The sequence below is a fragment of the Arachis stenosperma genome, chromosome 6 (genome assembly GCF_014773155.1).
Source record: "Arachis stenosperma cultivar V10309 chromosome 6, arast.V10309.gnm1.PFL2, whole genome shotgun sequence".
Taxonomy (NCBI): domain Eukaryota; kingdom Viridiplantae; phylum Streptophyta; class Magnoliopsida; order Fabales; family Fabaceae; genus Arachis; species Arachis stenosperma.
In genome coordinates, this window is record NC_080382.1 from 41693828 (window position 1) to 41765916 (window position 72089).

The window sequence follows — 72089 nt, forward strand, 5'->3', positions numbered from 1 at the left end:
AGAAGAACAATAGTAATTGCATTAATACTCGAGGTACAGCAGAGCTCCACACCTTAATCTATGGTGTGTAGAAACTCCACCATTGAAAATACATAAGAACAAGGTCTAGGCATGGCCGTGAGGCCAGCCCCCAAAACGTGATCAAAAGATTCAAAGATCTCAAGATGAAAATACAATAGCAAAAGGTCCTATTTGTAGAGAACTAGTAGCTTAGGGTTTACAAAGATGAGTAAATTACATAAAAATCCACTTCCGGGCCCACTTGGTGTGTGCTTGGGTTGAGCATTGAAGCTTTCATGTGTAGAGACTTTTCTTGGAGTTAAACGCCAGCTTTTGTTCCAGTTTGGGCGTTTAACTCCCATTCTTGTGCCAGTTCCGGCGTTAAACGCCAGAATTCTTGAGCTGACTTGGAACGCCTATTTGGGCCATCAAATCTCGAGCAAAATATGGACTATTAAACATTGCTGGAAAGCCCAGGATGTCTACTTTCCAACGCAATTGAGAGCGCACTAATTGGGCTTCTGTAGCTCCAGAAAATCCACTTTGAGTGCAGGGAGGTTAGAATCCAACAGCATCTGCAGTCCTTTTTAGCCTCTGAATCAAATTTTTGCTCAGGTCCCTCAATTTCAGCCAGAAAATACCTGAAATCACGGAAAAACACACAAACTCATAGTAAAGTCCAGAAAAGTGAATTTTAACTAAAAACTAATAAAAATATAATAAAAACTTACTAAAACATACTAAAAACAATGCCAAAAAGCGTATAAATTATCCGCTCATCAGAATCCTACTCGGAATACCACAGACAAGGTTAGACTTTCCGGATTCCCATGAATGCCGCCATCAATTCTAGCTTATACCACGAAGATTCTGATTAAGGAATCCAAGAGATATGCGCCCGGCCTAAGGTAGAACGGAAGTGGTTGTCAGTCACGCGCGTTCATAGGTGAGAATGATGATGAGTGTCAAGGATCATCACATTCATCAAGTTGAAGTGCAACGAATATCTTAGAATAAGAATAAGTCAAATTGAATAGAAAATAGTAGTAATTACATTGAAACTTGAGGTACAGCAGAGCTCCACACCCTTAATCTATGGTGTGTAGAAACTCCACCGTTGCAAATACATAAGTGAAAGGTCCAGGCATGGCTGAATGGCCAGCCCCCATGAAGGTCTAAGGACTAGGCGTCCAGAGATTGAATAATACAATCCAAGATATATAATAAACTAGTAAAAAGTTCTATTTATACTAAACTAGCTACTAGGGTTTACAGAGGTAAGTAATTGATGCATAAATTCACTTCCGGGGTAATTGATGCATAAATTCACTTCCGGGGCCCACTTGGTGAGTGCTTGGGCTGAGCTTGATCTATCCACGAGCTGAGGCTTCTTTTGGAGTTGAACGCCAAGTTGTAACGTGTTTTGGGCGTTCAACTCCGGTTTGTGACGTGTTTCTGGCGTTTGACTCCAGACAGCAACATGGAACTGGCGTTGAGCGCCAGTTTACATCATCTAATCATGAATAAAGTATGGACTATTATATATTGCTGGAAAGCTCTGGATGTATACTTTCCAACGCTGTTGAGAGCGCGCCATTTAGAGTTCTTTAGCTCCAGAAAATCCATTTCGAGTGTAGGGAGGTCAGATTCCAACAGCATCAGCAGTCCTTTGTCAGCCTCCTATCAGAGTTTTGCTCAGGTCCCTCAATTTCAGCCAGAAAATACCTAAAATCACAGAAAAACACACGAACTCATAGTAAAGTCCAGAAATGTGAATTTAGCATAAAAACTAATGAAAACATCCCTAAAAGTAAGTAGATCATACTAAAAACTACCTAAAAATAATGCCAAAAAGCGTATAAATTATCCTCTCATCACAGTTTTAGCATCTCACTTTTTCCTTTGAAGTTTAGATTGATTGGCTTCTCTAGGAACTTAGAATTTCGGATAGTGTTATTAATTCTCCTAGTTAAGTATGTTGATTCTTGAACACAGCTACTTTTATGAGTCTTGGCCATGGCCCTAAGCATTTTGTTTTCCAGTATTACCACCGGATACATAAATGCCACAGACACATGACTGGGTGAACCTTTTCAGATTGTGACTCAGCTTTGCTAGAGTTCCCAGTTAGAGGTGTTCAGAGCTCTTAAGTACACTCTTTTTGCTTTGGATCATGACTTTAACCACTCAGTCTCAAGCTTTTCACTTGGACCTTCATGACACAAACACATGGTTAGGGACAGCTTGATTTTGCCGCTTAGGCCTGGATTTATTTCCTTGGGCCCTCCTATCCATTGATGCTCAAGGCCTTGGATCCTTTTTACCCTTGCCTTTTGGTTTTAAGGGCTATTGGCTTTTTCTGCTTGCTTTTTCTTTTTCTTTCTATTTTTTCCGCCAATTTTTTTTTCGCAAGCTTTTGCTTTTTCACTGCTTTTTCTTGCTTCAAGAATCAATTTCATGATTTTTCAGATCATCAATAACATTTTTCTTTGTTCATCATTCTTTCAAGAGCCAACAATTTTAACATTCATAAACAACAAGATCAAAAATATGCACTGTTCAAGCATTCATTCAGAAAACAAAGAATATTGTCACCACATCAATATAATTAAACTAAATTCAAGGATAATTTTGAAATTTATGTACTTCTTATTCTTTTGAATTAAAACATATTTCAATTAAGAGAGGTGAAGGATTTTTGGAATTTAGTCATAGCTTTAAGACATAGTTACTACATACTAATGATCATGAAGTAGAGACACAAAACATAGATAAACATGTAACATAAAAATTGAAAAACAGAGAAATAAGAACAAGGAATGAGTCCACCTTAGTGGCGTCTTCTTCTTGAAGGACCAACAATGTCCTTAAGCTCTTCTATGTCCCTTCCTTGCCTTTGTTGCTCCTCCCTCATTGCTCTTTGATCTTCTCTTATTTCATGGAGAATGATGGAGTGCTCTTGATGTTCCACCCTTAATTGTTCCACATTGTAACTCAAATCTTCTAAGGAAGTGTTGAGTTGTTCCCAATAGTTGTTGGGAGGAAAGTGCATCCCTTGAGGCATCTCTGGGATTTCTTGGTGATGAGCTTCCTCATGCGTCCCTTGGGCTCCATGAGTGGGCTCTCTTGTTTGCTCCATCCTTTTCTTAGTGATGGGCTTGTCCTCTTCAATGAGGATGTCTCCATCTATGATAACTCCAGCTAAGTAACATAGATGGCAAATCAGATGAGGAAAGGCTAGCCTTGCCAAAGTAGAGGACTTATCGGCTATTTTGTAGAATTCATGGGAGATGACTTCATGAACTACTACTTCCTCTCCAATCATGATGCTATGAATCATGATGGCCCGATCCACAGTGACTTCAGATCGGTTGCTAGTGGGGATGATAGAGCAAACCATCCTCTAGCCACAGGCTTGAGGTCCAGTCTTCTTAGTTGAACCGGCTTACCTTTGGAGTCTTTTTTTCCATTGAGCTCCTTCCACACATATGTCCATAAGGACTTGGTCCAATGATGAGCGGATAATTTATATGCTTTTTGGCATTGTTTTTAGTATGTTTTTAGTATGATCTAGTTAGTTTTTAGTATATTTTTATTAGTTTTTAGTTAAAATTCACTTTTCTGGACTTTACTATGAGTTTGTGTATTTTTCTGTGATTTTAGGTATTTTCTGGCTGAAATTGAGGGATCTGAGCAAAAATCTGATTCAGAGACTGAAAAGGACTGCAGATGCTGTTGGATTCTGACTTCCTGCACTCGAAGTGGATTTCTGGAGCTACAGAAGCCCAATTGGCGCGCTCTCAACGGCGTTGGAAAGTAGACATCCTGGGCTTTCCAGCAATATGATAGTCCATACTTTGCCCAAGATTTGATGGCCAAACCGGCGTTCAAAGTCACCTCAAGAAATCCCAGCGTTAACGCTGGAACTGGCACCCAAATGGGAGTTAAACGCCCAAACTGGCATAAAAACTGGCGTTTAACTCCAAGAAGAGTCTCTACACGAAAATGCTTCATTGCTCAGCCCAAGCACACACCAGTGGGCCCGGAAGTGGATTTTTATGTCATTTACTCATCTCTGTACACCCTAGGCTACTAGTTTTCTATAAGTAGGACCTTTTACTATTGTATTGAATATCGGGGGTAGCTATCTTCATTTTTATGCTATCTTAGATCATTGGGAGGCTGGCCATTCGGCCATGCCTAGACCTTATGCTTATTATTTTCAACGGTGGAGTTTCTACACACCATAGATTAAGGTGTGGAGCTCTGCTGTACCTCGAGTGTTAATGCAATTACTATTGTTCTTCTATTCAATTCCGCTTGTTCTTTGTCCAAGATATCACTTGTTCTTCAACTTAATGAAGGTGATGATCGTCACGGATCATCACCATTCTCACTCATGAACAAAGTGACTGACAACCACTCTTGTTCTACAAGCATCTGAGGCTTAGTGAATATCTCTTGGATTTCTGATAACACGATGCATGGTTGATCGCCTGACAACCGAGTGCTCGCCTGACAAACGAGCCAGCCATTCCGTGAGATCAGAGTCTTCGTGGTATAGGCAAGAACTGATGGCGGCATTCAGAGAATCCGGAAGGTCTAACATTGTCTGTGGTATTCTGAGTAGGATTCAATGATTGAATGACTGTGACGTGCTTCAAACTCCTAGCAGGCTAGGGCGTTAGTGACAGACGCAAAAGAATCATGGATTCTATTCCGGCCTGAACGAGAACCGACAGATGATTAGCCTATGCTGTGACAGAGCATCAGGGACTATTTTCACTGAGAGGATGGGAGGTAGCTGCTGACAACAGTGAACCCTACACGAGCTTGCCATGGAAAGGAGTAAGAAGGATTGGATGAAGGCAGTAGGAAAGCAGAGACGGAAGGGAAGGCATCTTCATACGCTTGTCTGAAGCTCTTACACCAATGTATACATAAGTATCTCTATCTTTATCTTTATGCTTTATTCGTTCATCACTATACCCATTTGAGTCTGCCTGACTAAGATCTACAAGATGACCATAGCTTGCTTCATACCACCAATCTCCGTGGGATCGACCCTTACTCGCGTAAGGTTTATTACTTGGACGACCCAGTGCACTTACTGGTTAGTTGTGCGAAGTTGTGTTTATGCCATGGTATTGAGCACCAAGTCTTTGGAGCCATTACTAGGGATTGTTTATGTTTTGAAAAGTATTGATCACAATTTCGTGCACCAAGTTTTTGGCGCCGTTGCCGGGATTGTTCTTGTGTATGGACAACTGACGTTCATCTTGTTGCTTAGATTAGGCATTTATTTTTTTTCGAAATTCTTGAAGGTGAATTCTAGAGTTTCATGATGATTTGTTAAAATCTGGCTGGCTGAGAAGCCATGTCTAATTCCATTGGACCGAGGTTTCAACTTATCATCACAAGAGCTTGATGATCTTTATCAATCTTGCTTTTGGAGCAGTGATTTGCTAAGGTTTGGCTGGCCTTTGGCCATGTCTAGTGTTTTGGACCGAAGCTTTCTTTGAAAGCTTGGCTGGCTGTGAAGCCATGTCTAATTCCTGGACCGGAGTCTTAGACTAGCATTGCACTGATTCCTGGAATTCTCATTAAGAATTTTGATATCTTTTTCCACTTAATTTTCGAAAAAAAAACACAAAAAAAAATTTATAAAATCATAAAATCCAAAAATATTTCTTGTTTGAGTCTAGAGTCTCATCTTAAGTTTGGTGTCAAATGCATGTTTTTGTTATATTTTTCGAATCCATGCATGTATTTCTTTGTTTTGATCTTTGAATTCTATTGACTTGAGTATCTTGTTTTCATATAGTGTCAGTAGTATACAAACTGCTAAGTTTGGTGTCTTGCATGCATTGCTATTTGTTCTTGTTGCATTTTGATTATTAAAAATCCAAAATATTTTTAATTTGTGTCTTTTCAAGTCATAATACAAAGAATTGAAGATTCAACATACTGCAGAGGAATTATACAGAAAAAGCTGGGCATTCAAAATGCCCAGTGAAGAAGACAGACTGGCGTTTAAACGCCAGCCAGGGTATCTGGTTGGGCATTTAACGCCCAAAAGGGTGCATTTTGGGCGTTAAACGCCAGAATGTATACCATTCTGGCGTTTAAACGCCAGGATGGTGCTAGGAGGAAGATTTTTTTTCAAAATCAATTTTTTTTTTTTCAAGTTTTCAAAGTTTTTCAAAATCAAATCTTTTTCAAATCATATCCTTTCAATCAAATGTTTTCAAAATCAATTTCTTTCCTTTTTTAAAGATACTTACTAATTAATGATTTGATTGAACATCTCAAATTTGTTGCCTTTTCTGTTGAGAAAGGTTTAATGTTTGAATCATATCTTTTCTTGTTAGGCAAGTCATTAATTTTCAAAATCAAATCTTTTTTTTAAATTTGTTTTCAAATTATATCTTTTCAAATTGTTTTCAAATCATATCTTCTCAATCACATCTTTTTAATCACATCTTTTTCAAAAGTTTTCAATCAAATCCTTTTGACTTCTAATTTCAAATCTTTTTCAAAATCACTTGATTTCTTTTCCACTCTTATTTTCGAAAATCAATTAAGTGTTTTTCAAAATGTTTTCAAAATCTTCTAATTATTTTCGAAAATTACTCCCCTCCTTCTCACATCCTTCTATTTATGGAGTACCACTCCTTCTCAATGCACAATTCGAACCTTATCTAATTAAAGTTCGAATTCTTCTTCTCCTTCTTCTTTCTATTTTCTTTTTCCTCTGACACCTCAAGGAATCTCTATACTGTGACATAGAGGATTCCACGGTTTCTTGTTCTCTTCTCTTTCATAGCAGGAACAAAGACAAAGGCATTCTTGTTGAAGCTGACCCTGAACCCGAAAGGACCTTGAAGAGAAAGCTAAGAGAAGCCAAAGCACAACTCTCTGTAGAGGACCTGACCGAATTCTTCAAAGAAGAAGAAGACATGGCAGCCGAAAACAACAACAATGCAAACAATGCAAGGAAGGTGATGGGTGACTTTACTGCACCTACTCCCGACTTCTATGGGAGAAGCATCTCTATCCCTGCCATTGGAGCAAACAACTTGAGCTTAAGCCTCAATTAGTTTCTCTAATGCAACAGAATTGCAATTCCATGGACTTCCAATGGAAGATCCTCATCAGTTCTTAGCTGAGTTCTTGCAAATCTGTGACACAGTCAAGACTAATGGGGTAGACCCTGAGGTCTATAGACTGATGCTATTCCCTTTTGCTGTAAGAGACAGAGCTAGAATATGGTTGGACTCTCAACCTAAAGAAAGCCTGGACTCTTGGGAAAAGCTAGTCAATGCCTTCTTGGCAAAGTTCTTTCCACCACAAAGATGGAGTAAGCTTAGAGTGGAGGTCCAAACCGTCAAACAGAAGGATGGAGAATCCCTCTATGAAGCTTGGGAAAGATACAAACAATTAATCAGAAAATGTCCCTCTGACATGCTTTCTGAATGGAGCATCATAGGTATTTTCTATGATGGTCTCTCTGAACTATCTAAGATGTCCTTGGATAGCTCTGCTGGAGGATCTCTTCATCTGAAGAAGACGCCTACAGAGGCTCAAGAGCTAATTGAAATGGTTGCAAATAACCAATTCATGTACACTTCTGAAAGGAATCCTGTGAACAATGGGACTAGTCAGAAGAGAGGAGTTCTTGAGATTGACACTCTGAATGCCATACTGGCTCAGAACAAGATATTGACTCAGCAAGTCAATTTGATTTCTCAAAGTCTGTCTGGAATGCAAAATGCACCTGGCAGTACTAAGGAAGCTTCATCTAAGGAAGAAGCTTATGATCCTGAAAATCCTTCAATGGAAGAGGTGAATTACCTAGGAGAACCCTATGGAAACACCTATAATTCTTCATGGAGAAATCACCCAAATTTCTCATGGAAGAATCAAGAGAGACCTCAACAAGGTTTCAATAACAATAATGGTGGAAGAAACAGGCTTGGCAATAACAAGCCTTTTCCATCATCTTCTCAGCAACAGACAGAGAGTTCTAAGAAGAATACCTCTGACTTAGCAACAATGGTCTCTGATCTAATCAAAACCACTCAAAGTTTCATGAATGAAACAAGGTCCTCCATCAGAAATTTGGAAGGACAAGTGGGACAGCTGAGCAAGAAAATTACTGAACTCCCTCCTAGTACTCTCCCAAGTAATACAGAAGAAAATCCCAAAGGAGAGTGCAAAGCCATAACCATGGCCGAATATGGAGAGGAAAGAGAGGAGGTGGACGCCACTGAGGAAGACCTCAATGGGCGTGCACCAACCTCCTCTGTGTTCCCCAATGAGGAACCATGGGAATCTGAGGCTCAAAATGAGACCATAGAGATTCCATTGGACTTACTTTTGCCTTTCATGAGCTCTGATGAGTATTCTTCCTCTGAAGAGGATGAGTATGTCACTGAAGAGCAAGTTGCTAAATACCTTGGAGCAATCATGAAGCTAAATGACAAGTTATTCGGAAATGAGACTTGGGAAGATGAACCTCCCTTTCTCACCAAAGAACTGGATGACTTGTCTAGGCAAAAATTACCTCAAAAGAGACAAGATCCTGGGAAGTTTTCCATACCTTGTACCATAGGCACCATGACCTTCAAGAAGGCCCTGTGTGACTTAGGGTCAAGTGTGAACCTCATGCCTCTCTTTGTAATGGAGAAGCTAGGGATCTTTGAGGTACAAGCTGCAAAAATCTCACTAGAGATGGCAGACAACTCAAGAAAACAAGCTTATGGACTTGTAGAGAATGTTTTGGTTAAGATTGAGGACCATTACATCCCTACTGATTTCATAGTCCTAGAGACTGGGAAGTGCATGGATGAATCCATCATCCTTGGCAGACCCTTCCTAGCCACAGCAAAGGCTGTGATTGATGTTGATAGAGGTGAACTAATCATTCAAGTGAATAAAGAATCCTTTGTGTTTAAGGCTCAAGGATATCCCTCTGTCACCATGGAGAGGAAGCATGAAGAGCTTCTCTCAAATCAGAGACAAACAGAGCCCCCACGGTCAAACTTTAAGTTTGGTGTTGGGAGGCCACAACCAAACTCTAAGTTTGGTGTTGAACCCCCACATTCAAGCTCTAAGTTTGGTGTTGGAAGGTTCCAACATTGCTCTGAGTATCTGTGAGGCTCCATGAGAGCCCTCTGTCAAGCTACTGACATTAAAGAAGCGCTTGTTGGGAGGCAACCCAATGATTATATTTTATATATTTCTCTTTGTTATTTTATGTTTTTTGTAGGTTGATGATCATAAGAAGTCACAAAATCCATTGAAAAAGCAAAAACAGAATGAAAAACAGGAAGAAAAACAGCACACCCTGGAGGAAGAATTCACTGGCGTTTAAACGCCAGTGAAGCTAGCATTTGGGCGTTTAACGCCCAGTCTGGCACCATTCTGGGCGTTTAACGCCAGAAAGGGCACCAGACTGGCGTTAAACGCCAGAAAGGGCTAGAACCTGGCGTTAAACGCAGGAATGGGCACCAGCCCGGCGTTTAACGCCAGAAATAGCTCAAAACGTGATTTTGAGCACATTTGGTGCAGGGATAACTTTTCCTTGACACCACAGGATCTGTGGAACCCACAGGACCCCACCACCACTCTCTCTTCTTCCCCCATTCACCAATCACCTCAACATCTCTTCCCCAAAAACCCTTCACCTATCAAATCCCATCTTTCTCTTCACCACTCACATCCATCCTTCATAAAACCCCACCAACCTCACCCTTCAAATTCAAACCACTTTCCCTCCCAAACCCACCCATAATGGCCGAACCTCATCTCCCCTCTCTCCTATATAAACCCTTCTTCACCCCTTCATTTTCACACAACCTAAACAACACTTCTCCCCCTCTTTGGCCGAATACACCACCATCTCCCTCTTCCTCATTTCTTCTTCTTCTACTCTCTTCTTTCTTCTTTTGCTCGAGGACGAGCAACCATTTTAAGTTTGGTGTGGTAAAAGCGTTGCTTTTTCGTTTTCCATAACCATTATGGCATCCAAGGCCGGAGAAACCTCTAGAAAGAGGAAAGGGAAGGCAAAAGCTTCCACATCCGAGTCATGGGAGATGGATAGATTCATCTCAAGGGTGCATCAAGACCACTTCTATGAAGTTGTGGCCTTGAAGAAGGTGATCCCCGAGGTCCCCTTTTCACTCAAAAAGGGTGAATATCCGGAGATTCGCCATGAGATCCGAAGAAGAGGTTGGGAAGTACTTACCAACCCCATTCAACAAGTCAGAATCTTGATGGTTCAAGAGTTCTATGCCAATGCATGGATCACAAAGAACCATGATCAAAGTATGAACCCGGATCCAAAGAATTATCTTACTATGTGTTCCGAGGGTTACCTGAAACGTGCAGCTCGGTCTTCCGGCAAGGCCCGAGGTGGGGGGTCTGTGACCCGAGCTGGTTGTGCTGAACGGCGGGGGGTTGTACCTGCAATGACACTCCGATGCTTAAGTTAGCATGGGTCCAAGCAGATATCAAGTAGAATTAGAGTATGAGTTATACCTGGGTGCTCCAGTGTATTTATAGTAGTTGGCTGCGATCATCCCTGGATAAGATATTCTTATCTTATCTTATCTTTTGGGAGATTCATCTCTATCTTTGCGGAACCGCCTTTCCCAGGCCCTTTCGGCCTTTAGGTTTTGGGCTTAGTTCCTTCTGATGGGCCTTTCTTTGGCCTGTTTGTCCGAGGTCCGACCTCGAACGTGGGCCTTGGGTCGAGGTCGGGCCTTCTATCAGCTTTACCGAGTTTGGAGAGCTCGGTCAGGGTATGAACAGTGCCCCTGCCCCAGTTCGTCTTTTTTCGGAAGGTCGAGCTCGGGCATAGTAGTTTTTTCAAAATTTGAAAACGGTCGTTTCAGCATTTATTGCTTGTTACCGTTTCTTCCTCGATTTCCGTGCGGTGCTCTGTGGAGGCTTTATTTATTTGCCCCTTTCTTCATTTTTCTTTGTTTATTCATCACTTCTTTTCGAGCATCTTCTCTTCTTTCTCTCTGTTCTTCGTCTTCCATTTTTTGTGCGTTTTTTCAGAGTTCTTTTCTGCGCCGCCGTTTTTCCTTTCGTCGGAGCTCGTCGCTTTCTTCTTTTCCAGGTTTGCTTTTTTCGCTTTTATTCTTCGTACGCTTCTTTTTTCTGATATCTTCTATGCCCGGGTTGCCCCGAAAAGAGGCGCCGCTATTGCTTTGTATGTGTGTGTGGGGGGACTCTTTTCTCCGATCCATTTTGTTATTCGAGTTGCTGCCTTCTTGTTTGTAAAAGAACTTTGCTTTCTTTTGTTTTTGTTGAATTTGGTTTTTCTGCCTTTGTGTGATTTTTGTCTTGCTGTTGTATTCTTTCTTTGTAGGCAAGATTTTTTTATGTCTCGAAAGGTGTTTCAAGCAATGTCGACCAAGATTCCGAGTGGTCTAGGTTGGGTAGATCCTGCTCCTTTAAGGGTCCCGTCTGTTGTAGATTCTGAGTATCTGATTAGGTTCCGTAGGGAGTGTAGTATTTGTGAGAACAGGGAGTCTGAGCGGGATTACGAGTTAGCAGCCCCGGAGTCCGAGGAGAGGGTATGTTTTCCGCCGTTAGAGAGTTCCGAGAAACTTTTCTTCTATGCTTATGATTGTTTCTTCTCCAAGCTAGGTGTCCGTCTTCCTTTCACCGACCTGGAATCCGAGGTCCTTTGGTCTTGTAACCTTGCCCCTACACAACTCCATCCGAACTCTTGGGCGTTTTTAAAGCTTTTCCAACTTTTGTGTCAGATTTTAGGCGTCTCCCCTTCTGTTTCTCTTTTTTCTTATCTGTTTGTACTGACGAAGCCGGGGTCGGGTGCTGGGAAGGTGTCCTGGGTTTCGTTTAGGGCTAACCAGGGTAGGAAATTTTGCACTTTGTATGATGAGTCGTTTCACGATTTCAAAAACTATTACTTCAAAGTCCGGGCTGTTGGAGATGTCCGACCTTTTTTCTTAGATGAGAGTGGGGAGCCTTCGTTTCCTCTTTGTTGGCAAGAGAGTGTGGTGTCGGTTAAGTACACTTTCGAGAGTCTAGATGAGGTGGAACAGGCTTTCGTTGGTGTGTTGAGCAGTCTGTGGGGTCGGGCACCTTACTTGGATACGAAGAAAATGTTGGGAGATCCAAGCCTTCTCCGTTCCGAGTTAGGTAGCTCTCGACCTCTTTTTGAGATTTCATTTTCATATTTTGACTTTGTTTTGAACTTTCTGTTTGATAACCTCTTTGTTTCGTTTCTGCAGAGATGTCTTCTCAGGCTGATTCTATGAAGTTTCTCCGTCGAGCGAAGAAATCTGCGGCATCTCGGAATATCGAGGCTGAAGCTTCTCCCCAACCTTCTCCGCAGAAGACTACAATTGGTGTTCAGACTCGGTCGAAGACCATTCCGGTCCCTCAGTTCCGAGCTATAACTCAGGATCCTCCGACCTCCGGACCCGGTCAGCTTTCCCCGTCCTCGACCTCGGGTCCTCCCCCCAAGAAACAGAAGACTTCTCGAGAGCCTGCTGGTTTCAATGACAAGGATTTCGATGCTCTCGGTTGGGTTGAGCAGCACATTCTTCCTCAGACTTTTATTTCTACTGATGATGCGTCCATGGAGCATCACTTTCAGTATATGGCGCGGAGTTGTGTTCGGATGGCTAGCCTTCATACCGCCATTGCTCGGGAGTTTAAGAAAGCTCCCCTTGGGGCGACCAGCTCCCGACTTGAGAAGGCCCGGTCCGAGCTTGATAAGGTTAGTCAGCTGAAGGATGCTAGGATTGCCGAGCTGGAGGAGTCTTTGGAGGAAGAGAAGACTAGGGCTACCGCGGCTGTGGCGGTGGCGAAGACGTCTGAGGAGATGGCGAGGGTGGCGACGGAGAACTATACCAAGCTGTATGCTGAGCTTGTGGAGACGAAGGAGAAGCTGCAATCTGCGCGGGATGACTTTTATGAGCTGGAAGATAATGTGGCCAAGGGTATGGATGCTATGTTTGTGAATTTGAGGGATCAGGTCCGGGTTCTTGCTCCCGAATTGGATCTCAGTTTGTTCAGTACGGATAACATGGTTGTGGAGGGGAAGATTGTTCCTGCCCCTGTTGAGGATGAGGTTCCGATGTCCGACCCCAAGGCTCCGGTGTCCGACCCCGAGGCTCCGGTCGTGAACCCGACTTCACCTTTGGCCGAGGATAGAGTTGGTATGGAGGTTCCAAGCGATGGTGCTGTTCCTGCAGTCCCGATATCCATGTTTCAGCCAGGTGTTGATGCGGAGTCTGGAAAGGGCCTTGATCCTCTGTAATTTTTTGTACTTTTTGTGCTTTTGCCCGACCTGTGGGCTTTTTGTTTTTTGGATGTTTTCTGCAAACATTTTGGACACCTGTTCTGCTATTTTAGCTACTCTTCTAGCTTTATTATGCCATGCTTTGTGTTTCGATTGTCTCGTTCCGCTTTTATGCTTTTTAGTTGTTCTCGGGTAACAACTTTTTAGCTAGCGTTTTGACTTCTCGCTTTTTGCTTTTTTAGTTGTTTTTGGGTAACAACTTTTTAGCTAGCGCTTTGACTTCTCGCTTTTTGCTTTTTAGTTGTTTTTGGGTAACAACTTTTTAGCTAGTGCCTTGACTTTCTCGCTTTTTGCTTTTTAGTTGTTTTTGGGTAACAACCTTTTAGCTAGCGCCTTGACTTTCTCGCTTTTTGCTTTTTAGTTGTTTTTGGGTAACAACTTTTTAGCTAGTGCCTTGACTTTCTCGCTTTTTGCTTTTTAGTTGTTTTTGGGTAACAACCTTTTAGCTAGCGCCTTGACTTTCTCGCTTTTTGCTTTTTAGTTGTTTTTGGGTAACAACTTTTTAGCTAGCGCCTTGACTTTCTCGCTTTTTGCTTTTTAGTTGTTTTTGGGTAACAACTTTTTAGCTAGCGCCTTGACTTTCTCGCTTTTTGCTTTTTAGTTGTTTTGGGTAACAACTTTTTAGCTAGCGTTTCTCGAAGTCCTGGTTCTTTGCCAGCTTCTTTCTTGGGTCCGAGTTTACTCTCGGACATCGGGATCCTTGAGTACCCCTTTGGTCAGGTCCGACTTCGTTGTTTGGTCGGCCTTTTTTAAGTTATTTTGTAACTTCTTTTCTATTTGGCTTTTTGAGCCATTTCAGAGTTACTTTTATAACTTCTCACATTAATTTGAACCTCGTCGCTTCATCTTTGCCGACCTCGTATGGCCTTTGGCAAATGATTTTTTGCGTTTTGCCGAGCATAAATTAATGCGCCTTGGTGGGGTACTTTTTAGGATATGCTTTATAACGAGAAAGAGAAAATAAAGAAATTTGATTAGTATTAAAAAGAAGAATATGTACAAAGTGTTTACCCTTTTGACTAGGCCGGGTGTCCTACTTAACCGGGTGTCTCATTAAAAAACCCTCGTGGGGAAAAAGAGTACACCTCGGGTTAAGTTTTTCTAGCTGTAGTATCGTCTTAGGTTACAGGCGTGCCAGGTTCTGGGCAGCTCATTGCCTTCTAGGTCGGATATCTTGTAGTAGCCTGTCCCTAAGACTTCTGTTACTTTGTAGGGCCCCTTCCAATTTGCGGCTAGCTTTCCTTCTCCCGATTTTTGTGTTCCGATGTCGTTTCGGATTAAAATCAGGTCGTGAGTGGAGAAGCTTCGTTTTATCACCTTTCGGTTATATCTGAGGGCCGTTCGTCGTTTTAAGACTTCTTCTCTGATTCGGGCTTTTTCTCGGACCTCGGGTAGGAGGTCGAGTTCTTCCCTTTGTGCCTGAGGGTTGCCTCCTTCGTTGTAGAAGATGGTTCTGGGTGATCCTTCGTCTATTTCGACGGGAATCATTGCCTCCATTCCGTAGGCTAGTCGGAATGGGGATTCTCCTGTTGTAGAGTGCGGGGTTGTCCGATATGCCCATAATACCTGGGGGAGTTCATCGGCCCATGCCCCTTTGGCCTCTTGGAGTCTTCGTTTTAACCCGGCCAAGATGACTTTATTTGCGGCCTCTGCTTGTCCATTGGCTTGCGGTGTTCGACCGATGTGAACTGCTGTTTGATTTTTAGCTCGGCCACCAAGTTCTGAAAACTTGTGTCTGTGAACTGTGTTCCATTGTCTGTTGTGATGGAGTAGGGGACTCCGAACCTCGTGACAATGTTTTTGTATAGGAATTTACGGCTTTTCTGAGCCGTAATAGTGGCTAAGGGTTCAGCCTCGATCCACTTTGTGAAGTAGTCGACCCCTACTATGAGGTACTTGACTTGCCCCGGTCCTTGTGGGAATGGGCCGAGTAGGTCGAGTCCCCACTTTGCGAAGGGCCATGGTGCGGTGATGCTTATGAGGTCTTCGGGCGGTGCTTTGTGAAAATTGGCGTTTTTTTGGCAGGGGGGCATATTTCACAAACTCTGCCGCGTCTCTTTGCAAGGTCGGCCAGTAGAACCCGGCTCTGACTATTTTCTTGGACAGGGCCCGGGCTCCGAGATGGTTCCCACACATGCCTTTGTGGACTTCTTCGAGGACGCTCTTTGTTTCTGTGGTCGGGACGCACCTCAGGAGGGGGTTTGAGAATCCTCTTCTGTATAATACGTCGTGGATTAACGTGTAGTTCTGGGCGTCTTTTGTAAGCCTTTTAGCTTCTTTTCTTTCGGCGGGAGAGTTCCCGATTTCAGATAGTTGAGTATGGGGGTTATCCATCCTTGTTGTTGCCCGGATATATTTAGTATTTCTTCCTCCCTTAACACGGAGGGGGATTGTAGAGTTTCTTGGAGGAGACTTCTGTTGTTCCCTCCGGGCTTGGTGCTAGCAAGTTTTGAGAGGGCGTCTGCCCGGGCATTTTGCTCCCGGGGTATGTGCTGGATTTGTATTTCCGGGAAGTGTCGTAATTGCGCCTGTGTTTGGTCTAGGTATTTTTTCATAGTAGGGTCTTTGGCCTGGTAGCTTCCATTTACTTGTGATGTGACGACCTGGGAGTCGCTGAAGATCGTGATCCTCTTTGCTCTGACCTCTTCGGCTAGTTTTAGTCCCGCTAGTAGGGCTTCGTATTCGGCTTGGTTATTTGAGGCCTGGAACTCGAATTTTAGGGATAGCTCAATCCGTGTTCCTTGATCGCTTTCGAGTATAACACCGGCCCCACTTCCTGTTTTGTTTGAGGATCCGTCGACATACAGATTCCATGAGAGTGGGGTTCCCAGGGTCTCAGTGTATTCTGCGACGAAGTCGGCTAGGTATTGAGATTTTATGGCAGTCCGGGCTTCATAGTGGAGGTCGAACTCGGACAATTCCACCGCCCATTGTAGGATTCGTCCTGCCATGTCTGTCTTTTGTAGGATGTGTCTCATGGGTTGGTTTGTCCGGACTTTGATGGTGTGGGCTTGAAAGTAGGGGCGGAGTCTCCGAGCTGTGAACACTAGTGCATAGGCGAATTTCTCTATTTTCTGATAGTTTAATTCGACCCCTTGTAGTGCTTTGCTTACGAAGTATATGGGGTGTTGCCCCTCCTCATTTTCTCGTATTAGTGCCGAGGCGACTGCCCGATGTCCGACCGACAGGTATAGTACGAGCTCTCCCCCTTTTAGAGGTCGGGTTAAGATTGGTGGCTGCCCGAGGAATTCCTTGAATTCTTGGAAGGCCTTTTCGCATTCCGGGGTCCAAGAGAAGGGTTTCCCTTTCTTTAGGAGTGAGTAGAGAGGGAGTGATCTTATCGCTGATCCTGCCAAGAATCTTGATAGGGCGGCTAGTCTCCCATTTAGTTGTTGTACTTCTTTGACACACGTCGGGCTTTTCATATTGAGTATTGCTTGGCATTTGTCCGGGTTTGCTTCGATGCCTCTCTGAGTCAGCATGAAGCCTAAGAACTTCCCGGCTTCTGCGGCGAAGGTGCACTTTGTCGGGTTAAGTCTCATGTTGTGTTTCCGGAGGGTGTCGAAGATACTGCTGAGGTCGGCGACCAAGTTTCTGTCTTCTTGTGTCTTTACTAGCATGTCGTCGACGTACACCTCTAGCTGTAGCCCGATGTGTTCTGAGAACACTTTGTTCATTAGCCTCTGGTAGGTTGCCCCTGCGTTCTTCAGCCCGAAGGGCATTACTACGTAGCAGTAGTTTGCCCTTGGGGTTATGAACGAGGTCTTTTCTTGGTCGGGTCCATACATCGGGATTTGATTGTATCCCGAGTATGCATCCATGAAGGAGAGGTATCTGTAGCCCGAAGCGGCATCGACTAAGGCGTCGATGTTCGGAAGTGGATATGGATCTTTGGGGCAGGCTTTGTTGAGATCCGTGTAGTCGACGCACATCCTCCATTTTCCATTGGGCTTCTTCACTAGGACCACGTTTGCGAGCCATAGGGGGTACTTTACTTCCCTAATGAACCCTGCATCTAGTAGTGCTTGCACTTGTTCTTCTATTGCTTGCATGCGTTCGGGCCCGAGCTTCCTGCGTCTTTGTTGGACAGGTCGGGATCCCGGGTATACTGATAGCTTATGGCACATCAGGTCGGGGCTTATGCCTGGTATATCGGAGGCTTTCCAGGCGAAGAGGTCGGAATTCTCCCTTAAGAGGGTTGTGAGTTCCTCCTTTAGGCCTGCCTCGAGGTTTGCCCCTATGTTTGTTACTTTCTCGGGTGTGTTCCCGATCTGGATCTTTCGGTCTCTCCTTCTGGTTGTGGCCGAAGATCTTCTCGGGCTTGGACTCGCCCGAGTTCTATTGTGTTGACCTCTTTCCCTTTTAGGCTCAGGCTTTCGTTGTAGCATCGTCGTGCTAGTTTTTGGTCGCCTTTTAGGGTAGCGATTCCCTTTGCGGTAGGGAACTTCATACAGAGGTGTGGGGTCGAGACTATAGCCGCTAGTCTGTTTAGGGTTGGTCGTCCGATGAGGGCATTGTATGCTGAAGTGACGTCGACTACAATGTAGTCGATGCTTAGTGTTTTGGTTTGCTCGCCTTTTCCAAAGGTAGTGTGTAATGAGATGTATCCCAAGGGGCGGATCGGGGTATCTCCTAGTCCAAACAGGTCAGTGGGGTAGGCTTTTGGCTCTTTTTCTTCGAGTCCGAGCTTGTCGAAGGCTGCTTTGAACAGGATATCTGCTGAGCTTCCTTGGTCGATCAGGGTTCGATGTAAGTTGGCGTTGGCTAGGATGATGGTGATCACCATAGGGTCGTCGTGTCCGGGTATTATTCCAAGAGCATCTTCTCAGGTAAATGAGATAGTAGGTAACTCGGGTAAGGGGCTGTCTTCTCGGACATGGTAGACTTCTTTGAGGTGTCTCTTCCGTGAGGATTTGGATGTCCCTCCCCCTGCGAAACCTCCGTTTATCATGTGTATGTGCCTTTCAGGAGTTCGCGGGGTTCGTGTTTGCTCGGCCCGATCTTCGTTATCTCCCCGTCTTCTCTTTCTGGTTTCTTCTCCTTTCTCAGCTATGTATCTGTCGAGTTTTCCCTCTCTGGCTAGCTTTTCTATAACATTCTTTAAGTCGTGGCAGTCGTTAGTAGAGTGGCCGTAGAGTCTGTGATATTCGCAGTACTCGGACCGATCTCTTCCTGCTCTCTTGTGCTTCAGAGGTTTGGGTGGTGGGATCTTCTCGGTGTGGCATACTTCTCTGTAGACGTCTACCAGGGAGACTCGGAGGGGAGTGTAGCTGTGGTATTTTCGTGGCTTGTCCGAGTTGGATTCTTCTTTCTTTTTCTGTTCCCGATCTCGATCTCGGGGCGGGTAGGTTGACTCCTTCCTGGAAGAGTCTCTCAGCTGGGAGGTTTCTTCCATGTTGATATACTTTCCTGCCCGTTCTTGTACTTCGTATAAGGAGGTCGGGTATCTTTTGGATAGGGATTGGCTAAACGGTCCTTCTTTTAGGCCGTTTGCTAGTCCCATGATGGCTGCTTCCGTGGGCAAGTGTTGTATGTCCAGGCAGGCCTTGTTGAATCGCTCCATGTACTCTCTGAGAGTTTCTTGGTTGCCTTGTTTGATCCCGAGTAGGCTGGGGGCATGTTTTGCCTTGTCCTTTTGAATAGAGAACCTTGTTAAGAATTTTTTGGTCAGGTCTTCAAAGCTGGAGATTGATCCTGGTGGCAGGTTGTCGAACCACTTCATGGCTGACTTAGTGAGAGTGGTGGGGAAGGCTTTGCATCGAATCGCGTCGGAGGCGTCGACTAAGTACATTCTGCTTCTGAAATTGCTGAGGTGATGACTTGGATCGGTGGTGCCGTCGTAGAGGTCCATATCTGGTGGTTTGAAGTTTCGCGGTACCTTCTCTTTCATGATCTCTTGTGTGAAGGGATCATGGTTGCTTTCGGGAGTGGTGCCGTGTTCCGTCCGATCTTTTAGGTTGGCCTCTATCTTCCGCAGTTTTTCTTCCAATTCTCTGCGTTTGCGAGCTTCCCTTCTCAGATCCTGTTCAGTTTCCTTCTGCTTCTTTACGTCCTCTTCGAGTTGTCTCAGCCGGCTTTGTTGTGCCCGAACTGTTTCCAGAATCTCCGAACTTTTTTCTCTTTCGGGATTTTGTGGATCTTTGTCTGGGGGTGATGTCTTTGGGCGATTCTGTTTGTTTCCTCCTGGAGTGCGTGGTGATAGAGGGCTGTCCGGCCGTTCTCCGGTGTCAACTTCCTCTTCTTGTTCTGATGCAGCGTGGTTATTGTTGGGAGGGTCGTCCGCCATGGTAAAGGGATGACTTCCAGGTCCCCGGCAACGGCGCCAATGTTCCGAGGGTTACCTGAAACGTGCAGCTCGGTCTTCCGGCAAGGCCCGAGGTGGGGGGTCTGTGACCCGAGCTGGTTGTGCTGAACGGCGGGGGGTTGTACCTGCAATGACACTCCGATGCTTAAGTTAGCATGGGTCCAAGCAGATATCAAGTAGAATTAGAGTATGAGTTATACCTGGGTGCTCCAGTGTATTTATAGTAGTTGGCTGCGATCATCCCTGGATAAGATATTCTTATCTTATCTTATCTTTTGGGAGATTCATCTCTATCTTTGCGGAACCGCCTTTCCCAGGCCCTTTCGGCCTTTAGGTTTTGGGCTTAGTTCCTTCTGATGGGCCTTTCTTTGGCCTGTTTGTCCGAGGTCTGACCTCGAACGTGGGCCTTGGGTCGAGGTCGGGCCTTCTATCAGCTTTACCGAGTTTGGAGAGCTCGGTCAGGGTATGAACACTATGGTTCGGGGGAAATACTTGGATTTTAGTTCGGAAAGTGTAAGGTTGGCATTCAATTTGCCTATGATGCAAGGAGATGAACATCCTTACACTAGAAGGGTCAACTTTGATCAAAGGTTGGACCAAGTCCTCACAGTCATATGTGAAGAGGGCGCACAATGGAAGAGAGATTCAAGAGGCAAGCCGGTTCAATTAAGAAGGCATGACCTCAAGCCCATGGCTAGAGGATGGTTGGAGTTCATTCAACGCTCAATCATTCCCACTAGCAACCGGTCCGAAGTTACTCTAGACCGGGCCATCATGATTCATAGCATCATGATTGGAGAAGAAGTGGAAGTTCATGAGGTTATAGCCCAAGAACTCTATAAAGTGGCGGACAAGTCTTCCACCTTGGCAAGGCTAGCCTGTCCTCATCTCATTTGTCACCTCTGTTATTCAGTTAGAGTTGGCATAGAAGGAGATACCCCCATTGATGAGGACAAGCCCATCACCAAGAAAAGGATGGAGCACACAAGAGACCCCTCTCATCAAGAGATCCCTGAGATGCCTCAAGGGATGCACTTCCCTCCACAAGACTATTGGGAGCAAGTAAACACCTCCCTAGGAGAATTGAGTTCCAACATGGGACAACTAAGGGTGGAGCATCAAGAACACTCCATTCTCCTCCATGAAATTAGAGAAGATCAAAGAATCATGAGAGAGGAGCAACAAAGGCAAGGAAGAGACATTGAGGAGCTCAAGCACTCCATAGGATCTTCAAGAGGAAGAAAGAGCCGCCATCACTAAGGTGGACCCGTTCTTTGATTTCCTTGCTCTTTATTCTTCTGTTTTTCGAATTCTATGCTTATGTTTATCCATGTTTGTGTCTTGTGATCATTAGTGTCTTAGTGTCTATGCCTTAAAGTTATGAATGTCCTATGAATCCATCACCTTTATTGAATAAAAACGTGCTTAATTGAAAAGGAAAGAATTGCATGAATTCTGAATTTTATAGCAGTTTAATTATTTTAATGTGGTGGCAACACTTTTGTTCTCTGAATGTATGCTTGAACAGTGCATATGTCTTTTGAATTTGTGGTTCATGAATGTTGGCTCTTGAAAGAATGATGAAAAAGGAGACATGTTACTGAGGATCTGAAAAATCATAAAAATGATTCTTGAAGCAAGAAAAAGCAGTGAATACAAAAAAAAAAGAGAGGAAGCAAGCGAAAAAAAAAGAAAGAAAAAGAAAGAAATAAAGTTGTGATCCAAGGCAATAAGATTGTGCTTAAGAACCCTGGACACCTCTAATTGGGGACTTTAGCAAAGCTGAGTCACAATCTGAAAAGGTTCACCCAATTATGTGTCTGTGGCATGTATGTATCCGGTGGTAATACTGGAAGACAGAGTGCTTTGGGCCACGGCCAAGACTCAATAAGTAGCTGTGTTCAAGAATCATCATACTTAACTAGGAGAATCAATAACACTATCTGGATTCTGAGTTCCTAAAGAAGCCAATCATTCTGAATTCCAAAGGATAGAGTGAGATGCCAAAACTATTCAGAGGCAAAAAGCTAAAAGCCCCGCTCATCTAATTAATACTGATCTTCATAGATGTTTTTGGAGTTCATTGCATATTCTCTTCTTTTTATCTTATTTGATCTTCAGTTGCTTGGGGACAAGCAACAATTTAAGTTTGGTGTTGTGATGAGCGGATAATTTATACGCTTTTTGGCATTTTTTTAGTATGTTTTTAGTATGATCTAGTTAGTTTTTAGTATATTTTTATTAGTTTTTAGTTAAAATTCACTTTTCTGGACTTTACTATGAGTTTGTGTGTTTTTCTATGATTTCAGGTATTTTCTGGCTGAAATTGAGGGATCTGAGCAAAAATCTGATTCAGAGACTGAAAAGGACTGCAGATGCTGTTGGATTCTGACCTCCCTGCACTCGAAGTGGATTTTCTGGAGCTACAGAAGCCCAATTGGCGCGCTCTCAACGGCGTTGGAAAGTAGACATCCTGGGCTTTCCAGCAATATATGATAGTCCATACTTTGCCCAAGATTTGATGGCCCAAACCGGCGTTCAAAGTCACCTCAAGAAATCCCAGCGTTAAACGCTGGAACTGGCACCCAAATGGGAGTTAAACGCCCAAACTGGCATAAAAACTGGCGTTTAACTCCAAGAAGAGTCTCTACACGAAAATGCTTCATTGCTCAGCCCAAGCACACACCAAGTGGGCCCGGAAGTGGATTTTTATGTCATTTACTCATCTCTGTACACCCTAGGCTACTAGTTTTCTATAAGTAGGACCTTTTACTATTGTATTGAGATATCGGGGGTAGCTATCTTCATTTTTATGCTATCTTAGATCATTGGGAGGCTGGCCATTCGGCCATGCCTAGACCTTATGCTTATGTATTTTCAACGGTGGAGTTTCTACACACCATAGATTAAGGTGTGGAGCTCTGCTGTACCTCGAGTGTTAATGCAATTACTATTGTTCTTCTATTCAATTCCGCTTGTTCTTTGTCCAAGATATCACTTGTTCTTCAACTTAATGAAGGTGATGATCGTCACGGATCATCACCATTCTCACTCATGAACAAAGTGACTGACAACCACTCTTGTTCTACAAGCATCTGAGGCTTAGTGAATATCTCTTGGATTTCTGATAACACGATGCATGGTTGATCGCCTGACAACCGAGTGCTCGCCTGACAAACGAGCCAGCCATTCCGTGAGATCAGAGTCTTCGTGGTATAGGCAAGAACTGATGGCGGCATTCAAGAGAATCCGGAAGGTCTAACCTTGTCTGTGGTATTCTGAGTAGGATTCAATGATTGAATGACTGTGACGTGCTTCAAACTCCTAGCAGGCTAGGGCGTTAGTGACAGACGCAAAAGAATCAATGGATTCTATTCCGGCCTGAACGAGAACCGACAGATGATTAGCCTATGCTGTGACAGAGCATCAGGGACGTATTTTCACTGAGAGGATGGGAGGTAGCTGCTGACAACAGTGAAACCCTACACGAGCTTGCCATGGAAAGGAGTAAGAAGGATTGGATGAAGGCAGTAGGAAAGCAGAGAGACGGAAGGGAAGGCATCTTCATACGCTTGTCTGAAGCTCTTACACCAATGATATACATAAGTATCTCTATCTTTATCTTTATGCTTTATTCGTTCATCACTATACCCATTTGAGTCTGCCTGACTGAGATCTACAAGATGACCATAGCTTGCTTCATACCACCAATCTCCGTGGGATCGACCCTTACTCGCGTAAGGTTTATTACTTGGACGACCCAGTGCACTTGCTGGTTAGTTGTGCGAAGTTGTGTTTATGCCATGGTATTGAGCACCAAGTCTTTGGAGCCATTACTAGGGATTGTTTATGTTTTGAAAAGTATTGATCACAATTTCGTGCACCATCCAACCTTTGATTAAAGTTGACCTTTCTAGTGTAGGGGCGTTCATCTCCTTGCATCATGGGCAAGTCGAATGCCAACCTCACATTTTCTGGACTAAAATCTAAGTATTTCCCCCGAACCATTGTAAGATAATTCTTTGGACTCGGGTTCATACTTTGATCATGGTTCCTAGTGATCCATGCATTGGCATAGAACTCTTGAACCATTAAAATTCCGACTTGTTGGATGGGGTTGGTTAAAACTTCCCAACCTCTTCTTTGGATCTCATGTCGGATCTTCAGATACTCATTTTTCTTGAGCTTGAAAGGGACCTCAGTAATCACCTTCTTCTTGGCCACAACATCATAGAAGTGGTCTTGATGGGCTTTGGAGATGAATCTTTCCACCTCCCATGACTCGAAGGTGGAAGCTTTTGTCTTCCTTTTACCTTTTTTAGAGGATTCTCCGGCCTTGGGTGCCATCAATGGTAATGGAAAAACAAAAAGCTTATGCTTTTACCACACCAAACTTAAAATATTGCTCGCCCTCAAGCAAGATAAGAAAGAAGAGAGGAAGAAGAAGAAGAAAATATGGAGGAGAAGAGGAGGTGTAGGATTCGGCCAAGGTATAGAAGAGGGGGTTGTGTTGTGTGAAAATGAAGTAGAATGGAGGGGTATATATAGGGAGGGGGGAGAGGGTAGGTTCGGCCATGTAGGGTGGGTTTGAGTGGGAAAGATTTTTGAATTTTGAAGGTAGGTGGGATTTATAGGGAAGAGTGGATGGATGTGAGTGGTGAATGGGGTAATTAGAAAAAGAGATTGAGGTGATTGGTGAAGGGTTTTTGGGAAAGTGTGTTATAGGATTAGGAGGTAAGGTGGAAATATGTTAGGTGGGGATCTTGTGGGGTCCACAGATCCTAGATGATCCTGTGGGGTCCACAGATCCTGAGGTGTCAAGGATTTACATCCCTGCACCAATTAGGCATGTAAAATGCTTTAGCATACCATTTTGGCATTTAAACGCTGAAGTAATGAACGTTCTGGGTGTTCAACGCCCATGTGCAGCATGTTTCTGGCGTTGAACGCCAGTTCCATGCTTGTTACTGGCGTTCAGCGCCAGCTTTCCTCAGGGCATATTCCTGGCGTCTGAACGCCAGAATGTTGCTTGTTTCTGGCGTTCAGCGCCAGATCCATGCTCTGTTCTGGCATTGAACGCCAGCCAGATGCATCTTACTAGCATTTAAACGCCAGTAAGTCCTTCCTCCAGGTTGTGTGATTTTTCTTCTACTGTTTTTGATTCTATTTTTAATTTTAGTATTTTTTTCGTGACTCCACATGATCATGTACCTAATAAAACATAAAAGAACAATAAAATAAAAATAAAATTAGATAAATAAAAGTTGGGTTGCCTCCCAACAAGCACTCTTTTAATGTCACCAGCTTGACAGTGGGCTCTCATGGAGCCACAAAGGTGATCAGGTCAATGTTGTGGACTCCCAACACCAAACTTAGAGTCTGGATATGGGGGTTCAACACCAAATTTAGAGTTTGGTTTTGGCCTCCCAACACCAAACTTAGAGTTTGATTGTGGGGGTTCTATTTGACTCTGTATTGAGAGAAGCTCTGCATGCTTACTCTCTTTTGTTACAGAGGGATGGCCGTGTGCCTTAAATATAAGGTAGTCCCCATTCAATTGAAGGACTAATTCTCCTCTGTTAACATCTATCATAGCACCTGCTGTGGCTAGGAAAGGTCTTCCAAGGATGATGCATTCATCTCCTTCCTTCCAAGTGTCTAAGATTATGAAATCAGCAGGGATGTAAAGGCCTTCAACCTTTACTAACACGTCCTCTACTAATCCATAAACCTGTCTTACTGACTTGTTTGCCAATTGTAATGAGAATAAGGCAGACTGTACCTCAATGATCCCTAATTTCTCCATTACAGATAGTGGCATAAGATTTACGCCTGACCCCAGGTCACACAGAGCTTTTTCAAAGGTCATGGTGCTTATGGTATAGGGTATTAAGAATTTCCCAGGATCTTATTTCTTTTGAGGTAGAGTTTGCTGAACCCATGTATCTAGTTCACTAATGAGCATGGGAGGTTCACCTTCCCAAGTCTCATTACCAAACAACTTGGCATTTAGCTTCATGATAGCTCCTAGATATTGAGCAACTTGCTCTCCAGTCATATCTTCATCCTCTTCTGAGGAAGAATAGTCTTCAGAGCTCATGAATGGCAGAAGAAAATTTAGTGGAATCTCTATGGTCTCTATATTAGCCTCAGATTCCTTTAGGTCCTCAATAGGGAACTCCTTCTTGCTTGAGAGATGTCCCAGGAGGTTTTCCTCACTAGGATTTTTGTCCTTCTCCTCCCTTGTGCATTCGACCATATTGATTACATCAATGGCCTTGCACTCTCCCTTTGGATTCTCTTCTGTATTTCTTGGGAGAATACTGGGAGGAGTTTCAATGATTTTCTTACTCAGCTGGCCCACTTGTGCCTCCAAATTTCTAATGGAGGATCTTGTTTCACTCATGAAACTTAAAGTGGCCTTAGACTGATCAGAGACTAAATTTGCTAAATTAGAGGGGCTCTGCTCAGAATTCTCTGTCTGTTGCTGAGAAGATGATGGAAAAGGCTTGTTATTGCTGAGCCTGTTTCTTCCACCAATATTAAAGCGTTGTTGAGGCTTTTGTTGATCCTTCCATGAGAAATTTGGATGATTTCTCCATGATGAATTATAGGTGTTTCCATAAGGTTCACCCATGTAATTTACCTCTGCTATTGCAGGGTTCCCAGGATCATAAGCTTCTTCAAAAGCTGCCTTTTTAGTACTGTTGGATGCATTTTGCCATCCATTCAGACTTTGAGAAATCTTGTTAACTTGCTGAGTCAGCACTTTGTTCTGAGCCAATATGGCGTTCAGAGCATTAATTTCAAGAACTCCCTTCCTCTGAGGTGTCCCATTATTCACAGAATTCCTCTCAAAAGTGTACATGAATTGGTTATTTGCAACCATGTCAATAAGTTCTCGAGCTTCTGCAGGCATTTTCTTTAAGTAAATGGATCCACCTGCAGAATGGTCCAGTGAAATTTTAGAGAACTCAGACAGACCATAATAGAATATGTCTAATATGGTCCATTCTGAAAACATGTCAGAAGGATACTTTTTGGTCATCTGCTTGTATCTTTCCCAAGCTTCATAGAGGGATTCACCATCTTTTTGCTTGAAGGTCTGAATATCCACTCTAAGCTTGCTCAGTTTTTGAGGAGGAAAGAATTTATCCAAGAAGGTCGTGACCAGCTTATCCCAGGAGTCCAGGCTATCTTTAGGTTGTGAGTCCAACCATGTTCTAGCTCTATCTCTTACAGCAAAAGGGAAAAGCATGAGCCTGTAGACTTCAGGATCTACTCCATTCGTCTTTACAGTCTCACAAATCTACAAGAACTCAGTTAAAAACTGGTAAGGATCTTCAGATGGAAGTCCATGAAACTTGCAGTTCTGTTGGATTAGAGCAACTAATTGAGGTTTCAGCTCAAAATTGTTTGCTCCAATAGCAGGAATGGAGATGCTTCTTCCATCAAATTTGGACGTTGATTTAGTGAAATCACCTAGCATTCTCCTTGCATTATTGTTGTTGGGTTCGGCTGCCATCTCCTTCTCTTGTTCGAAAATTTCAGAATGGTTGTCTCTGGATTGTTGTAATTTAGCTTCTCTTAGTTTCCTCTTCAGAGTCCTTTCAGGTTCAGGATCAGCTTCAACAAGAATTCCTTTTTCCTTGTTCCTGCTCATATAGGGAAGAAGAGAACAAGAAAAGAAAGAGGAATCCTCTATGTCACAGTAAAGAGGTTCCTTATTGTTAGTAGAAGAAGAAAGGAATAAAAGTGGAGAATCCAATCACAAGGGTGAGGATAGAAGCAGTGATTGGAGATGAAGAGAGGTGAAGAGAAGTGTTAGTAAATAAATAAATAGAAGAAGAGGAGAGATAGAGAATTTCGAAAATAATTTTGAAAAAGTAGTTAGTGATTTTCGAAAATTAAAGATAAGATATAATTAAAATTAAAATTTAAAACAATTAATTAATTAAAAAATTTTTTGAAAAAGGATGAGATATTTTCAAAAATTAAAGAGGGAAAAATAGTTAGGTGGTTTTGAAAAAGGTAAGAAACAAACAAAAAGTCAAATAATTAGTTGAAAAAGATATTAAAGTCAAATTTGAAAAGATAAGAAGATAAGAAGTTAGATAAGATATTTTGAAATCAAATTTTTGAAAAAGATAAAATTTTGAAAAAGATATGATAAAAAGATAAGATGAAAAAAATTTAAATTTTTAAAATTAAAATTAATTACTTAACTAACAAGAAACTAAAAGATATGATTCTAGAATTTAAAGATTGAACCTTTCTTAATAAGAAAGTAACAAACTTCAAATTTTTGAATCAATCACATTAATTGTCAGTGTAATTTCGAAAATTATGATGAAATTAAGAAAAAGATTTTTGAAAATAATTTTAAATTTTCGAAAATCATAAGATAAAAATTAAAAAGATTTGATTTTTGAAAAAGTTTTGGAAAGATAAGATTTTTAAAATTGAAAATTTGACTTGACTTGTAAGAAACAACTAATTTTTAAAATTTTTTGACCAAGTCAACCCAAAATTTCGAAAATTTGGAGAGAAATAAGGAAAAGATATTTTTTTTATTTTTGAATTTTTGATGATGAGAAAGAAAAACATACAAATGACTCACAACATGAAAATTATGAATCAAAACTCATGATGCATGCAAGAACACTATGAATGTCAAGATGAACACCAAGAACACTTTGAAGATCATGATGAACATCAAGAACATATTTTTGAAAAATTTTTGATGCAAAGAAAACATGCAAGACACCAAACTTAGAAATCTTTAATGCATGGACTCTAACAAACGAAAAATGCATATGAAAAACAACAAACAACACAAAACAAGAAAATATCAAGATCAAACAAGAAGACTTGTCAAGAACAACTTGAAGATCATGAAGAACACCATGAATGCATGAATTTTCGAAAAATGCAAGAAAAAATTTTTAAAGCATGCAATTGACACCAAACTTAAAAATTGACTCAAGACTCAAACAAGAAACACAAAATATTTTTTATTTTTATGATTTTCTAATTTTTTTGTATTTTCTTTTTATTTTTTTCGAAAAACATTTGAAAAAAGAAAATAAGAAATTCAAAATCTTTAAGAAGAATTTCAGGAATCTTTTTATGTTAGCCTAAAGCTCCAATCAAAGGGTTTGACATGGCTTAATAGCCAGTCAGCTTTAGGATGGAATTACATGCATTGTAGTGATTAGTTGAAGACCAATTCCAAAGGAGTTTGAATATGGCTTTGCAGCCAGCCAGGATTCAACATGCTTCATGAAACTCTGGAATCCATCCTTAAATGTTTTGAAGCCATAAAATAATTTAAAAATATTTTTTGAAAATAATCTTTTTGGAAAAATGAAAACAAAGAAAAATTTTGAAAAATTTTTGAAAACTTTTTTGAAAATAAAATTACCTAATCTGAGCAACAAGATGAACCGTCAGTTGTCCATACTCGAACAATCCCCGGCAACGGCGCCAAAAACATGGTGCACGAAATTGTGATACGTACTCTTTATTGTTTTATGGAATTAATTCCCCGATAATGGATCCAAAAACTTGGTGCTCAATATGATGGTGTCTAAAATTTAATTCACAACTTCGCACAACTAACCAGTGATGTGTGGAAAACGATCCAACACAAAACTCACTGGCAAGTGTACCGGGTCGCATCAAGTAATATAACTCACATGAGTGAGGTCGATCCCACAGGGATTAAAGGATTGAGCAATTTTAGTTTAGTGAGTGATTTAGTCAAGCGAATCAAGTGTTGGTTGAGTTGTTTGCAATTGACAGAAATTTAAATTGCTTGAAATGTAAAGGGAGAGGGGAGAATTGCAGTAAATTAAATAGCAGGAAAGTAAAAGAAGCTGAAGCTTAAAATGCAAGTAATATAAAGTGTAGAAACTTAGATTGCAAAAAATATAAATGGCTGAAACTTAAAGTGCAAGAAATGTAAATTGCTTGAATCATAAAAGGGATTGGGAATTGGGATTGCAGAATTCAAACAAGCAAAGGTAAATTGCAACAAACAGAAAAGCAGAAGATGAATTGAATTGAAGTGGGTCTCAAACAGAAGAGTGAAATGCCTTGGAGAATTTAAAATAGAGAAGCAGTGCTTAATTTGCAGCAAATTGAAAGTGGTTGAAGATCTCAGGAGTGGAAGAGACTAGATAACAAGTCTAGATCTCAAATCCTTCCTTGATCCAACAAGAACAGTTGCAAAAGAAAATAAAGGTAAGCAAGTTGCAGAAAGAGTAGAAGCAGAAGCAATAAACAGAAAGTGAAATTCAATTATGCAGAAAATTTAAACAAGATCTCAAGGTGAGATTGAAACAGAAGTTCTTCAATTCTTCACCCAAGATCCAAAGCAAGCAAAGTAAAGAGTGCTCAAGCAAGAACAAGGAAGAAGAGAGATCAATTCCCCTTCCCAATTCTCTAAGAAATTCAAAAGTAAAAGCTCCAAATTAAAATGCAAAATTCAAAGTAAAGTCTAGAGGTTCCAAAGTAAAAGAAAAAGGTCCTAATAACATCAAACTAGCTCCTATTTATACACTTTCTATTCTTGGATTTTGGGATTTGGATGGGCTTTTGATTTGGTGAAGAAATGAATTAAGTTGGATTTTTAATTGAATTTCAGCCCAAGTTGAGATGTGCTCCCAGGAGGATGCTCAGCTCACAAGTTGAGCTGAGCATTGAGGCCTTGTGTGTATTTGCCTTGTACCGTGCCAAGCATCAGGGGAATGCTCAGCTCACAAGTTGAGCTGAGCATTGGTGCCTTGGTGCCAATTTGGTGCGCGTCTTGTGCTGCTGGCTCGTGTCTTGGTGCGCGCTCCACTCCCCTGGCCGTGCCGAGATGATTGCGTGATGCCCATGAAGTAGCGCTCTGCTCACTAAGTGAGCTGAGCATTGGCTCTTCCAAGGGAAGGTCCTTGGTTCGAAACCCATGGCAAGCATGCGCTGAAGCTTTTCCTTGGTTTTCTTGTGGTGCCTTGCTTCCTTGCTTCCTCAAGGTGTGGGGTTCGAACCTTGGGGAATGCATTTTGGCTATTTTTGGCTTATTTTCCTTGTGAGTAGCGCCTCCCTCATCCCCCTTGGTCATGGGTTCAAGTCTTGGGGCATGCACTTGCAACTTGTTTTCTTTGAATTATTCCTCAATGCTTTCGACAATGCTCACTTGGTGAGCTGAGCATTGTTTTTCTTTTCCTTGTTTCTTGGCTTCCTATTGTGCTCAGCTCACAAAGTGAGCAGAGCGTTGTGCCTTGGTCCCATGGGAGTGAGTGTAGCGCTCACTTAGTGAGCATTGTACTCTTGGAGTGAGCTTCAAGGTTTCATGCGCCACACTTCCTCCTTTCTTTGCTACACTTTTTCTTCCTTGAGCCACACTTTTTAGGCCACGTTTTCTTCTTTTCTTCTTTTCTTCACCTATAATTAATCAAAACAACCAATCAAAGTATCACCAAATTCACAAGGTTTTATAAATCATTAAAATGCAATTAAATTTAGCCTAAACCTCATGATTTAGCATCAATTATATGGTGGTTGTTTGATTCAAAGAAACCATGCATTTCCATTACAAATCACTTACTTAAAATGCAAGATAGTGCATAAAACCTAATGAAAACAGAGAAAAAGACTAGTGAAACTAGGCTCAGATGACTTGTCATCACAACACCAAACTTAAAACTTGCTTGTCCCCAAGCAAGAAAAGAATTCTGCTCAAAGGTTCTTTCAATTAGAATGGATTTAAAGAATAACATGTGCTATCATGTGAGTGAAGTGATTAAGTGACAATGGGGTGAACTCTAAATTATATGCTCATGCAAGGATTTCAGTGCTTACTAGTCCCTACATCTTGGAAGTCTTAGGTCTTAGGACTTTCATCCAAATGGTATCATGGAGATCTCTCTATAGGTAATCACCTTGAAGCAGCTTATATTTTTATGTGCTTTGGCCTTGACTCTAAGTGTCATGTCTCAAAGCGGCTCTTTAGATAAGCTTTCAATCAATACTCCTAAACCAGTTGGTTTTAAGGTATTAGGTGTTAAAGCACCCCTAAGGATTTACTTGCTCAAGCCTCTCTCCTTGACACAATTCGACCACAAGCATTTACTAGAATAACAACTCTTTGAGTTCTTGTTTCTTTCTTCTTTTCTGCTTAGTAATTGATGCTCAGAGCCTTGGGCCATGTTCTTTTTTGTTTTTATGTTTTCTTTATTTTTCTTTTGATTGCTGCTTCTTGGATCAATAAATGTTTGAGAATCTCCACAATACTTCTTTGAACTTTATGTCCTGCCTATGAGCTCCCATGCAAGTTTTCATAAGCATGCAACCTCAATGCATAGTCACACAACTAGAACCACCACTTCTCCTAATCTTTTACTTGCCTCAAAATTTGTTTAATTCCTCAATCCTTCTTTTCAAAGAACTGTCATGTGATGCCTTCTTGAGAAATTGAGTGCAAGCAAGTTTGGAGAGTATAGGGTTGTGATTATTCAAGCATCTCAATTATTGAATTACAAAAAAACTATACTATGCAGACAGACAGGGGTGTAAAATCACTTTTAATCATAGCAATATCTGATGTAAAATGATCACTTATTAATACAACCTTTTGGAGTTTACTTTGTTTTCCCCATCCTCATCATCATCATTGCTGGTCTTCACATTCCTCTTTCATCTCTTTGATGATGCTTAATTTTTCCAAAAGCTTGTATGATGCTCTGCAGTGATATTAAAAGTTGCTTGTTCCCCAAGCACTTGAAAAAAAATGGTTAGCATGCATTGATTATTTGTGGGCTTTTGAACTTACTTTGGTGTGGGAACACCAAACTTAGTACCTTACCAGTGGTTCTCATGCATCAAATTAACCATATGAAGTTCTTTTCCTTTGCTACAAGTAATAAAGCTGAGAACTAAGAAACAGCACAATAGTTAACTAGTCTATCTAAATGCTTGAAGCTAGCATTATGCAGAAGGTGAGAATATGTTTTATGATGAGATTTTGGTGGAACACCAAACTTAGAATCCTTCATTCCCCTTTATATTGTTTTGGTGTGCAACACCAAACTTAGCTTCTTGCAATATAGATAAAGCTAATTAACCTTTTTTTTTATTAAAATAGCTATAGAACGAAAACTACCTCAAGTTGGGTTGCCTCCCAACAAGCGCTTCTTTATTGTCATTAGCTTGACATCTTCCATTCTGTGACTATGGAAGCTGAAGATCACAGTGCTTCAGTTTATCTTTCTTTACTGTGAATTTTTTTCCGGTTTCCTCTTTGATGACCTCTACGAGTTCCCGTGAAAGGATTACAGTCACAATGTAGTGATCAAACAGCTGTGGGGATACCTTTGTGGACTGATTGTTTATCATCACTTTATCTCCTAATGCAAATTTTTCAGTAGGGATTTTCTGTTTTCCTTCAATTCTATCCTCCGTCCCTGCTTGTGAAATTACTTTGTTGTGTTTTTCTTGGCTGGTATCTTCTTTCTCACTCATACATGAAAATTGCTTAACCAACAGCAGCACATGTTCTTCAAGCTTCTTGAGTGCTTCCTCATGATGTTTGGTTTCCTGGGCTTGATTTTCCATGAGTTTTTCCATTATTGATTCCAAGTCAGTGATCCTCTTTGAATGTTTTAGATGTATGAGATGGACTGGTGGTTGTGGAAAACCTTGCGAAGGAATTTCACATGTATTGCATGGGTAAAATGTGGGTATTGCATAGGTATTCTGCTGGTTTTGTGAGTTCTCATGAAACTGAGGGTGCATGTTTTGTGAGCGTTGGTTTTGATTGGAATTATTGAATGGTTGACTTTGGTTGTTTGTGATCATGGGTTTGACAATGTTGGAACCCCTTTGTTCTTGATGTTGGTATTCCCCCATTCTTAGATAAGAATGTGGCTTCCATGGTGGAAATTGTGCATTCACTGTAGTCGAATGTAGAAAATCAATTTGTTTAGATATTAACTCCAATTGTTGCTGAGTTTGATGGTGCAGCTGCTTGTTTTGATTCATGATTGCTTTCACTCCTTCAAGATTTATCACTTCCTTTTCTGAATTTTTATTCTCTGGTTTCTCCAACGAGTGTTGATTGTTGACTCCTTTGTCATTTAAATTTGCAGTTCCTTGGGTGGTTGTTGTCGCTTTGAGTAAGCCATCTGAAAAGTAATCCACTGCTTTCCTTGTTTCTGGGGTTAATCCTTCATAGAAGGCTTGGAAACCCACTTTGTCACTTGCTTTCTTGTATCTTTCCCATGCTTTGAAGAGTGGTTCTTTCTCTCCTTGTAGGAATGGATGTGTCCCTTCTTTCAGCTTGATGGTCTGTTGGGATGAAGAGAATTTGGCTAGAAACATGGCAACCAAATCATCCCAGCTGGTGATACTCCCTTGGGGAAAGGTTTCAAGCCATTGTGCAGCTTCATCCCTTAGTGAGAAGGGGAATAACAAGAGCTTATAGGCATCATAATTTACACTATCGAAGTTAACAGCGTCACAAGTCCTCAGAAAAATGGATATGTGCTGTTTAGGATCCTCCAATGGGTTGCCGCCATAGGAACAATTGTTCTTGATCAGTGTAATGAGTTGTGGCTTCATGTCGTGATGTTCTTCTTCCTCAGAGATTCCTTCTTCAATAATATCCTTCCCTCTAGCTTCTCTTCTTTCCTGTGACATACAAATCAACACAAGGAACACACAGTGGTATTTTTGAAAATTGAGTGCAGTTAGTTGAGATAAAACCTCAAACAGTCAGCGTGTTAATAGAAGCAAATCTTCAAACAGTTAGTGGGTTAGTCAAAAATTAAAGAAACAGAAAAGAAAAAGTGCTTGATCTAGACCTACACTTCACTTAATCATTGTCAATCTAATTCAATCCCCGGCAACGGCGCCAAAAACTTGATGTGTGGAAAACGATCCAACACAAAACTCACCGGCAAGTGTACCGGGTCGCATCAAGTAATATAACTCACATGAGTGAGGTCGATCCCACAGGGATTGAAGGATTGAGCAATTTTAGTTTAGTGAGTGATTTAGTCAAGCGAATCAAGTGTTGGTTGAGTTGTTTGCAATTGACAGAAATTTAAATTGCTTGAAATGTAAAGGGAGAGGGGAGAATTGCAGTAAATTAAATAGCAGGAAAGTAAAAGAAGCTGAAGCTTAAAATGCAAGTAATATAAAGTGCAGAAACATAGATTGCAAGAAATGTAAATGGCTGAAACTTAAAGTGCAAGAAATGTAAATTGCTTGAATCATAAAAGGGATTGGGAATTGGGATTGCAGAATTTAAACAAGCAAAGGTAAATTGCAACAAACAGAAAAGCAGAAGATGAATTGAATTGAAGTGGGTCTCAAACAGAAGAGTGAAATGCCTTGGAGAATTTAAAACAGAGAAGCAGTGCTTAATTTGCAGCAAATTGAAAGTGGTTGAAGATCTCAGGAGTGGAAGAGACTAGATAACAAGTCTAGATCTCAAATCCTTCCTTGATCCAACAAGAACAGTTGCAAAAGAAAATAAAGGTAAGCAAGTTGCAGAAAGAGTAGAAGCAGAAGCAATAAACAGAAAGTGAAATTCAATTATGCAGAAAATTTAAACAAGATCTCAAGGTGAGATTGAAACAGAAGTTCTTCAATTCTTCACCCAAGATCCAAAGCAAGAAAAGTAAAGAGTGCTCAAGCAAGAACAAGGAAGAAGAGAGATCAATTCTCCTTCCCAATTCTCTAAGAAATTCAAAAGTAAAAGCTCCAAATTAAAATGCAAAATTCAAAGTAAAGTCTAGAGGTTCCAAAGTAAAAGAAAAAGGTCCTAATTACATCAAACTAGCTCCTATTTATACACTTTCTATTCTTGAATTTTGGGATTTGGATGGGCTTTTGATTTGGTGAAGAAATGAATTAAGTTGGATTTTTAATTGAATTTCAGCCCAAGTTGAGATGTGCTCCCAGGAGGATGCTTAGCTCACAAGTTGAGCTGAGCATTGAGGCCTTGTGTGTATTTGCCTTGTACCGTGCCAAGCATCAGGGGAATGCTCAGCTCACAAGTTGAGCTAAGCATTGGTGCCTTGGTGCCAATTTGGTGCGCGTCTTGTGCTGCTGGCCCGTGTCTTGGTGCACGCTCCACTCCCCTGGCCGTGCCGAGATGCTTGCGTGATGCCCATGAAGTAGCGCTCTGCTCACTAAGTGAGCTGAGCATTGGCTCTTCCAAGGGAAGGTTCTTGGTTCGAAACCCATGGGAAGCATGCGCTGAAGCTTTTCCTTGGTTTTCTTGTGGTGCCTTGCTTCCTTGCTTCCTCAAGGTGTGGGGTTCGAACCTTGGGGAATGCATTTTGGCTATTTTTGGCTTATTTTCCTTGTGAGTAGCGCCTCCCTCATCCCCCTTGGTCATGGGTTCAAGTCTTGGGGCATGCACTTGCAACTTGTTTTCTTTGAATTATTCCTCAATTCTTTCGACAATGCTCACTTGGTGAGCTGAGCATTGTTTTTCTTTTCCTTGTTTCTTGGCTTCCTATTGTGCTCAGCTCACAAAGTGAGCAGAGCATTGTGCCTTGGTCCCATGGGAGTGAGTGTAGCGCTCACTTAGTGAGCATTGTACTCTTGGAGTGAGCTTCAAGGTTTCATGCACCACACTTCCTCCTTTCTTTGCCACACTTTTTCTTCCTTGAGCCACACTTTTTAGGCCACGTTTTCTTCGTTTCTTCTTTTCTTCACCTACAATTAATCAAAACAACCAATCAAAATATCACCAAATTCACAAGGTTTTATAAATCATTAAAATGCAATTATATTTAGCCTAAACCTCATGATTTAGCATCAATTATATGGTGGTTATTTGATTCAAAGAAACCATGCATTTCCATTCCAAATCACTTACTTAAAATGCAAGAAAGTGCATAAAACCTAATGAAAATAGAGAAAAAGACTAGTGAAACTAGGCTTAGATGACTTGTCATCAACCAGCAAGTGCATTGGGTCGTCCAAGTAATACCTTACGTGAGTAAGGGTCGATCCCTTGGAGATTGTTGGTATGAAGCAAGCTATGGTCATCTTGTAAATCTCAGTCAGGCGGATAATAATTGGTTATGGGAAATATAAAGAGATACTTGCTTAAATAATAAAGGATAGAAATACTTATGTAAATTAATGGTGGGAATTTCAGATAAGCGTATGGAGATGCTTGTCCCTGTTGAATCTCTGCTTTTCCTACTGCTTTTATCCAATTTTATCACTCCCTTCTATGGCAAGCTGTATGTAGGGCATCACCGTTGTCAATGGCTACATCCCATCCTCTCAGTGAAAATGGTCCAAATGCTCTGTCACAGCACGGCTAATCATCTGTCGGTTCTCAATCAGGCTGGAATAGAATCCCGTGATTCTTTTGCGTCTGTCACTAACGCCCAGTGGTGGACGAAATTGTGATCCTTATTCTTTAAGTTGCACTCCTTGTAAAATTATGGAATTTGAAATTGGCATGAGTGGACACAACTCCGTTCAACTAACCAGCAAGTGTACTGGGTCGTCCAAGTAATAAACCTTACGTGAGTAAGGGTCGATCCCACAGAGATTGTTGGTATGAAGCAAGCTATGGTCACCTTGTAAATCTCAGTTAGGCAGATTAAATTGAATTATGGTTTCGAAAATTAATAATAAAATAGAAATAATAAAAGGGATAGAATACTTATGCAGATTCATTGGTGGGAATTTTAGATAAGCGTATGGAGATGCTGTATGGCTTAGGGACGCCTACTTTCCTACTGCTTCACTTCAATCCTTCTTACTCCTTTCCATGCCAAGCTGTGTATAGGGGTTCACCGTTCGACGATGGCTACTTTCAATCCTCTTGGGAAAATGGTCCTCTGCGGCTGTCACTCGCATGGCTAATCGTCTGGAGGCATCACCTGGCCGAAGGCTACATCCCATCCTCGCAGTAAAAACTACGCTCACGCGCTCTGTCACAGCACGGCTAATCACTGGTTGGTTCCCGCGCCTACTGGAATAGAATCCCTTGATTCTTTTGCGTCTGTCACTAACGCCCAGCACTTGCGAGTCTGAAGCACGTCACAGTCATTCATTACCGGAATCCTACTCGGAATACCACAGACAAGGTTAGACTTTCCGGATTCCCAGGATCCTACTCGGAATACCACAGACAAGGTGAGACTTTCCGGATCCTCATAAATGCCGCCATCTATCTAGCTTATACCACGAAGATCCTGTTGAGGAATCTAAGAGATACACATTCAAGCTCTGTTGCATGTAGAATGGAAGTGGTTGTCAATCACGCGCGTTCATAAGTGAGAATGATAATGAGGGTCATATAATCATCACATTCATCATGTTCTTGGGTGCGAATGAATATCTTGGAATAAGAATAAGAGAGATTTGAATAAAAGAAAATAGAATTGCATTAATACTTGAGGTACAGCAGAGCTCCACATCCTTAATCTATGGTGTGCAGAAACTCCACCGTTGAAAATACATAAGTAAAAGGTTCAGGCATGGCCGAATGGCCAGCCCCCTAAAACGTGATCAATAGCCTCTTAAGATGAAGAATAAAACAAAACTGAGACCAAAGATGTCTAATACAATAGTAAGAGGTCCTATATATACTAGACTAGCTACTAGGGTTTACATGAGTAAGTAATTGATGCATAAATCCACTTCCACGGCCCACTTGGTGTATGCTTGGGCTGAGCTTGATCAATCCACGAGCTGAGGCTTCTCTTGGAGTTGAACTCCGAGTTATGACGTGTTTTGGGCGTTCAACTCCGGATCATGACGTTTTTCTGGCGTTTAACTCCAGACAGCAGCATGTACTTGGCGTTCAACGCCAAGTTACGTCGTCAATTTCCGAATAAAGTATGGACTATTATATATTGATGGAAAGCCCTGGATGTCTACTTTCCAACGCCGTTGAGAGCGCGCCATTTGGAGTTTTGTAGCTCCAGAAAATCCATTTTGAGTGCAGGGAGGTCAGATTCCAACAGCATCAGCAGTCCTTTTGTCAGCCTTTTTCAGAGTTTTGCTCAAGTCCCTCAATTTCAGCCAGAAATTACCTGAAATCACAGAAAAACACATAAACTCATAGTAAAGTCCAGAAATGTGAATTTAACATAAAAACTAATGAAAACATCCCTAAAAGTAGCTTGAACTTACTAAAAACTACCTAAAAACAATGCCAAAAAGCGTATAAATTATCCGCTCATCACCCAGCCTTCAGGAGTTTGAAGCTCGTCACAGTCATTCAATCCCGGAATTCTACTCGGAATACCACAGACAAAGTTAGACTTTCCGGATTCCCATGATTTCCGCCTTTAATTCTAGCTTATACCACGAAGATTCTGATTAAGGAATCCAAGAGATATGCGCCCGGCCTAAGGTAGAACGGAATTGGTTGTTAGTCATGCGCGTTCATAGGTGAGAATGATGATGAGTGTCACGGATCATCACATTCATCAAGTTGAAGTGCAACGAATATCTTAGAATAAGAATAAGTCAAATTGAATAGAAAATAGTAGTAATTGCATTGAAACTTGAGGTACAGCAGAGCTCCATACCCTTAATATATGGTGTGTAGAAACTCCACCATTGCAAATACATAAGTGAAACGTCCAGGCATGACCGAATGGCCAGCCCCCATGAAGGTCTATGGACTAGGCATCCAGAGATTGAATAATACAATCCAAGATATATAATAAACTAGTAAAAGTTCTATTTATAGTAAACTAGCTACTAGGGTTTACAAAGGTAAGTAATTGATGCATAAATTCACTTCCGGGGCCCACTTGGTGTGTGCTTGGGCTGAGCTTGATCTATCCACGAGCTGAGGCTTCTTTTGGAGTTGAACGCTGGTGCGCGAAATTGTGAACAATACTTTTCACAACTCTCATAATCCCTGGTCATGAACTCCAAAAGGCTTGGTGGTTCAATTCCATGGCATTACACAACTTCGCACAACTAACCAGCAAGTGCACTGGGTCGTCCAAGTAATACCTTATGTGAGTAAGGGTCGATCCCACGGAGATTGTTAGCATTGAAGCAAGCTATGGTCATCTTGTAAATCTTAGTCAGGCAAACTCAAATGTATGATGGTGATGAACGAAAATAACACAAAGATAAAGATAGAGATACTTATGTATATCATTGGTGTAAGAGCTTCAGACAAGCGTATGAAGATGCCTTCCCTTCCGTCTCTCTGCTTTCCTACTGCCTTCATCCAATCCTTCTTACTCCTTTCCATGGCAAGCTCGTGTAGGGTTTCACCGTTGTCAGTGGCTACCTCCCATCCTCGCAGTGAAAGCTAATGCTCACGCACTCTATCACAGTACGGCCAATCACCGGTTCGGTTCCCGCTCCTACTGGAATAGAATCCCTCTTTTGCGTCTGTCACTAACGCCCAGCAGGTTAGAGTTTGAAGCACGTCACAGTCATTCAATCATTGAATCCTACTCAGAATACCACAGACAAGGTTAGACCTTCCGGATTCTCTTGAATGCCGCCATCAGTTCTTGCCTATACCACGAAGACTCTGATCTCACGGAATGGCTGGCTCGTTTGTCAGGCGAGCACTCGGTTGTCAGGCGATCAACCATGCATCGTGCAATCAGGAATCCAAGAGATATTCACTAAGCCTCAGATGCTTGTAGAACAAGAATGGTTGTCAGTCACCTTGTTCATGGGTGAGAAGGATGATGGGCATCAATCATCACCTTCATCAAGTTGAAGAACAAGTGATATCTTGGACAAAGAACAAGCGGAATTGAATAGAAGAACAATAGTACTTGCATTAATACTCGAGGTACAGCAGAGCTCCACACCTTAATCTATGGTGTGTAGAAACTCCACCGTTGAAAATACATAAGCATAAGGTCTAGGCATGGCCGAATGGCCAGCCTCCCAATGATCTAAGATAGCATAAAACGAAGATAGCTACCAAAGTCTCTTAATACAATAGTAAAAGGTCCTACTTATAGATAACTAGTAGCCTAAGGTGTACAAAGATGAGTAAATGACATAAAAATCCACTTCCGGGCCCACTTGGTGTGTGCTTGGGCTGAGCAATGAAGCATTTTCGTGTAGAGACTCTCCTTGGAGTTAAACGCCAGCTTTAGTGCCAGTTTGGGCGTTTAACTCCCAATTAGGTGCCAGTTCCGGCGTTTAACGCTGGAATTTCTTGAGGTGACTTTGAACGCCAGTTTGGGCCATCAAATCTTGGGCAAAGTATGGACTATTATATATTTCTGGAAATCCCAGGATGTCTACTTTCCAACGCCGTTGAGAGCGCACCAATTGGGCTTCTGTAGCTCCAGAAAATTCACTTCGAGTGCAGGGAGGTCAGAATCCAACAGCATCTGCAGTCCTTTTGAGTCTCTGGATCAGATTTTTGCTCAGATCCCTCAATTTCAGCCAGAAAATACCTGAAATCACAGAAAAACACACAAACTCATAGTAAAGTCCAGAAAAGTGAACTTTAACTAAAAACTAATAAAAATATACTAAAAACTAACTAGATCATACCAAAAACATACTAAAAACAATGCCAAAAAGCATACAAATTATCCGCTCATCACAACACCAAACTTAAATTGTTGCTTGTCCCCAAGCAACTGAAGATCAAATAAGATAAAAAGAAGAGAATATGCAATGAACTCCAAAATCATCTATGAAGATCAGTATTAATTAGATGAGCGGGGCTTTTACTTTTTGCCTCTGAATAGTTTTGGCATCTCACTCTATCCTTTGAAATTCAGAATGATTGGCTTCTTTAGGAATTTAGAATCCAGATAGTGTTAATGATTCTCCTAGTAAAGTATGATGATTCTTTGAACATAGCTATTTATTGAGTCTTGGCTGTGGCCCAAAGCACTCTGTCTTCCAGTATTACCACCGGATACATACATGCCACAGACACATAATTGGGTGAACCTTTTCAGATTGTGACTCAACTTTGCTAAAGTCCCCAATTAGAGGTGTCCAGGGTTCTTAAGCACACTCTTATTTGCCTTGGATCACAACTCTTATTCTTTTCTTTTTCTTTCTTTTTCTCTTTTTTTCTCTTTTTTTTCGATTTTTTTTTTTGAATAGAACTGCTTTTTCTTGCTTCAAGAATCATTTTTAATGATTTTTCAGATCCTCAGTAACATGTCTCCTTTTTCATCATTCTTTCAAGAGCCAACATTCATAAACCACAAATTCAAGATACATATGCACTGTTCAAGCATACATTCAGAGAACAAAAGTGTTGCCACCATATCAAATTAATTAAACTATTATAAAATTCAGAATTCATGTAATTCTTTCCTTTTCAATTAAGCACGTTTTTTATTCAAGAAAGGTGATGGATTTGTAGGACATTCATAACTTTAAGGCATAGACACTAAGACACTAATGATCACAAGACACAAACATGGATAAACATAAACATAAAATTCGAAAAACAGAAGAATAAAGAACAAGGAAATCAAAGAACGGGTCCACCTTAGTGATGGCAGCTCTTTCTTCCTCTTGAAGATCCTATGGAGTGCTTGAGCTCCTCAATGTCTCTTCCTTGTCTTTGTTGCTCCTCCCTCATGATTCTTTGGTCTTCTCTAATTTCATGAAGGATGATGGAGTGTTCTTGATGCTCCACCCTTAGTTGTCCCATGTTGGAACTCAGTTCTCCTAGGGAGGTGTTTACTTGCTCCCAATAGTCTTGTGGAGGAAAGTGCATCCCTTGAGGCATCTCAGGGATCTCATGATGAGAGGGGTCTCTTGTTTGCTCCATCCTTTTCTTGGTGATGGGCTTGTCCTCATCAATGGGGGTATCTCCTTCTATGTCAACTCCAACTGAATAACAGAGGTGACAAATGAGATGAGGAAATGCTAGCCTTGCTAAGGTGGAAGACTTGTCCGCCACTTTATAGAGTTCTTGGGCTATAACCTCATGAACTTCCACTTCTTCTCCAATCATGATACTATGAATCATGATGGCCCGGTCTAGAGTAACTTCGGACCGGTTGCTAGTGGGAATGATTGAGCGTTGTATGAACTCTAACCATCCTCTAGCCACGGGCTTGAGGTCATGCCTTCTTAATTGAACCGGCTTTCCTCTTGAATCTTGCTTCCATTGTGCGCCCTCTTCACATATGATTGTGAGGACTTGGTCCAACCTTTGATCAAAGTTGACCCTTCTTGTATAAGGATGCTCATCTCCTTGCGTCATAGGCAAGTTGAACGCCACCCTCACACTCTCCGGACTAAAATCCAAGTATTTCCCCCGAACCATAGTGAGATAATTCTTTGGATTCGGGTTCACACTTTGGTCATGGTTCTTGGTGATCCATGTATTGGCATAGAACTCTTGAACCATCAAGATTCCGACTTGTTGAATGGGGTTGGTAAGAACTTCCAAACCTCTTCTTCGGATCTCATGGCGGATCTCCGGATATTCACCCTTTTTGAGTGAAAAGGGGACCTCGGGGATCACCTTCTTCAAGGCCACAACTTCATAGAAGTGGTCTTGATGCACCCTTGAGATGAATCTCTCCATCTCCCATGACTCGGAGGTGGAAGCTTTTGCCTTCCCTTTCCTCTTTTTAGAGGTTTCTCCGGCCTTGGATGCCATAAATGGTTATGGAAAAACAAAAAGCAATGCTTTTACCACACCAAACTTAAAAGGTTTGCTCGTCCTCGAGCAAAAGAAGAAAGAAGAGAGTAGAAGAAGAAGAAATGAGGAAGAGGGAGATGGTAGTGTGTTCGGTCAAAGAGGGGGAGAAGTGGTGTTTAGGTTGTGTGAAAATGAAGGGGTGAAGAAGGGTATTTATAGGAGAAAGGGGAGAAGATATTCGGCCATGTATGGGTGGGTTTGGGAGGGAAAGTGGTTTGAATTTGAAGGGTGAGGTTGGTGGGTATTTATGAAGGATGGATGTGAGTGGTGAAGAGAAAGATGGGATTTGATAGGTGAAGGGTTTTTGGGGAAGAGGTATTGAGGTGATTGGTGAATGGGGGAAGAAGAGAGAGGGTGGTGGTGGGGTCCTGTGGGGTCCACAGATCCTGTGGTGTCAAGGAAAAGTCATCCCTGCACCAAATGGCATCAAAATTCACGTTTTGAGCCATTTCTGGCGTTAAACGCCGGGCTGGTGCCCATTCCTGGCGTTTAACGCCAGGTTGTTGCCCTTTACTGGCGTTTAACGCCAGTCTGATGCCCCTTTCTGGCGTTAAACGCCCAGAATGGTGCCAGACTGGGCGTTAAACGCCCAACAGCTAGCATTACTGGCGTTTAAACGCCAGCTTCTTCTCCTCCAGGGTGTGCTATTTTTCTTCCTGTTTTTCATTCTGTTTTTGCTTTTTTCATTGTTTTTGTGACTTCTTATGATCATCAACCTACAAAAAAGATAAAATAACAAAAGAAAATAGTTAACTATAAAACATTGGGTTGCCTCCCAACAAGCGCTTCTTTAATGTCATTAGCTTGACAGAGGACTCCCATAGAGCCTCAGAAACACTCAGAACCGTGTTGGAACCTCCCAACACCAAACTTAGAGTTTGAATGTGGGGGTTCAACACCAAACTTAGAGTTTGGTTGTGGCCTCCCAACACCAAACTTAGAGTTTGACTGTGGGGGCTCTGCTTGGCTCTGTTTTGAGAGAAGCTCTTCATGCTTCTTCTCCATGATGATAGAGGGATGTCCTTGGGCCTTAAACACCAAGGATTCTTCATTCACTTGAATGATCAACTCTCCTCTATCAACATCAATCACAGCCTTTGCTGTGGCTAGGAAGGGTCTGCCAAGGATGATGGATTCATCCATGCACTTCCCAGTCTCTAGGACTATGAAGTCAGTAGGGATGTAATGGTCTTCAATCTTCACCAAAACATTCTCTACAAGTCCATGAGCTTGTTTTCTTGAATTGTCTGCCATCTCTAGTGAGATTCTTGCAGCTTGCACCTCAAAGATCCCTAATTTCTCCATTACAGAGAGGGGCATGAGGTTTACACTTGACCCTAAGTCACACAAGGCCTTCTTGAAGGTCATGGTGCCTATGGTGCAAGGTATAGAAAACTTCCCAGGATCCTGCCTCTTTTGAGGCAGTTTCTGCCTAGACAAGTCATCCAGTTCTTTGGTGAGCAAAGGGGGTTCATCCTCCCAAGTCTCATTTCCAAATAACTTGTCATTTAGCTTCATGATTGCTCCAAGGTATTTAGCAACTTGCTCTTCAGTGACATATTCATCCTCTTCAGAGGAAGAATACTCATCAGAGCTCATGAAAGGCAGAAGTAAATCCAATGGAATCTCTATGGTCTCATTTTGAGCCTCAGATTCCCATGGTTCCTCATTGGGGAACTCAAAGGAGGTTGGTGCACGCCCATTGAGGTCTTCCTCAGTGGCGTCCACTTCCTCTCTTTCCTCTCCATATTCGGCCATGTTTATGGCTTTGCACTCTCCTTTTGGATTTTCTTCTGTGTTGCTTGGGAGAGTACTAGGAGGGAGTTCAGTAACCTTCTTGCTCAGCTGTCCCACTTGTCCTTCCAAATTTCTGATGGAGGACCTTGTTTCATTCATGAAACTTTGAGTGGTTTTGATTAGATCAGAGATCATTGTTGCTAAGTCAGAGGTATTCTGCTTAGAACTCTCTGTCTGTTGCTGAGAAGATGATGGAAAAGGCTTGTTATTGCTAAACCTGTTTCTTCCACCATTATTGTTATTGAAACCTTGTTGAGGTCTCTCTTGATTCTTCCATGAGAAATTTGGGTGATTTCTCCATGAAGAATTATAGGTGTTTCCATAGGGTTCTCCTAGGTAATTCACCTCTTCCATTGAAGGGTTCTCAGGATCATAAGCTTCTTCCTCAGATGAAGCTTCCCTAGTACTGCCAGGTGCATTTTGCATTCCAGACAGACTTTGAGAAATCAAATTGACTTGTTGAGTCAATATTTTATTCTGAGCCAGTATGGCATTTAGAGTGTCAATATCAAGAACTCCTTTCTTCTGACTAGTCCCATTATTCACAGGATTCCTTTCAGAAGTGTACATGAATTGGTTATTTGCAACCATTTCAATTAGCTCTTGAGCCTCTGTAGGCGTCTTCTTCAGATGAAGAGATCCTCCAGCCGAGCTATCCAAGGACATCTTAGATAGTTTAGAGAGACCATCATAGAAAATACCTATGATGCTCCATTCAGAAAGCATGTCTGAGGGACATCTTCTGATTAATTTTTTGTATCTTTCCCAAGCTTCATAGAGGGATTCTCCATCCTTCTGTCTGAAGGTTTGGACTTCCACTCTAAGCTTACTCCATCTTTGTGGTGGAAAGAATTTTGCCAAGAAGGCATTGACTAGCTTTTCCCAAGAGTCCAGGCTTTCTTTAGGTTGAGAATCCAACCATATTCTAGCTCTGTCTCTTACAGCAAAAGGGAATAGCATCAGTCTATAGACCTCAGGGTCAACCCCATTAGTCTTGACTGTGTCACAGATTTGCAAGAATTCAGCTAAGAACTGATGAGGATCTTCCATTGGAAGTCCATGGAACTTGCAATTCTGTTGCATTAGAGAAACTAATTGAGGCTTAAGCTCAAAGTTGTTTGCTCCAATGGCAGGGATAGAGATGCTTCTCCCATAGAAATCAGGAGTAGGTGCAGTAAAGTCACCCAGCACCTTCCTTGCATTGTTGGCATTGTTGTTGTTTTCGGCTGCCATGTCTTCTTCTTCCTTGAAGAATTCGGTCAGGTCCTCTAAAGAGAGTTGTGCTTTGGCTTCTCTTAGCTTTCTCTTCAAGGTCCTTTCAGGTTCAGGATCAGTTTCAACAAGAATGCCTTTGTCTCTGCTCCTGCTCATATGAAGAGAAGAGAAAAAGAAAATGTGGAATCCTCTATGTCACAGTATAGAGATTCCTTGAAGTGTCAGAGGAAAAGAGAAATAGAAAGAAGAAGGAGAAGAATAATTCGAACTTTAATTAGATAAGGTTCGAATTGTGCATTAAGAAGGAGTGGTACTCCATAAATAGAAGGATGTGAGAAGGAGGGAAGAGAATTTTCGAAAATTCAATCAAAAGATTTTGAAAACATTTTGAAAAACACTTAATTGATTTTCGAAAATTGAAAGTGGAAAAGAAATCAAGTGATTTTTGAAAAAGGTTTTGAAATTATAAATTAGAAAGATTTGATTGAAAACTATTTTGAAAAAGATGTGGTTAAGAAGATATGATTAGTTTTAAAGAGATGTGATTGAGAAGATATGATTTGAAAACAATTTTAAAAGATATGTTTTGAAAACAATTTTAAAAGATTTGATTTTGAAAATTAATGACTTGCCTAACAAGAAAAGATATGATTCAAACATAAAACCTTCCTCAACAAAAAGGCAAAAAATGTTCAATCAAATCATTAATTGTTAGTAAGTATCTTTGAAAAAGGAAAGAAATTGATTTTGAAAACATTTGATTGAAAAGATATGATTTGAAAAAGATTTGATTTTGAAAAACTTTGAAAACTTGAAAAAAAATTTGATTTTGAAAACAAAATCTTCCCCTAGCACCATCCTGGCGTTAAACGCCCAGAATGGTATACATTCTGGCGTTTAACGCCCAAAATGCACCCTTTTTGGGCGTTAAACGCCCAACCAGGTACCCTGGCTGGCGTTTAAACGCCAGTCTGCCTTCTTCACTGGGCATTTTTGAATGCTCAGCTTTTTCTGTATAATTCCTCTGCAGTATGTTCTGATTCTTCAATTCCTTGTATTATTGACTTGAAAAGACACAAATAAAAAATATTTTGGATTTTTAATAATCAAAATGCAACAAGAATCAATAACAATGCATGCAAGACACCAAACTTAGCAGTTGTATACTACTGACACTAATGAGAATGCATATGAGACACACAAAACACTCAAGTCAATTGAATTCAAAGATTAGAACACGAAATCATCAAGAATTACTTGAAGATCCTTAAGACACATGAATGAATGCATGCTATTGACACCAACTTAAGATGAGACACTAGACTTAAGCAAGAAACATCAAATATTTTTGGATTTTATGAATTTTTTTTATAATTTTTTTGTGTTTTTCGAAAATTAAGTGGGAAAAGATATCAAAATTCTTAATGAGAATTCCAGGAATCAGTGCAATGCTAGTCTAAGACTCCGGTCCAGGAATTAGACATGGCTTCACAGCCAGCCAAGCTTTCAAAGAAAGCTTCGGTCCAAAACACTAGACATGACCAAAGGTCAGCCAAGCCTTAGCAGATCACTGCTCCAAAAGCAAAATTGATGAAAATCAACAAGCTCTTGTGGTGATAAGTTGAAACCTCGGTCCAATCAGATTAGACATGGCTTCTCAGCCAGCCAGATTTCAACAAATCATCATGAAACTCTAGAATTCATCTTCAAGAATTTCGAAAAAAATAAATACCTAATCTAAGCAACAAGATGAACCGTCAGTTGTCCATACACAAGAACAATCCCCGGCAACGGCGCCAAAAACTTGGTGCGCGAAATTGTGAACAATACTTTTCACAACTCTCATAATCCCTGGTCATGAACTCCAAAAGGCTTGGTGGTTCAATTCCATGGCATTACACAACTTCGCACAACTAACCAGCAAGTGCACTGGGTCGTCCAAGTAATACCTTACGTGAGTAAGGGTCGATCCCACGGAGATTGTTAGCATTGAAGCAAGCTATGGTCATCTTGTAAATCTTAGTCAGGCAAACTCAAATGTATGATGGTGATGAACGAAAATAACACAAAGATAAAGATAGAGATACTTATGTATATCATTGGTGTAAGAGCTTCAGACAAGCGTATGAAGATGCCTTCCCTTCCGTCTCTCTGCTTTCCTACTGCCTTCATCCAATCCTTCTTACTCCTTTCCATGGCAAGCTCGTGTAGGGTTTCACCGTTGTCAGTGGCTACCTCCCATCCTCGCAGTGAAAGCTAATGCTCACGCACTCTGTCACAGTACGGCCAATCACCGGTTCGGTTCCCGCTCCTACTGGAATAGAATCCCTCTTTTGCGTCTGTCACTAACGCCCAGCAGGTTAGAGTTTGAAGCACGTCACAGTCATTCAATCATTGAATCCTACTCAGAATACCACAGACAAGGTTAGACCTTCCGGATTCTCTTGAATGCCGCCATCAGTTCTTGCCTATACCACGAAGACTCTGATCTCACGGAATGGCTGGCTCGTTTGTCAGGCGAGCACTCGGTTGTCAGGCGATCAACCATGCATCGTGCAATCAGGAATCCAAGAGATATTCACTAAGCCTCAGATGCTTGTAGAACAAGAATGGTTGTCAGTCACCTTGTTCATGGGTGAGAAGGATGATGGGCGTCAATCATCACCTTCATCAAGTTGAAGAACAAGTGATATCTTGGACAAAGAACAAGCGGAATTGAATAGAAGAACAATAGTACTTGCATTAATACTCGAGGTACAGCAGAGCTCCACACCTTAATCTATGGTGTGTAGAAACTCCACCGTTGAAAATACATAAGAATAAGGTCTAGGCATGGCCGAATGGCCAGCCTCCCAATGATCTAAGATAGCATAAAACGAAGATAGCTACCAAAGTCTCTTAATACAATAGTAAAAGGTCCTACTTATAGATAACTAGTAGCCTAAGGTGTACAAAGATGAGTAAATGACATAAAAATCCACTTCCGGGCCCACTTGGTGTGTGCTTGGGCTGAGCAATGAAGCATTTTTGTGTAGAGACTCTCCTTGGAGTTAAACGCCAGCTTTAGTGCCAGTTTGGGCGTTTAACTCCCAATTAGGTGCCAGTTCCGGCGTTTAACGCTGGAATTTCTTGAGGTGACTTTGAACGCCGGTTTGGGCCATCAAATCTTGGGCAAAGTATGGACTATTATATATTGCTGGAAAGCCCAGGATGTCTACTTTCCAACGCCGTTGAGAGCGTGCCAATTGGGCTTCTGTAGCTCTACAAAATCCACTTCGAGTGCAGGGAGGTCAGAATCCAACAGCATCTGCAATCCTTTTGAGTCTCTGGATCAGATTTTTGCTCAGGTCCCTCAATTTCAGCCAGAAAATACCTGAAATCACAGAAAAACACACAAACTCATAGTAAAGTCCAGAAAAGTGAATTTTAACTAAAAACTAATAAAAATATACTAAAAACTAACTAGATCATACTAAAAATATACTAAAAACAATGCCAAAAAGCATACAAATTATCCGCTCATCACAACACCAAACTTAAATTGTTGCTTGTCCCCAAGCAACTAAAGATCAAATAAGATAAAAAGAAGAGAATATGCAATGAACTCCAAAAACATCTATGAAGATCAGTATTAATTAGATGAGCGGGGCTTTTATCTTTTTGCCTCTGAATAGTTTTGGCATCTCACTCTATCCCTTGTAATTCAGAATGATTGGCTTCTTTAGGAACTTAGAATCCAGATAGTGTTATTGATTCTCCTAGTTAAGTATGATGATTCTTGAACACAGCTACTTATTGAGTCTTGGCTGTGGCCCAAAGCACTCTGTCTTCCAGTATTACCACCGGATACATACATGCCACAGACACATAATTGGGTGAACCTTTTCAGATTGTGACTCAGCTTTGCTAAAGTCCCCAATTAGAGGTGTCCAGGGTTCTTAAGCACACTCTTATTTGCCTTGGATCACAACTCTTATTCTTTCTTTTTCTTTCTCTTTTTTTTTCGGTTTTTCTTCTCTTTTTCTTTTTTTTTTTTCGTTTGCTTTTTCTCTTTTTTTTTTCTGCTTTTTCTTGCTTCAAGAATCATTTTTAATGATTTTTCAGATCCTCAGTAACATGTCTCCTTTTTCATCATTCTTTCAAGAGCCAACATTCATGAACCACAAGTTCAAAAGACATATGCACTGTTCAAGCATACATTCAAAGAACAAAAGTGTTGCCACCACATCAAAATAATTAAACTATTATAAAATTCAGAATTCATGCAATTCTTTCCTTTTCAATTAAGCACGTTTTTATTCAAGAAAGGTGATGGATTCATAGGACATTCATAACTTTAAGGCATAGACACTAAGACACTAATGATCACAAGACACAAACATGGATAACCATAAGCATAAAAATCGAAAAACAGAAGAATAAAGAACAAGGAAATCAAGGAACGGGTCCACCTTAGTGATGGCGGCTCTTTCTTGCTCTTGAAGATCCTATGGAGTGCTTGAGCTCCTCAATGTCTCTTCCTTGTCTTTGTTGCTCCTCCCTCATGATTCTTTGGTCTTCTCTAATTTTATGGAGGAGAATGGAGTGTTCTTGATGCTCCACCCTTAGTTGTCCCATGTTGGAACTCAATTCTCCTAGGGAGGTGTTTACTTGCTCCCAATAATTTTGTGGAGGAAAGTGCATCCCTTGCGGAATCTCAGGGATCTCATGGTGAGAGGGGTCTCTTGTGTACTCCATCCTTTTCTTGGTGATGGGCTTGTCCTCATCAATGGGGGTATCTCCCTCTATGTCAACTCCAACTGAATAACAGAGGTGACAGATGAGATGAGGAAAGGCTAACCTTGCCAAAGTGGAGGTCTTGTCCGCCACCTTGTAGAGTTCTTGAGCTATAACCTCATGAACTTCTACTTCTTCTCCAATCATGATGCTATGAATCATGATGGCCCGGTCTATGGTAACTTCGGACCGGTTGCTAGTGGGAATGATTGAGTGTTGTATGAACTCTAACCATCCTCTAGCCACGGGCTTGAGGTCATGCCTTCTCAATTGAACCGGCTTTCCTCTTGAATCTTGCCTCCAATGTGCGCCCTCTTCACATATGGTTGTGAGGACTTGGTCCAACCTTTGATCAAAGTTGACCCTTCTAGTGTAAGGATGCTCATCTCCTTGCATCATAGGCAAGTTGAACGCCACCCTCACACTCTCCGGACTAAAATCCAAGTATTTCCCTCGAACCATAGTGAGATAATTCTTTGGATTCGGGTTCACACTTTGGTCATGGTTCTTTGTGATCCATGCATTGGCATAGAACTCTTGAACCATCAAGATTCCGACTTGTTGAATGGGGTTGGTGAGTACTTCCCAACCTCTTCTTCGGATCTCATGGCGGATCTCCGGATATTCACCCTTTTTGAGTGAAAAGGGGACTTCGGGGATCACCTTCTTCAAGGCCACAACTTCATAGAAGTGGACTTGATGTACCCTTGAGAGGAATCTATCCATCTCCCATGACTCGGAGGTGGAAGCTTTTGCCTTCCCTTTCCTCTTTTTAGAGGTTTCTCCGGCCTTGGATGCCATGATGGTTATGAAAAAGCAACGCTTTTACCACACCAAACTTAAAATGTTTGCTCGTCCTCGAGCAAAAGAAGAAAGAAGAGAGTAGAAGAAGAAGAAATGAGGAAGAGGGGAAGGTGGTGTTTCAGCCAAGAAGGGAAAGAAGGGGTGTTTAGTTGTGTGAAAATGAAGGGTTGAAGAGGGGTATATATAGGAGAGAGGGGGGTAATGGTTCGGCCATGGAGGGTGGGTTTGGGAGGTAAAGTGGTTTGAATTTGAAGGGTGAGGTTGGTGGGGATTTATGAAGGATGGATGTGAGTGGTGAAGAGAAAGATGGGATTTGATAGGTGAAGGGTTTTTGGGAAGAGGTATTGAGGTGATTGGTGAGTGGGGGAAGAAGAGAGATTGATGGTGGGGTCCTGTGGGGTCCACAGATCCTGTGGTGTCAAGGAAAAGTCATCCCTGCACCAAATGTTGCTCAAAATCACGTTTTGAGCTATTTCTGGCGTTAAACGCCGGGCTGGTGCCCATTCCTGGCGTTTAACGCCAGGTTGTTGCCCTTTACTGGCGTTTAACGCCAGTCTGGTGCCCCTTTCTGGCGTTAAACGCCCAGAATGGTGCCAGACTGGGCGTTAAATGCCCAACAGCTAGCATTACTGGCGTTTGAACGCCAGCTTCTTCTCCTCCAGGGTGTGCTGTTTTTCTTCCTGTTTTTCATCCTGTTTTTGCTTTTTTCATTGTTTTTGTGACTTCTTATGATCATCAACCTACAAAAAAAGATAAAATAACAAAAGAAAATAGTTAACTATAAAACATTGGGTTGCCTCCCAACAAGCGCTTTTTTAATGTCATTAGCTTGACAGAGGACTCTCATGGAGCCTCAGAAATACTCAGAACCGTGTTGGAACCTCCCAACACCAAACTTAGAGTTTGAATGTGGGGGTTCAACACCAAACTTAGAGTTTGGTTGTGGCCTCCCAACACCAAACTTAGAGTTTGACTGTGGGGGCTCTACTTGGCTCTGTTTTGAGAGAAGCTCTTCATGCTTCCTCTCCATGATGATAGAGGGATGTCTTTGGGCCTTAAACACCAAGGATTCTTCATTCACTTGAATGATCTCCTCTATCCATCAATCATCAACATCAATCTAGGAAGGGCCTTTGCTGTGGCTAGGAAGGGTCTGCCAATGGATGATTCATCCATGCACTTCCCAGTCTCTAGGACTATAAAATCAGTAGGGATGTAATGGTCTTCAATCTTCACCAAAACATTCTCTACAAGTCCATGAGCTTGTTTTCTTGAATTGTCTGCCATCTCTAATGAGATTCTTGCAGCTTGCACCTCAAAGATCCCTAATTTCTCCATTACAGAGAGGGCATGAGGTTTACACTTGACCCTAAGTCACACAGGCCTTCTTGAAGGTCATGGTGCCTATGGTACAAGGTATAGAAAACTTCCCAGGATCCTGCCTCTTTTGAGGCAGTTTCTGCCTAGACAAGTCATCCAGTTCTTTGGTGAGCAAGGGGGGTTCATCCTCCCAAGTCTCATTTCCAAATAACTTGTCATTTAGCTTCATGATTGCTCCAAGGTATTTAGCAACTTGCTCTTCAGTGACATACTCATCCTCTTCAGAGGAAGAATACTCATCAGAGCTCATGAATGGCAGAAGTAAGTCCAATGGAATCTCTATGGTCTCATTTTGAGCCTCAGATTCCCATTGTTCCTCATTGAGGAACTCAGAGGAGATTGGTACCCGCCCACTGAGGTCTTCCTCAGTGGCGTCCTCCTCCTCTCTTTCCTCTCCATATTCGGCCATGTCTATGGCTTTGCACTCTCCTTTTGGATTTTCTTCTGTATTACTTGGGAGAGTGCTAGGAGGGAGTTCGGTAACTTTCTTGCTCAGCTGACCCACTTGTCCTTCCAAATTTCTGATGGAGGACCTTGTTTCATTCATGAAACTTTGAGTGGTCTTTATTAGATCAGAGACCATTGTTGCTAAGTCAGAAGTATTCTGCTTAGAACTCTCTGTCTGTTGCTGAGAAGATGATGGAAAAGGCTTGCCATTGCTAAACCTGTTTCTTCCACCATTATTGTTATTGAAACCTTGTTGAGGTCTCTCTTGATTCTTCCATGAGAAATTGGGGTGATTTCTCCATGAAGAATTGTAGGTGTTTCCATAGGGTTCTCCTAGGTAATTCACCTCTTCCATTGAAGGGTTCTCAGGATCATAGGCTTCTTCCTCAGATGAAGCTTCCTTAGTACTGCTTGGTGCATTTTGCATTCCAAACAGACTTTGAGAAATCAAATTGACTTGTTGAGTCAATATCTTGTTCTGAGCCAATATGGCATTCAGAGTGTCAATCTCAAGAACTCCTTTCTTCTGACTAGTCCCATTGTTCACAGGATTTCTTTTAGAAGTGTACATGAATTGGTTGTTTGCAACCATTTCAATCAATTCTTGAGCTTCTGCAGGCGTCTTCTTCAGATGAAGAGATCCTCCAGCAGAGCTATCCAAAGACATCTTGGATAGTTCAGAGAGACCATCATAGAAAATACCTATGATGCTCCATTCAGAAAGCATGTCTGAGGGACATCTTCTGATTAATTGTTTGTATCTTTCCCAAGCTTCATAGAGGGATTCTCCATCCTTCTGTCTGAAGGTTTGGACTTCCACTCTAAGCTTACTCCATCTTTGTGGTGGAAAGAACTTTGCCAAGAAGGCATTGACTAGCTTTTCCCAAGAGTCCAGGCTTTCCTTAGGTTGAGAATCCAACCATATTCTAGCTCTGTCTCTTACAGCAAAAGGGAATAGCATCAGTCTATAGACCTCAGGGTTAACCCCATTAGTCTTGACTGTGTCACAGATTTGCAAGAATTCAGCTAAATACTGATGAGGATCTTCCATTGGAAGTCCATGGAACTTGCAATTCTGTTGCATTAGAGAAACTAATTGAGGCTTAAGCTCAAAGTTGTTTGCTCCAATGGCAGGGATAGAGATGCTTCTCCCATAGAAATCAGGAGTAGGTGCAGTAAAGTCACCCAGCACCTTCCTTGCATTGTTGGCATTGTTGTTGTTTTCGGCTGCCATGTGTTCTTCTTCCTTGAAGAATTCGGTCAGGTCCTCTAAAGAGAGTTGTGCTTTGGCTTCTCTTAGCTTTCTCTTCAGGGTCCTCTCAGGTTCAGGGTCAGCTTCAACAAGAATGCCTTTGTCTCTGCTCCTGCTCATATGAAAGAGAAGAGAAAAAGAAAAATGTGAAATCCTCTATGTCACAGTATAGAGATTCCTTGAGATGTCAGAGGAATAAAGAAAATAGAAAGAAGAAGGAGAAGAAGAATTCGAACTTTAATTAGATAAGGTTCGAATTGTGCATTTAGAAGGAGTGGTACTCCATAAATAGAAGGATGTGGGAAGGAGGGAAGAGAATTTTCGAAAATTCATTTAAAAGATTTTGAAAGCATTTTGAAAATTTGATTGATAATTTTCGAAAATCAAAAGTGAAAAAGAAATCAAGTGATTTTTGAAAAAGATTTTGAAATTAGAAATTAAAAAGATTTGATTGAAAACTATTTTGAAAAAAGATGAGGTTAAAAAGATTTGATTGAAAAGTTATGGCTTTAAAAAGATGTGATTGAGAAGATATGATTTGAAAACAATTTTAAAAGATATGTTTTGAAAACAATTTGAAAAGATATGATTTAGAAAATTAATGACTTGCCTAACAAGAAAAGATATGATTCAAACATAAAACCTTTCTTAATGGAAAAGGCAAAAAATGTTCAATCAAATCATTAATTGTTAGTAAGTATCTTTGAAAAAGGAAAGAAATTGAATTTGAAAATATTTGATTGAAAAGATATGATTTGAAAAAGATTTGGTTTTGAAAAACTTTGAAAACTTGAAAAAAAAATTGATTTTGAAAACAAAATCTTCCCCCTAGCACCATCCTGGCGTTAAACGCCCAGAATGGTATACATTCTGGCGTTTAACGCCCAAAATGCTACCTCTTTGGGCGTTAAACGCCCAACCAGGTGCCCTGGCTGGCGTTTAAACGCCAGTCTGCCTTCTTCACTGGGCATTTTTGAATGCTCAGCTTTTTCTGTATAATTCCTCTGCAGTATGTTCTGAATCTTCAATTCTTTGTATCATTGACTTGAAAAGACACAAATTAAAAATATTTTTGGATTTTTAATAATCAAAATGCAACAAGAATCAAATAACAATGCATGCAAAACACCAAACTTAGTAGTTTGTGTACTACTGACACTATATGAGACACAGAAATACTCAAGCCAAAAGAATTCAAAGATCAGAGTAAGAAATCATCAAGAATTACTTGAAGATCCTTAAGACACATGAATGAATGCATGTAATTGACACCAAACTTAAGATGAGATACTAGACTTAAGCAAGAAACAGCAAATATTTTTTTGGTTTTTATGATTTTGTAATTTTTTTGTGTTTTTCGAAAATTAAGTGGAAAAAGGTATCAAAATTCTTAATGAGAATTCCAGGAATCAGTGCAATGCTAGTCTAAGACTCCGGTCCAGGAATTAGACATGGCTTCACAGCCAGCCAAGCTTTCAAAGAAAGCTTCGGTCCAAAACACTAGACATGACCAATGGTCAGCCAAATCTTAGCAGATCACTACTCCAAGAGCAAAATTGATGAGAATCAACACGCTCCTGTGGTGATAAGTTGAAACCTCGGTCCAATCAGATTAGACATGGCTTCTCAGCCAGCCAGATTTCAACAAATCATCACGAAACTCTAGAATTCATCTTCAAGAATTTTGAAAAAAAAAAAATAAATACCTAATCTAAGCAACAAGATGAACCGTCAGTTGTCCAAACTAGAACAATCCCAGGCGTTGTTACCAAAAGCTTGCTCAAAACTTGAACAATCCCCGGCAACGGCGCCAAAAACTTGGTGCGCGAAATTGTGATCACTACAACTTCACACAACTAACCAGCAAGTGCACTGGGTCGTCCAAGTAATACCTTACGTGAGTAAGGGTCGATCCCACGGAGATTGTTAGCATTGAAGCAAGCTATGGTCATCTTGTAAATCTTAGTCAGGCAAACTCAATTGTATATGATGATGAACGAAAATAACATAAAGATAAAGATAGAGATACTTATGTATATCATTGGTGTAAGAGCTTCAGACAAGTGTATGAAGATGCCTTCCCTTCCGTCTCTCAGCTTTCCTACTGTCTTCATCCAATCCTTCTTACTCCTTTCCATGGCAAGCTCGTGTAGGGTTTCACTGTTGTCAGCAGCTACCTCCCATCCTCTCAGTGAAAGCGATTGCATATGTCCTGTCACGGCATAGCGGAATTCAGCTGTCGGTTCTCGGTCAGGCCAGAATAATATCCATCGATACTTTTGCGTCTGTCACTAACGCCCTAGCCTGCTAGGAGTTTGAAGCACGTCACAGTCATTCAGTCATTGAATCCTACTCAGAATACCACAGACAAGGTTAGACCTTCCGGATTCTCTTGAATGCTGCCATCAGTTCTTGCCTATACCACGAAGACTCTGATCTCACGGAATGGTTGGCTCGTTTGTCAGGCGAGCACTCGGTTGTCAGGCGATCAACCATGCATCGTGCAATCAGGAATCCAAGAGATATTCACTAAGCCTCAGATGCTTGTAGAACAAGAATGGTTGTCAGTCACCTTGTTCATGGGTGAGAATGGTGATGGGCGTCAATCATCACCTTCATCATGTTGAAGAACAAGTGATATCTTGGATAAAGAACAAGCGGAATTGAATGGAAGAACAATAGTAATTGCATTAATACTCGAGGTACAGCAGAGCTCCACACCTTAATCTATGGTGTGTAGAAACTCCACCGTTGAAAATACATAAGAACAAGGTCTAGGCATGGCCGAATGGCCAGCCTCCCAAAGAGGGTTCAATCATCAAAACATGATCGAAAAAGCTCTCTAATACAATAGTAAAAGGTCCTACTTATAGAAAACTAGTACATAGATGAGTAAATGACATAAAAATCCACTTCCGGGCCCACTTGGTGTGTGCTTGGGCTGAGCAATGAAGTAATTTCGTGTAGAGACTCTCCTTGGAGTTAAACGCCAGCTTTAGTGCCAGTTTGGGCGTTTAACTCCCAATCAGAATCAGGTGCCAGTTCCGGCGTTTAACGCTGGAATTTCTTGAGGTGACTTTGAACGCCGGTTTGGGCCATCAAACCTTGGGCAAAGTATGGACTATTATATATTGCTGGAAAGCCCAGGATGTCTACTTTCCAACGCCGTTGAGAGCGTGCCAATTGGGCTTCTGTAGCTCCAGAAAATCCACTTCGAGTGCAGGGAGGTCAGAATCCAACAGCATCTGCAGTCCTTTTGAGTCTCTGGATCAGATTTTTGCTCAGGTCCCTCAATTTCAGCCAGAAAATACCTGAAATCACAGAAAAACACACAAACTCATAGTAAAGTCCAGAAAAGTGAATTTTAACTAAAAACTAATAAAAATATACTAAAAACTAACTAGATCATACTAAAAATATACTAAAAACAATGCCAAAAAGCATACAAATTATCCGCTCATCAATTATCCGCTCATCAGGGTGGTGAAGTGATTGTTATCGATTCACCAGTCTCATCTGAGGGCAAATCTAAACCGCCATTTGAGGAAGAAACAAGCTCATTTACTACTGATTCAGTTGATTCACGTGCAGGTAGCATGATAGAACCTAGGAGGATTACTCTCCAGCAAGCTAGAGTCCTAGATTTTACACTGTAGCCGTATCAAGTGCATCACCCAACAGTGGCTGCAGATTTTGAACTGAAAACTGCACTAATCAACTTGCTACCCAAGTTTCATGGCTTACCTGCTCAAGAGCCTATTGAGCACCTTAGGGATTTCCAGACAGCCTGTTCTACTGTTAGGCGTCATGGTACGGATGAAACTCCTATTCTATTAACCGCCTTCCCATTTTCTCTTGAGGGAAAGGCGAGGGAATGGTACTACACCCAACCTGAAGCGACTGTTACTAACTGGGATACGCTTAGAAGAGAATTTTTGGAGAAATACTTTCCAGCTAAAGTTACTGATAGATTGAGGAAAGAAATTTCTATGATTATTCAAGGTGAATCCGAAACTCTCTACGAATATTAGGAGCGCTTCAACAATCTCCTGGATGCATGGCCCCATCACATGATCAACAAGATGGTGTTGATCAGCTACTTCACACAAGGCATGAAACCTCAGGATAAGACCACATTGGAAGGTGCTAGTAATGGTTCTATGAAAAAGTACAAGACCGAAGATGAAGCGTGGCAATTGATCAGCGACTTAGCTGAGTCCACTAGGAATCACAGGCATAGGCACAACCACTCAAAAGCTGTTGCTGAAGTTTCTTCCAGCAAAGAGACTACTGCTCTGACCCAGAGTATATATGAAATGACCAACCTACTGAAACAGATGCAGTTGAATCAACAACAAGCACAACAAGCTCAGCCTCCCCTGCCACAACAAAGCTAACAGTTGGTTCCATAGAGAGTATGCGGGATTTGTGCTGATTATAGTCATTATACTGATGAATATTCGTAGCTCCAAAAGGAGACAACACTGTGGTAGCCACTCACAACTTCTATGACTGCCCAAATCAAGGATACAGTCAAGGTGGCAACTATAACCATGGATGGCAGGACAATTTCAACCAAGGTTGGAGAGACAATTCTAACCATGGTTGGAGGGACAACTATAACAGAGGAGGCAGAGATAACAATAGAAACCAGATTGGAATAACAATAACAACAACAGACAGTAGAATCAGAACCAACCTTACAGAGCCCCTCACCAAAGACAGTCTCAAGGACCACAGCACAACGAACCACAAGTACCTCAGATCACTTATTCTAATTCTTCATCAAATGACGAGATGTTCTGTTCTCTTGCACAAGGACCACAAGACATGCATACGCAGCTGAATTCTATTTTAAATGGTCTAACTGCCACTTTACAAGCTCTTGTCTCCCGGTTAGATTCATCACCTAACCCCACCAATCAACCTTCAAGCTCCAGTGGAATTCCTTCTCAATCCCTACCTAGTCCCAAGGGTGGCATCAATGCCATCACTCTGAGGTCTGGAACCACATTGCAGGAGAGGAACCAGGAGGAGCCAAGCCCAACAGTACACGTCCCAACTGAGGATGTAGTGGAAGTGGAAGATGTTGAAGAGGAAGAGGACGTACAAAACATAGTTGCAGAAGAAGCAGCTCAACTACATAATGAAACACCAAAGGATGCAGAAGCCGCAAACAACGCCCTCCTTATTCCCTTCCCACAACTTGCAAAGAAGCCCAAAAAGCAGATGGAACTTGATCCCAAAATGGTAGAAATATTCAAAAAGGTTGAGGTAACTGGTGCACGAAATTTTAATCCCAATATCAAAATCAAGATTTCTTATGATTTCGTACCACTAACCAGCAAGTGCATAAGGTCGTCTAAGTAATACCTTACGTGAGTAAGTCGATCCCACGGATATTGTTGGTTTGAAGCAAGCTATGTTTATTTTATTATTCTTAGTCAGGATATCAAATATAATTATCAGTTTGAATTATTAGAAAAATGAAGGAGCGCGAAATAAATAATTGTTACTTTAATAATGGAGAATATGTTGGAGTTTTGGAGATGCTTTGTCTGCTTTATTTCAGCTTTTCTCTTGTAATCCTCTTCCCACACGCAAGGCTCCTTCCATGGCAAGCTATATGTAGGGTGTCACCGTTGTCAATGGCTACTTCCTATCCTCTTAGTGAAAATGGTCCAAATGCTCTGTCACAGCACAACTAATCAGCTGTTGGTTCTCGATCATGTCGGAATAGAATCCATTGATTCTTTTGCATTTGTCATCACGCCCAACACTCGCGAGTTTAAACTCATCACAGTCATCCAATCCCAGAATCCAACTCAGAATACCACCGACAAGGTTTAGACTTTCCGGATTCTCATGAATGCCGCCATCAATTCCAGCTTACCACGAAGATTCTGATTAAGGAATCTAAGAGATACTCATTCAATCTGATGTAGAACGGAGGTGGTTGTCAGGCACACATTCATGGATTGAGGAAGGTGATGAGTGTCATGGATCATCACCTTCTTCATAGTTAAGCGCGAATGAACATCTTAGATAAGAACAAGCGTGTTTGAATGGAAAACAGAAGTAATTGCATTAATTCATCGAGACGCTGCAGAGCTCCTCACCCCCAAAAATGGAGTTTAGAGACTCATGCCGTCAAAGAGTATATAATTCAGATCTGAAAATGTCATGAGGTACAAAATAAGTCTCTAAAAGTTGTTTAAATACTAAACTAGTAACCTAGGTATACAGAAAATGAGTAGACTAAGATAATTGGTGCAGAAATCCACTTCTGGGGCCCACTTGGTGTGTGTTGGGGCTGAGACTTAAGCTTCTCACGTGCCTGGGATTCTGGAGTTGAACGCCAGGTTGTAACATATTTTTGGCGTTAAACTCCAACTTGTAACCTGTTTCTGGCGCTGGACGCCAGACTGCAACATGGAACTGGCGTTGAACGCCAGTTTACGTCATCTATCTTCGCGCAAAGTATAGAATATTATATATTGCTGGAAAGCCCTGGATGTCTACTTTCCATCCCAATTAAGAGCGCGCCAATTGGACTCCTGTAGCTCCAAAAAAAATCCATTCCGAGTGCAGGGAGGTCAGAATCCAACAGCATCAGCAGTCCTTTTTCAGCCTAAATCAGATTTTTGCTCAGCTCCCTTAATTTCAGCCAGAAAATACCTGAAATCACAGAAAAACACACAAACTCATAGTAAATTCCAGAAATATGATTTTTGCTTAAAAACTAATAAAATTCTATTAAAAACTAATAAAAACACGCTAAAATCTATATGAAATTACCCCCAAAAAGCGTATAAAATATCCGCTCATCACAACACCAAACTTAAACTGTTGCTTGTCCTCAAGCAACTAGATAAATAAAAGAGGATAAAAAGAAATCAAGAAGCAATAATATCTCAGAGTTTTAAGTGAAGCTCAGATTCTAATTAGATGAGCGGGGCTAATAGCTTTTTGCTTCCAAACAGTTTTGGCATCTCACTTTATCCTTTAAAATTCAAAATGATTGGCATCCATAGGAACTCAGAATTCAGATAGTATTATTGATTCTCCTAGTTTAGTATGTTGATTCTTGAACACAGCTACTTTATGAGTCTTGGCCGTGGCCCTAAGTACTTTGTTTTCCAGTATTACCACCGGATACATAAATGCCACAGACATATAACTGGGTGAACCTTTTCAAATTGTGACTTAGCTTTGCTCAAGTCCCCAATTAGAGGTGTCCAGAGTTCTTAAGCACACTCTTTTGCTTTGGATCATGACTTTAACCACTCAGTCTCAAGCTTTTCACTTGGACTTGCATGCCACAAGCACATGGTTAGGGACAGCTTGATTTAGCCGCTTAGGCCTGGATTTATTTCTTTGGGCCCTCCTATACATTGATGCTCAAAGCCTTGGATCCTTTTCACCTTTTCCTTTTGGTTTAAAGGGCTATTGGCTTTTTCTACCTCTTTTGCTTTTTTTTTCGCAAGCTTGTTTTTCACTGCTTTTTCTTGCTTCAAGAATCAATTTCATGATTTTTCAGATCATCAATAACATTTCTCTTGTTCATCATTCTTTCAGGAGCCAACAATTTTAACATTCATAAAATTCAATATAAAAAATATGCACTGTTCAGGCATTCATTCAGAAGACAAAAAGTATTTCCACCACATATAAATAATTAGAACTTTCCTTATTAAGAACTCGAAAAAAATATTGCCTCTTTATTCTAAAAATCTACTATTTTATTCATGTTTGATGATGATGAGAAAAATAAATTATAGCTTAATTGGAGATAAAATCAAAATAGATATACTAATTACTACTACTAATATATAACTTCTAAGGTAAATTCATAATAAGAACAGTTATCACAGAGTTAAGGCAAAGATTAGGACTCAACAACCTTTATTTTGGGAAGTGGGTGTTCCTCTAGTCTGTGGGATACTTGATCCTTCAAGAGATAATTTCTGACGCTTCAGTTCCTTCAAGTCACATCCTTGCTCTTCCTGTTCCCTTAGGTGCCATGATCTTGATGAGTTTTAGCTCAGTGATCATGGCAAATCAAACCAAACTTAGAGGTTTGCTTGTCCTCAAGCAAAAGAAAGGATAGGAGAGGAATAGAGGGAGAGGCAATTTCGAAATTCAAAAGATATGATGAGTTGGATTGGAAAAAGATTTGTGTTTATGGATTAAGATACATTTGATATTTTTGAAAAAAAAGGGATTTTAGAAATTAGGATAAATTTTTTTTTAGAATTGAAGGATGAGAGTTTGTAACATGATTATGCAAGAAATCATGAATTTGAAACGGAAAAAAATTAAAAAATTGAAGTAAAAATGAATTTACCTCCTCCCCACCATCCTAGCGTTAAACGCCCAAACGCTGCATGTTTTAGGCGTTTAACGCCCATGTGCAGCTTCTCCTGAGCGTTCAACGCCCAGCTGTTGCTTCTTTCTGGTATTGAACGCCAGGAAGTCCTTTGTCACTGGACGTTTTTCTGAATGCCCAGGACGCTGTAAATCTGGCGTTGAATGCCCAGAAGGTGCTTCTTTCTGGCGTTCAACGCCCAGAAGATGCTCCTTTCTGGCATTTAACGCCCAAATGGCTATCCTTACTGGCGTTGAACGCCCAGTAGGTGCTTCTTTTGGGCGTTCAACGCCCAAAACAGCTTTTACTGGCTTTTTCGCACCAATGAGCTTCCTTTTTTGCTGTTTTATCCTTTGATTCCTTCTGTAACTCTGTGAACTTAAGCAGTTGCTATTTTACCTTGAAGATACTTAATATATACCAGTAAAAATTAATTAATTAACAAATAAGCTTTGTAAATGGCTGGGTTGCCTCCCAGCAAGCGCTTCTTTATTGTCTTTAGCTGGACTATTACTGAGTTTTATTTAAGTCTCAGTTTTGAGCATTCTTGCTCAAAATTGCCTTCAAGATAATGTTTGACTCTCTGTCCATTAACAATGAACTTTTTGTTTGAATCATTATCCTGGAACTCTACGTATCCATATGGTGACACACTTGTAATCACGTATGGTCCTCTCCACCGGGATTTTAATTTTCCGGGGAATAATCTGAGCCTAGAATTAAATAGCAGAACTTTCTGCCCTGGCTCAAAGACTCTGAATGACAATTTCTTATCATGCCATCTTTTTGCTTTCTCTTTGTAAATTTTTGCATTCTCGAAAGCATTGAATGTTGGCATTTAACTGGAGCAATTTCTTCCTCTAGCTCATTTAACTGGAGCAATCATTTTTCTCCAGCTAACTTAGCATCAAGGTTTAGGAATCTGGTTGCCCAGTAGGCCTTATGTTCCAGTTCCACTGGCAAGTGACATGCCTTTCCATACACAAGCTGGTATGGAGAGGTCCCAATAGGGGTCTTCAATGTTGTTCTGTATGCCCACAGAGCATCATCAGAGCTTCTTGCCCAATCCCTTCTATGGTTAATCACAGTCCGTTCCAGGATTCTTTTAAGTTCTCTATTAGAGACTTCAGCTTGCCCATTTGTCTGTGGATGATATGGAGTGGCCACCTTGTGGCTAACTCCGTATTGAACTAAAGCAAAATAAAGCTGTTTATTGCAGAAATAAGTGCCCCCATCACTGATTAATACTCTAGGGGTACCAAATCTACTGAAGATGTGTTTCTGGAGGAATTTTAGCACTGTCTTAGTATCATTAGTGGGTGTTGCTATAGCTTCTACCCATTTGGATACATAATCCACTGCCACCAGAATATAAGTGTTTGAGTATGATGGTGGGAATGGCCCCACGAAGTCAATACCCCATACATCAAACAACTCGATCTCCAAGATCTCTTGTTGAGTCATGGCGTAACTGTGAGGCAGATTGCCAGATCTTTGGCAACTATCACAATTGAGTACAAACACTCGGGAGTCTTTATAGAGAGTAGGCCAGTAGAAGCCACATTGGAGGACTCTTATGGCTGTTCGCTCACATCCAAAATGTCCTCCATACTGTGATCCATGGCAGTGCCAGAGGATCTTCTGTGCTTCTTCTTTAGGCACACATCTACGGATTACTCCGTCTGCACATCTCTTGAAGAGATATGGTTCATCCCAAAGATAGTACTTTGCATCCGTGATCAACTTCTTTGATTGCTGCCTACTGTACTCTTTGGGTATGAATCTCATTGCCTCGTAGTTTGCAATGTCTGCAAACCATGGCACTTCCTGGATGGCAAAGAGTTGCTGATGAGCGGATATTTTATACACTTTTTGGGGGTAATTTCATGTAGATTTTAGCATGTTTTAATTAGTTTTTAGGCAAAAATCATATTTCTGGACTTTACTATGAGTTTGTGTATTTTTCTGTAATTTCAGATATTTTCTGGCTGAAATTGAGGGAGCTGAGCAAAAATCTGAGTTAGGTTGAAAAAGGACTGCTGATGTTGTTGGATTCTGACCTCCCTGCACTCGAAATGGATTTTTTGGAGCTACAGGAGTCCAATTGGCGCGCTCTCAAAGGCGTTGGAAAGTATACATCCAGGGCTTTCCAGCAATATATAATAGTCCATACTTTGCGTGAAGAAAGACGACGTATCTTGGCGTTGAACGCCAAGTACATGCTGCTGTCTGGAGTTAAACGCCAGAAACACGTCATGATCCGGAGTTGAACGCCCAAAACACGTTATAACTTGGAGTTCAACTCCAAGAAAAGCCTCAGTTCGTGGATAGCTTGAGTCTCAGCCCCAGCACACACCAAGTGGGCCCCAGAAGTGGATTTCTGCACCAATTATCTTAAGTTTACTCATATTCTGTAAACCTAGGTTACTAGTTTACTATTTAAACAACTTTTAGAGAATTATTTTGTATCTCATGACATTTTCAGATCTGAATTACATACTTTTTGATGGCATGAGTCTCTAAACTCCATTGTTGCGGGTGAGGAGCTCTGCAGCGTCTCGATGAATTAATACAATTCCTTTGTTTTCCATTCAAACACGCTTGTTCTTATCTAAGATGTTCATTCGCGCTTAATTATGGAGAAGGTGATGATCCGTGACACTCATCACCTTCCTCAATCCATGAACGTGTGCCTGACAACCACCTCTGTTCTACATCAGATTGAATGAGTATCTCTAAGATTCTTTAATCAGAATCTTCGTGGTATAAGCTAGATTGATGGCGGCATTCATGAGAATCCGGAAAGTCTAAACCTTGTCCGTGGTATTCCAAGTAGGATTCTGGGATTGAATGACTGTGACGAGCTTCAAACTCCTGAAGGCTGGGCGTTAGTGACAGACGCAAAAGAATCGATGGATTCTATTCCAACCTGATTGAGAACCGACAGATGATTAGCCGTGCTGTGACAGAGCATAGGAACGTTTTCACTGAGAGGATGGGAGGTAGCCATTGACAACGGTGACACCCTACATAGAGCTTGCCATGGAAGGGACCTTGCGTGTGGGAAGAGGATTTCAAGGAAAAGTAGAAATTCAAAGGACAAAGCATCTCCAAAACTCCAACATATTTCTCATTACTGCACAACAAGTAACAATTTGATTCTCTTTTATTTTTCTAATAATTCCAGACACTTTTACTTCTTACAATTAAATCCAAATAATCTTATTGGCTTCCTAACTAAGATTAATAAAATAAACATAGCTTGCTTCAAACCAATAATCTCCGTGGGATCGACCCTTACTCACGTAAGGTATTACTTGGACGACCCAGTGCACTTGCTGGTTAGTTGTGCGAATTGCCAAAGAGTTAGATTGCATTTCGTGCACCAATTGCTCATCAGGAAAGGTCTCAGAGATCTCAGTAAGAGGGAGGGACGCCCCTTCTACTGGTTCTATTCGGGATAGGTGATCTGCTACTTGGTTCTCTGTCCCTTTTCTGTCTCTTATTTCTATATCAAACTCTTGCAGAAGCAACACCCATCTGATGAGTCTGGGTTTTGAATCCTGCTTTGTGAGTAGATATTTAAGAGCAGCATGATCAGTGTACACAATCACTTTTGATCCTACTAAATAGGATCTGAATTTGTCAATGGCGTAAACCACTGCAAGTAGCTCTTTTTCTGTGGTTGTGTAGTTCTTCTGTGCGTCATTTAAAACACGACTGGCATAGTAAATGACGTGCAGAAGCTTGTCATGTCTCTGTCCCAACACTGCACCAATGGCATGATCGCTGGCATCACACGTCAGTTCAAATGGTAATGTCCAGTTTGGTGCAGAGATGATTGGTGCTATGACCAATTTACCTTTTAGAGTCTCAAATGCCTGCAGACACTCCTGATCAAAGATAAATGGTGTGTCAGCAGCTAGCAGATTACTTAGAGGTTTGACGATTTTTGAAAAATCCTTTATAAACCTCCTATAGAATCCTGCATGCCCCAGAAAGCTTCTAATTGCCTTAACATTGGCTGGTGGTAGTAATTTTTCAATTACCTCTACCTTAGCTTGATCCACTTCTATTCCCTTGTTCGAGATTTTGTGCCCAAGGACAATTCCTTCAGTCACCATAAAGTGACATTTCTCCCAGTTTAAAACTAGGTTGGTCTCTTGGCACCTCTTTAGAACAAGTGCTAGATGGTCAAGACAGGAGCTGAATGAGTCTCCAAATACTGAAAAGTCATCCTTGAAGACTTCCAGAAATTTTTCCACCATATCAGAGAAAATTGAGAGCATGCATCTTTGAAAGGTTGCAGGTGCATTGCATAGACCAAAAGGCATCCTTCTGTATGCAAATACTCCTGATGGGCATGTGAATGCCGTTTTCTCTTGATCTTGGGGATCTACTGCAATTTGATTATAACCTGAATATCCGTCCAGGAAGTAGTAGTATTCATGACCTGCCAGTCTTTCTAGCATCTGGTCTATGAATGGTAAAGGAAAATGATCCTTTCTGGTAGCTGTATTGAGCCTTCTATAATCAATACACATACGCTACCCTGTAACTGTTCTTGTAGGAACCAGTTTATTTTTTTCATTATGAACCACTGTCATGCCACCCTTCTTAGGGACGACTTGGACAGGGCTTACCCAGGGGCTATCAGAAATAGGATAAATAATCCCAGCCTCTAGTAATTTAGTGACCTCTTTCTGCACCACTTCCTTCATGGCTGGATTCAGCCGCCTTTGTGGTTGAACCACTGGCTTGGCGTCACCCTCCAATAGGATTTTGTGCATGCATCTGGCTGGGCTAATGCCCTTAAGATCACTGATGGACCATCCAAGATTTGTCTTGTGTGTCCTTAGCACTTGAATTAGTGCTTTCTCTTCCTGTGGCTTTAAGGTAGAGCTTATGATCACAGGAAAGGTGTCACCTTCTCCCAGAAATGCATATTTCAGGGATGGTGGTAATGGTTTGAGCTCAGGTCTGGGAGGTTTCTCCTCTTCCTGAGGGATTTTCAGAGGTTCTATTATTCTCTCTGGTTCCTCCAGATCAGGCTGAACATCTTTAAAGATATCCTCTAGCTCTGATTCTCTCAGCCATATTGACCTCTTTTACCAGAGAGTCAATAATATCAATGCTCATGCAGTCATTTTGGGTGTCTGGATGTTGCATGGCTTTGACAACATTCAACTTGAACTCATCCTCATTGACTCTCAAGGTTACTTCCCCTTTTTGAACATCAATAAGGGTTCGGCCAGTTGCTAGGAAAGGTCTTCCCAGAATGAGAGTTGCACTCTTGTGCTCCTCCATTTCCAGCACCACAAAGTCAGTAGGAAAGGAAAATGGCCCAACCTTGACAATCATGTCTTCAATCACGCCTGATGGGTATTTAATGGAGCCATCAGCAAGTTGAATACATATCTGGGTTGGTTTAACTTCATCAATCAACCCAAGCTTTGTTTGTGATAATAGATGCAGGTATTAGGTTGATACTTGCCCCAATATCACATAGAGTTTGCTTGGTACAAGTACCCTCTAATGTGCATGGTATCATAAAGCTTCCGGGATCTTTAAGCTTCTCAGGTAAGCTTTTCAGAATGACTGCACTGCATTCTTCAGTGAGGTAAACTTTTTTAGTTTCCCTCCAATCCTTCTTATGACTTAAGATTTCTTTCAAAAACTTAGCATAAGAGGGTATTTGCTCAAGTGCCTCTGCAAACGGAATCTTTATTTCAAGAGTCCTGAGATAGTCTGCAAAGCGGGCAAATTGCTTATCCTGTTCCGCTTTGCGGAGTTTCTGAGGATAAGGCATTTTGGCTTTGTATTCCTCAACCTTAGTTGCTGCAGGTTTATTGCCTACAGATGTGGGTTGAGAAGCCTTTTTAGATGGGTTATTATCAGCACTTGTATGTGTCTGATCCCCCACTGGCATTTGAATGCCAGGGGTGGAAGCTGGAGTGGCGTTAGACGCCAACTCCTTACTTGTTTCTGGCGTCTGAACACCAGAACTGTGCTCCCTTTAGGCGTTCAACGCCAAATCATTGCTTGTTTCTGGCGTTGAACGCCAGGACTGAGCATGGTTTGGGCGTTCAACGCCAGCTTTCCACCCATTCTCTGGTGTTTGAGCGCCAGAATTATTCCTCTCTGGGCTCTTATTGTCTTCAGAGGGATTTTGGGTAGTTTGCTCATTTCTTGGCTTCCTGCTATCTTGAAGTGATGTTTTTAATGTTTTCCCACTTCTTAATTGAACTGCTTGGCACTATTCTGTTATTTGTTTTGATAGCTGCTGTTCTGTTTGCTTCAACTGTACTTCCATATTCATATTAGCCATTCTTGTTTCTTGTAATATCTCCTTGAATTCGGCTAATTGTTTTGTTAGAAAATCCAATTGCTGATTGAATTCTGTAACTTGTTCTGCTGAACTCATTTCAGCAGTTACTGTTTTAGCCTCTTCTTTCATGGAAGGTTCACTGCTTAGGTACAGATGCTGATTTCTGGCAACTGTATCAATGAGCTCTTGAGCTTCTTCTATTGTCTTTCTCATGTGTATAGATCCACCAGCTGAGTGGTCTAGAGAAATCTGAGCTCTTTCTGCAAGCCCATAGTAGATGATGTCTAACTGCACCCTGACAAACCCCATTTTGACGGTTTATCTTGTATTGATTTTAGGGGATTTTATAACCTTTTACCCTCATTTATCCATTGAAATAGCATGGTTTTGTATATTCTCCTTTAATTGTGCTTAAGAGTGAAAACATGCTTTTTAGGTCTTAAAATAGCTAAATGTAATTTACCTTGATTCCATTAGATGCCTTGATATGTTTGTTAAGTGATTTCAGATTTAGGAGGCAAAGATTGGATCAAGGGAATGAAGAAAAAGCATGTAAAGTTGGAGAACTCATGAAGAAATGATGGAACCAAAAAGCTGTCAAGCCTGACCTCTTCGCACTTAATTGACCATAACTTGAGCTATAGAGGTCCAAATGATACGGTTTCAGTTGGGTTGGAAAGCTAACATCCAGGGCTTCGAAATGATATAAAATTTGCCATATGTTGCTTCGCGTTCAGGGGCGCGCCCGCGCACTTTGCGCGCGCGCGCCAATTTTGTCCGTGGCCCACTTTAATGAAATCATCCCCAGCGGTTTTAGGAGCTTTGTGGGCCCAATCCAACTCATTTCTGATGCTATTTAAGCCAAAGATTGAAGGGGAATCAACTGACTTTACCACATGTTAGTTACCATTAGTGATAGTTTAGTTTTAGAGTTAGTTTCTAGAGAGAGAAGCTCTCACTTCTCTCTAGGATTAGGATTAGGATTAGTTCTTAGATCTAGGTTTTAATCTTTGCTTTCTTCCACTTCTATCTCTCAATTCTTTGTTGCTACATTCATCTTCTTCTACTCTTTTGTTGTAATTTCCTTTATGTTCTTATATTTTGTTGTAGATCTAGTATTGTTCCTTCTACATTCTTCCAATTCAATAAGAGGTAATTCATAATAAATGTGTCTTCTTTGCTTTTCTATTGTTGATCTCTTATTTTTGTAGTTGTAGATTCCTTTAATTCTTGCATTTAATAATGTTTACTTCTATTGCACTCTATGTGTTTGTTGAAATGCCTCTTCTAGATATAGTATAGATTTTTGTTCCTCTTGGCCTAGGTAGAGTAATTAGTAACACTTGAGCTATCTAATTCCTTTGTTGATTGATAATTGGAGAGATTGCTAATTGGTTTGGAGTGCACTAAAGCTAGTCTTTCCTTGGGAGTTGGCTAGGACTTGTGGCTCAAGTCAATTCATCCACTTGACTTTCCTTTCTTTAGTAAGGGTTAACTAAGTGGTAGCAATGAAAAATTCTCATCACAATTGAGAAGGATAACTAGGATAGGACTTCTAATTTTCATACCTTGCCAAGAGCCTTTTATAGTTGTTAGTTTATTTTCATTGCCATTTACTTTCATGCCTCTTATCAAAATCCCAAAACAACTCAAACCAATAACAAGACACTTTATTGTAATTCCTAGGGAGAACGACCCGAGGTTCCAATACTTCGGTTTATAAATTTAAGGGTTTGTTTTAGTGACAAACAACTTTTTGTATGAAAGGATTAGTGATTGGTTTAGAAACTATACTTGCAACGAGAATTCATTTGTGAATTCTAAACCGTCAAAAATCCAATCATCAAAATGGCACCGTTGCCGGGGAATTGCAATGGTGTTGTGTTATTGGTTATTGTATATATGTGAATATTGTAAATATGTTTGCTTTTTGCTTCTTTGTTAGTTTTTAGTTTGTTCTCTTTATTTGTTTCTATTTTTTATTTTTGCCCTCTCTTGCTATCATGAATTCTCATTTTGGCTATGAGTGTGATTACAACTATGTTGTAGGTGATGAGAACTTCAATGAAGAGATGCATCAAGGATGGGACAATCAAAGGTGGGAGGAGCCATATGCATATGATCAATCTTCATGGCAACAACCTCCACCAATGCACTATGAAGAAGAGCCATTTTTTGATGCATATCAATCCAATGGCTATGGTGAATCTCCTTGTGACTTTCAAGAACCACCACCATATGCCTATGATTTATATCCTCAATATGAGCCTCAACCACACTCACAAGCCTATTTTCACCAACCACCTTCATATGACCCTAATCCATATCCATCCTACCAACAACCATATGAGCCATATGAACCACACATAGAGCTACCACCACCCCAACATTAACATTATCAAGAGCCACCCCCTCCATATTAT

The 72089-nt window shown here is 41.2% G+C and overlaps 3 non-coding genes across 3 annotated transcripts; all 3 read left to right on the forward strand.

Moving 5' to 3' along the window:
• Positions 1–26671: 26671 nt before the first annotated feature.
• LOC130938486 (small nucleolar RNA R71) lies at positions 26672–26775 on the forward strand. The gene has a single exon (XR_009069648.1). It is a non-coding gene; the product is annotated as a small nucleolar RNA R71 (small nucleolar RNA).
• Positions 26776–45816: 19041 nt separating this feature from the next.
• On the forward strand, positions 45817–45924 carry LOC130937749 (small nucleolar RNA R71). The gene has a single exon (XR_009068951.1). It is a non-coding gene; the product is annotated as a small nucleolar RNA R71 (small nucleolar RNA).
• Positions 45925–54439: 8515 nt separating this feature from the next.
• Positions 54440–54547, forward strand: LOC130938376 (small nucleolar RNA R71). The gene has a single exon (XR_009069544.1). It is a non-coding gene; the product is annotated as a small nucleolar RNA R71 (small nucleolar RNA).
• The last annotated feature ends 17542 nt before the right edge of the window (positions 54548–72089 follow it).